This window comes from Meriones unguiculatus, chromosome 14 (genome assembly GCF_030254825.1).
Source record: "Meriones unguiculatus strain TT.TT164.6M chromosome 14, Bangor_MerUng_6.1, whole genome shotgun sequence".
In the NCBI taxonomy this organism is placed as follows: Eukaryota; Metazoa; Chordata; class Mammalia; order Rodentia; family Muridae; genus Meriones; species Meriones unguiculatus.
The window spans coordinates 88,384,383-88,456,471 of record NC_083361.1 but is presented as its reverse complement, the minus strand read 5'-3'; the positions used below and the strand labels follow the sequence as shown (position 1 = coordinate 88,456,471).

Here is a 72,089-nt window from a genome sequence, read left to right as displayed (position 1 = left end):
CCCCTCCCCTCCCTGTGCTGTGAACCCTCCCCTCCCTGTGCTGTGAACCCTCCCCTCCCTGTGCTGTGAACCCTCCCCTCCCTGTGCTGTGAGCCCTCCCCCCCCGTGCTGTGAGCCCTCCCCACCCTGTGCTGTGAGCCCTCCCCCCCCTGTGCTGGCATCTGACAGGAGACTTAGATGGTCTTTATGTGCATATTGATTACTCCAGGGCAGCCATTAAGTATTTTAAAGGTTATAAATGGAAATCAAATGCTAAGATGTTGAAAAATCCAGAATATAAAAACAAATTAAGGGAAATTTAATATGTGAGTATGTAGAAACTTGTTTCAAATATGATAGTAATTATTCCACTATAAAAAAATCACAGTGAATGTGAATTATCTAAATATACCTAAAAAGACAGATTTTTCAGAGTGTATAAAATCCAATCCAAATTGTGTATCCTGTCTGAAGAACCCACTTGTTTTTGAAAACTCCAGGTTTTTAAAATGTTTTTTTTTATGAAACTATTGTGAGACGCAAAATGAACAGTGTGTGTGCCCTAGTTGGGAAGGGTATGCATTTTGTGCATTTACCATCAAATACAGCTCTTTGTGCCTTATAAAATTCCCATTTTTCCAAACCAGAGATTTGCGAATCAAATTTGCTATTTTTCTAAATAAGAAATTGTTAATGTTTAAGACAGGTGTGGTGTAGATGAATGTTCTACAAGTTTGCAGCATAATGATTAATTCAAATTAATTATACATGCTAATCTGAAAATTCCGTAAGAAATTTTAAAATAATATATGGTAAATTTAGCATTAAATAAGCTATGAAACTGGAGATTATTGTGCAGTTATTTGGGAGTATGTGATAGGAGAATCACAAGTTGAAGGCCTGCTTAGAGTACATAGTGAGTTCAAGGCCATCCTGGGCAAATTAGTGAAACCTTGTCTCACTTAACAGTTGGAAGAGGGGCTGGAGCGTTGACTAGCACTTAAGAGAACTTGTTGGTCTTGTAGAGCATCCAGGTTGGATTCCAGCATACACACAGATGCATACAACCATTAACAACCCCAGTGCCAGGGAATCTGAGACTCTCTACAGACCTCTGTGGGTGCCAAACACATATGGTGTATATACATACACGAAGGCAAAATACTCAGACACAAAACAAAATGAATAAATCTAAACTTTTCAATAAAAATGATAATCGATGCTCAGAAATACTGTTCTTAAGTGTTTGTTAATTACTAGCTAAGGAACAACTGGTAATTAATAGCTTCTAGAGAGAAAGAGTCAGTGTTCATCAAAGTGCGTTCCTCGGTAATTTGTCCAAGGCAGGGCTCTGTGTCGGAAAGCTCCACAGCCCAGAGCATATGCACAGAACAAAGTGGATGTGATGGGTTCAGAAGGAAAAGGGGAATCGTGGTGGGTTGGGGGTAAATAGGGTCAAAATACATTGTACACGTTCTCCAAGAGCCAAAAGCAAGTGAAAGGTGGTGGGGTTAGAGGCACGCTACATAGATGGAAAGCTTGATGCACAGTGAGGGTCTGAGTTCAGCGGGCCTCTGTTTTGAGTCCTTGTATGGCAGAATGGGGGATGGACATAGGAAAATCTCTGAAATTTTACAGACGAGCTAGCCTGATATACACAGCCGTAAGCACCAAGAGACCTTGTCTCAAGCAGATTGGCAGGAAAGGCTTGAGTACGAAGGTTTTGCTCTGATGTCTTCATATGTCCTGAGATACACCTAAGCACGCAATTACACACACGGACATGCACATACATACACATCGACATTTAACAACATCTACAGAGAAGAAGGCTGGGGACATAACTGGCATAAAACTTGGCTAGAATACATAAGATTCTAGGTTCAGCCATCAATAATAGTTTGTATTATTATTTTATTTTTATTTAAATTGCTTAAGTATATAATTAAATCTTTAATTATAAATAATAAGATATCATATCTTTAGATTTATAATGTAAAGTCACCAATGAAGAACAAGCCTTGAAATGAGAAATGAGAGAACATTCCTTGGGAGGCATCATAGTTTAAGTTAAAGCAGACTATAGGAAGTTGAATGTGTGTAATATGCAGGCTTTCAAGATTAAGCAAAAAAGTTATCATCAGTTAGTGGGTATCAGTTATGACATAGAGTCATAAAAGCAAGGAAAAGGAACAAAAGTGTAACACTGAAAAGCAACAGAAATAGGACATTTGTAAAACAATTATATTAATCACCACAACTATAAAGAGTTGATTCAATATTATTTTTTTATTATTTTTGTGTATTTTCTATATGATTTTCCCACATTGCTATTTTTCTTTTTATCATATTGATGTTTTAATTTTTTTCACTTTACATCCCAATGCCAGCCCTCCTTCCTCTTCTCCCTGTCCTGCTTTTCCATCTTCTTCCCCTTTTCCCACCTCCCCTTCTCCTCAGAAAAGGCCCCCACCCACCCCATACCAACTCCTCCAGGAACATCAAGCCACATCAGGACCAAGCCAACCATCCTCCTCTGAAGCCAGACAAGGCTGCCCAGCTAGGGGAAAGTGATACAAATGCAGGTGATAGAGTCATTGTCAGAGACAGCCCCTGTTCCACTTGTTGGGGAACCCACATCAAGGACATTTGTAAAGCAACTATATTAATGACCACAATTATAAACAGTCTAAAGAACTGCGCTTAATGCTGTTAACTTCCCTCTTAGCACTGCTGTCATTGTGTCCCATAAGTATGTTGCACCTTCATTTTCATTGAATTTAGGAAGTTCTTAATTTCTTTCTTATTTTCTTCCCTGACCCAGATGTCATTGATAGGCAGTTGTTCAGTTTCCAAAGTGTGTAGACTTTGTGTTATTTCTGTTGTTGTTAGGTCCAGCTTTAGTCCATTGTGGTTTGACAGGATACAAGGAATTATTTCAGTCTTTTTCTATCTGTTGAGGCTTGCTTTATGACCTACTATATAGTCAATTTTGGAGAACATTCTGTGAGGTGCTGAGAAGAAGGTATATTCTTTGTTTGGGTGAAAAGTTCTGTAGATGTCTGGTATTTTCATTTGATTCGTGACACTGTTAGTGTCATTATCTCTTGGTTTATCTTCTGTTTTGTTGACCTGTCCTTTGAAGAGAGTGGGGTGCGCACTTATAAGCAGATACTAACCATATAATACAGGATAACCATACTACAACCCACAGACCTAAAGAAGCTAAAAAATAAGGAGGACCCTAGGGAGGATGCTTACTTCTCATTCAAAAGAGCAAAGAGAATGACACTGGAAGCAGTTATAGAGAGGGAACAGGCTAGGACCCTACAATAAATCTCTGAAAGACTCTTAGCCAAACTTTGGGCAGAGCTCAAGGAGTCACAGAAAAGAGTGGGGGAATAGAAGGACCCAAAGCTTATATGAGCCCCACAAGGAGACCAGCAAAGCCAACAAATCTGGGCCTTGGGGTGTCTGCAGAGAAAGATGCACCAACCAAGAACCGTGCATGAAGAGGAACCTAGCCCCCTGCTCAGTTGTATCCCATAGGTTCCCTAGCAAGGGGAGCAGGGGCTGTCTCTGCTGTGGACTCTGTTACCTACTTTTTGATCACTTCTCCCTGGTGCAGAGTAGGGAAGGGTTGTTGCTAGGCCACAGAAGAAGAGGATGCAAGCAGTCCTAATGAGTCTTGATAGAGTCAGATGGTAGGGGAGAAGGGCTCCTCCTTTCTTAGAAATAGGGCAGGGAAATAGAGGGGGAACAGGGAGGAAGAGTGGGACCAGGAAGAGACAAGAGAAGGGGCTACAATTAGGATGTAAAGTGAATACATTATAAAAAATAGATCTAAATTAGAAAGGAAAACAAATTTAACTTTATCTTGCTTAACAGAAATGAACTTTAATTGTAAAAATACACATGGGTTAATACTGAGAATAGAAAAAAAAGTATTTACCTCTCCATGTACCTAATGCAGCAGTAACAAACAACTCAGAGTGCTCATGTTTGACATAAAACGGACTTTTAAAGAGTTAATGTACAATTTTACTACGAAGAAGGGACCAGTTCGTTAAAATCCAAAGGACAACTCTCCTTAAAGGAACTCTTCAAAGGAGCTGCTACAAGAGAAAAAGGAAATAGATACAACCACAACGATGGGATTGAGCTCATCACTGCTTTTCTCAGCACTTGAGGAAACAAGCAGCCAGATTATCAACTAGATCTTGTTTTTGAGCAACACAATTTGCCAACATAAGCTAATTAATGCTTATCAAGCACTCTATCCAATGATAACAGAACTTACATTACTCAAGTAAATAAAACTGTCAGGAGACTCAATTAAATGTTAAATTTCATTTTTTGGTGTGTGTATCACACCACTCATGTGAGAGTCAGAGGATAATTTTGGGGAGCGTGTTTGTCTGTCTGTCTGTTTGTTTGTTTGAGACAGGGTTTCTCTGTATAGCATTGGCTGTCTGGTCTCACTCTGTAGACCAGGCTGTCCTCAAACTCACAGACCCACCTGCCTCTGCCTCCCTGAGTGCTGGGATTACAGGTGTGCACCACAGAGCCCGGCTGTGGGAGCCTGCTCTTAGTCAGGGTGAGAGCCGTGAATCAAACCCAGGTTGGCAAGTTTGAGCAAGTGCTTTCGCCCACTTGGCTAGCCTAGAAAATTGATTTTTCTTTTTTGAATTTTACATTTTATTTTATGTACTTTAAGTTAGTTAATTTTTGTGATAAATCAAAATATTTTACATACAGTATATATTGTCATGTTTTCCCTTCATCCAATTCCTCCCAGATCTTCCCCCATTAAGACGCTAAGAGAAAGAGAGTTTTTAAAACCCAATTATTGCTTTGAAACAAAGCTATAAGAAAATGTCCTACTCTTCACGTTTATCTTTGTGTCAATGCTGGGAACTGGCCCACATGTCACACTAAACATGTATTCTACTCCTGAGCTACTCTCTGATCCATCATTTTTTATTTTTTATTGTTTGTTATTATTATTTACATTTTATCAACTCTGCATCCCAGCTGCATCACGCTCCCTCATTCCCTCCCAATCCCACCCTCCCTCCCTCAGCTTCTCCCTGCCCCTTTCCAAGTCCACAGACTGGGGAGGACCTCCGCCCCTTTCTTGATCCATCTTTTAAGGTCCTTATAAAACTTCTTTTAAAATGTACTTACAAGCATTAAATCTGATTTTTCCACTGTAGAGGCAAATTTTTCTAAAGTGAGTATCTTTGGTAATCTTAAGTGTAGCTTCTATAAAGTATAGAAATAAATCTGCTTATAAAGATGCATTTGTTATTACAACCTTTCATCTGATATGAAAACAAAAACATTTTATGTGATATTAAAAACAAAGACAAAGCCTCAATTAATATAGAATATTCTCATCAGTCAAATCTGTCAGCAGCTGGAGTGACTGATTTTCATTACTGGATATTATAGATACTTATAATTTTTATTATGAACAAAGTTAAATAAGATATATTTGGGTTAATTTATAAGTATTAATTGAGGTACTTGCCTTTTTTGAAAAACCTCCTAAAATATCATTCCATGTTCTTATATTTTTTCTAAGACTTTTATTTTTTGATATTATTACATAATTATATAACTTCTCCTTCCCCTTTCTCTCTCCAAATCTTATCAAATATCTCTTCTTCAAAATTTTCTAATTCATGGTCTTTTTTTTACATTGATTATTGTCACACACACACAAACTCACACACACACAAACACACACACACACACAAACACACACACACACACACACACACACATATATATCTTTCTAACTCTATAAGTGCAACTTTCTCAGTATAGGTAATATTGCTCGTATTTATATCTATATTTTAATTCTGCCTGGTATTGAAAAACCAGTCATTATGCTCTTCACTGGGGAGGACTATTTCTCCTGCTCTAAGCCTTGCTAAGTGGCCTGTTGTTCTTTGTGTGAGGTTGAGGTCCCTGGACTTTCCCCATGTCTAATTTTTTGGTCGTTTTTCAATTCATGTTTAGGCAGTCATGATGCTGACAAGTTAGACAGGTTTTATGGCTCTTTAACGATTTAATAGATAGGAACCTCTTATAGATAAGTGCTGAAAGTAGGTATATAAGGAACAAGTCCAGGTGTGCTTTCTTTATTACTGTTGCACAATTCCACATATGCCACATTCTTAAATGCCCAATTTAGACAAAATAAAAATCATACAGACAAGAGAAATAATATTTTAAAAAATCATCCAATTTAAAATTCTTCACAATTATTTTATGCCACAAGTGAGGACCTAAGAATTACCAATAACATGAATTTGTTAAAAGATCTCTCCTGTAGATTGAGAAGAACTTCAAGGTATAATTGTATAGATGAATAATTCTGAAACAAGAGTTAAGCACTGTGATGCCCACCAAAACATTTCAGATTCTACTAAGATTGTTTTGCTCTTTTTTCTCTAGTAGTTCATATTCTAAAAGTGATGAGCTTCTTCAACCGTGCTATTTCCACAGGGATCATTTAAGACATAAAGGGAGTGAGATGCCTATCTGCTGTACCAGAGAGAAAAACTGACCACGCATTTCACATTCTCCTATGGGAAACACCAACCATGACATCACTGTGAACCTGTGGACAGGCATTGTTGTTCTCTGGGACTGACTCGCAGAAGTACAGTATACAGCATAAATCCCATGAGGCCACAGATATTAATTATCACCATAAAACACCCTGGTTTCATAGTATCTCTTATCACTGGATCTGGTCAATGTCTATACAAGAGATTCTGCAATGATAAACAACCAAGAATTAGGTGTCTAGTTCTCTGCGTAAGAAAACTGAAAGTTTTATTTCCCAAGGCAGATATATATTTTAGAAATAAAAATATAGGATATGTAATGTACAGTTGCCCTCTGGAAATATTTTGTACTTTCTCTCAATGTCTGTTATCTTGACATCAAACGTAAGTACCTCTAGATTTGTTCTCACTGGATTTCCTGGCCTGGAAGTTTACTATATCCTGTTTGCTATTCCTTTCTCAACCATCTATACGATGGTGTTCCTGGGAAACTGCATGGTGCTGCATGTGATCCGGACAGAGCCGAGCCTGCACCAGCCCATGTTCTATTTCCTGGCCATGTTGGCCCTCACAGACCTGTGCATGGGGCTGTCCACTGTGCACACAGTGCTGGGCATCCTTTGGGGCTTCATTCAAGAGATCAGCCTTGATGCCTGCATTGCACAGTCTTATTTCATTCATGGTTTGTCCTTCATGGAGTCCTCTGTCCTCCTGGCCATGTCCTTTGACCGCTACATTGCCATTTGCAACCCTCTACGCTATGCCTCCATCCTAACCAATGACAGGATCATGAAAATTGGAGTGGCCATCTTATGTAGGAGTTCTATGCTCATTCCTCCAGTCATCATCCGCCTGAAGTTCTTAAACTACTGCAGACCTCATTTCCTCTCTCACTCTTTCTGCCTGCACCAAGACTTAATTAGGATGGCTTGTGGAGATATTCGGTTCAATAGCATCTATGGTCTAGCCCTGGTGATCAGCAACTTGTTGCTAGATTCAGTTCTCATATTACTGTCCTACATGATGATCCTGCACACAGTTCTATCCATTGCATCCCGGGAGGAGAGAATCAAGTCCTTGCAAACGTGTGTGTCTCACATCTCTGCTGTTTTGGTTTTCTACATCCCCATCATTGGTCTGACCATGGTTCACCGCTTTGGGAAGCATCTCTCTCCACTGATTCAGGTCCTCATGGGCAACATTTACATCCTCTTCCCACCCTTGATGAACCCCATTATATACAGCATCAAGACTCAGCAGATACGAGTGAGGATTCAGAGATTGTTTTCCTTGAACAGAACCTAAGACCTCAGGTCCACAGTGATTGTATTTGAAAGTAAAGAAGTGCACTCTCAAAGTAAGACTGTCGGGAACTGAAACTCCAGTAGTTGTCTCAGCTTTTATTGACTATTTACACTTCACAAATACTTTCTTTTACTTTTTACTAAGGCATCATGAATTATTGACATTGACTCGTATAAAATTTATGTATTTATATATAAATCAGAATGTGATTTTATAATGTGCTGACATATATTGGTGGATGAGTTTGTTTTACTAGGAAATTCCTTCTGTATTTTGGCCTGTGGATTTAGGATGCATTTATATCTTCATATTATCATAAATATATGTTTTTGTGGATCTATGCCTTCATAAAATTACTTTTTTTTCTTTTTAAAATTTTTATTAATTACAGTTTATTCACTTTGCATCCCCCCTGTACCTCTCTCTGCCCTCCCCTCCCAATCCCACCCTCCTTCTTCCCCACTTGTGTCCCTCTCCAAGTCCACTGAAAAGAGAGGTCCTCCTCCCATTCCCTCTTATCCTAGTCTATCAGGTCTAGGATGCAGGACTGGCTGCATTGTCTTCTTCTGTGGCTTGGTAAGGCTGCTCCCTCCCTCAGGGGGAGGTGATCAAAGAGCAGGCCAATCTGTTCATGTCAGAGACAGTCCCTGTCCCCATTACTATGGAGGCCACTTGAAATTACGAAATTACCTTTTTCCATTCTTATTACTCCAGTCAAAGTATTAATGTACCCATAATCTCTGCTTCTCAATTAATTCATACGGTATTATATTAAGTGAGTATCATGAAGAGGTTGGGCCAAGATTTATTTTATTAAATTATGTACATGTGTGTGGTAAGATATACTCAGGTAAGTACAGGTGCCTCCTGATGCCAAAGCCATCAGGTCTACCTGAAGGCAGAGGTATAGGAGGTTGGAAGTAGCTGGACATTAGTGCTGAAAGCCCAGCCACCTCTTTCTTTTGAGAGATTGGCCACTTTAAGAAGTTAAAACATACAAGAAACACCATAGACATTTTGCTGCTGGTGTTTCTCCATCCAATATCTACTAATTCTGTCATATGAATAGTAAAGGAGCTTGAAATATAAGCCATAATATAATATGTGCTTAATTCATAGTAACTGTTACAGCAAGACAGTAGACATTTGTGAGAATTATATTTTTCAATATGTGATAGTGACATAATAGTGATTATACATAGATAAAATGTGAGTAAAAAAATTACATTTAGTTCATATCTTTTTGTCATTTTCTTTAAATTTCAAGTGTATAAGGTGTCTTGATTGTTTCATTAAAATATTTATTTGTTCCTAAAATACTATCTCCCTCAAATTTAGTATTTAGATAGTATTAAAATGTTTATGTTTGTAACGTAATATCTCCACCAAAGTTTTTATGTAGATAGTATTTTGTTTTGTTTAATTAGATTTTTAAATGCCAAAGGTGTCATAAAATGTCAGATTTTAGGAAATATTTTATGATGAATTTTGCATATATTGCCTGTTTTATTTAATCCAGCAAATTTATGGTTCTTTCCTACTTTCCATTGTCCTTGTTCAACAGAAAATTTAAATGGATTAGTGACCAATGTAAAATATTTAGTAAGTGGGCTAGAGAGATGTCTCCAAAGATAAGACCATTTGCAGTATGTGACCTGATTTTGGTTCCTAACACTGACACAATGTTTCACATCTTTTAACTCCATTTTCAGGGTTTCCAATGTCATATTCTGGTCTCTGTGTACACCATTCTTGTATGAGGTACACTTATATACATGTAAGTAAACATTCATATACAAACCATAAAATTCAAAATAAATAAAGAAACTCACACAAGATACTACTTGTATAAGTTTCATTCAGATATTATTAATGTGTACTCAATATAATTGATAATTGCTGGTGTGCTTTTTGAGGCATACTCAACAGTAGTTCATCCTTGTTAGATGGAATTCATGCTGCAGTGAACATTGGAAGACCTTGTAAGTGATGTAGCTGTAAGACCTGGGGTATCACAGCTCAGGAGTTCAAGATAGAGCCCTTTTTAGAAACTCCCCCAGACCAAGACTCCTTGTAAAAGTTAGAAGTTTATTAACCATTGCACAATGGGGTCACCCCTGCTGGTCAGCAAAGAGTGGCACTAGGAGACAATGGCCTTTAGGTTTTTAAAAGAAAAATTGCGGGAGATTTGAAGTTGCAGTTTTAGCAATTTAGGATTGGATGAGGAAGTTATAAAGTAAGATTATTCATTAGTCTTAGGTGCTCAAGCTTGGCCAGTTCTGCCAAGTGTGGATGCAGCTGCAATTTAAGGTGGGGGTGGTTAGCTCATTTTTGAAGATTAGGGGCTACATTGGCTGGAGGTCAAAAGCTATTCAGAAGAAGTCTAGGTTCGTTGCTAAGAAATGCTATCTCAAAGACAAGGGTCTGATCCTTCTTTTGCTGAGTGAAGGTCATTGTTTGCTTGCCTTTTTTTATATCTGTCCTCACAGATAGGGTCACATTTCTCCATGTTTTTGGAAAGGTACTAAGAGGCTTTAGCTTAACCTGGACCTAAAACTCAAAACTATAGGCTTTAGAAGACATATAAGTTACAAAGTTAGCCTAACCCTTTCATTTCCCCCTTCTCCTTGTAACTGCTTCAATCATGAAGCAGCTGCAGAGTGAGAATTTTATCTTAAGAATTTTTTTTCCTTTTGACTCAACATTTCAGCTTGTAGAATGGACAATGGGCCGAAGATCCGTCTTCTGGAATTTCTTCATGCTGATGATTGGATCGTTGATATCTCAGTTTGAAAGAGGCTGAAATGCTGGTCAAAAGTTGGGGAGAGTACATGGGTAGTTATCTTAGTCTGTAATTATTTGGGTTTAAACGCTAAAGAAACAAGCAAAGTAGATAAGGGTCCCATTTCTTGAGTGCCCAAGGGAGTTGTTTTTAACTGAATTTAAGGATTTTTCCCAGATCTTTAGAGCTCCCGCCCAAGATACTAGAATTTTTTACTTTGATGTCAAAATCATGGCCTTTTGTCCAATAATAAGTTTTTTTTTTTGTTTGTTTTTTAATTTAGTAAAGATTACTAGGAACCAGTCAAAGGCTGGTCAATGAGGCAGACCTTAACAGTCTCTGGTTAGTTGATCTGATTGAAGAGATAGGGAGCAGTCATGTCAGCTTCCAACAAGTCCAGATTTTAACTTGCAGTCAACCAGGTGAAAATCTGCTGAGACAAATTCAGACTAGAGACAGAAGTTAAGATTTGTCTGTTAAATGGGAAAAGTGAGGAATCCCAACACCAGGGAAAAACTCATCTGGGATCCATTTGAGCTATGTCAGATCCAGGTCTCATGAGCTTTTGATTTTTATAAACTCATATGAATTTTTGGTACACAAAAGGAAATATATATATTAAAAACTCAGAAAAGTAATATATCAGCAAATCTAATACAACATTTTGAGAGTAACAGGTAAAAACTATATCCAACAGAATTGGTACCAGTCAGCTGTTTTATATTTTTTATAAACAACTTAAGTGTGTCCATGTGGCAGCCTTTTTGGAGTTAACGGCATCTGAGCAGTGGAACTCAGCCTCTTGGCTATTTTTTTAAAGTCTAGTGTCTCACAGACTGACCTTGGTGGTCCTACAGTGGACTGCTCTGATCCTGAGAAACTCCGTGCAACCATAGTAACCAGACAGCAGGCTCTGTGCAACCTTGAGTAAGCCCTCTTATATTTTGGCTAAGTAAAATTGCCTGCGTGAGAAACTGCTTGTACTTTTTTTTTTTTTACTTAAGTGTTAACCTGACATCCATTAAATTGACTCTTTGATCAGTATGTAGACCAACATTTTTTAGATTTTTATAACCTGAACTCTTATATCCTCAGACCCTATATAAACTTTATATTTTTTAATTTAATTATTATTATAAGACATTGGCAACTGATGTAAAGCCTGTGAGCAGGGCAAACCTGTTTTTTTTTTTCTTTTTACACAAAAGATACAGTACCTAGTAGTTTTAACTAACTAATGAACTGTCCAATGAGCTGATAGTGAACCTAACTGTCTGCTCTTTAGCTGCCAAGTTACTGTTAACTAAGCCTAGCCTTTCAGCCTAGCTGTCAATGTGATCAGAGACCTGAGAAGGATAAATTATGAACTAAGTAAATGTACCAATCAAAATGACAGAGATGACTAGTTAGTCCATTACCTAGGCAGTGTCCCTGGCTCCTGTGGTCTCCTGGCTTTCTGAGCAGAGGCAGTCCAGCCATCAGGCATAGAGGATGAGAAACTGCTGCTGTGGAAAGAGGAACAGGAGAGATTGACCTCACCTTGCCTCTCACAATGTGAGACAGTGACTCTTTAGGTGTCCCCGGCTTTGTCCGCAGTTTAGGCTGGACCCTAGCAGTGGGCCAGTTGGGGCAGTATTGCCCAGTGATTAGCATACCACAATCCAGAGTTGCAGTCATATGTTGTTGTTCAAATCTTTTCGGAGACCTTGGGGAGCTACTGCCAGGATTTTGGGACTTTCTGCCACAATGAACTTACACATGTTAAAATGCCATATTCATCAGATCTCTGATAAGCTTGAGGGCCAGCATATCTGAGTTACTCTTTGTTTTTATCATCTGTTTTAAACTGTGTCCTATAAAACAGAATGTTACTTAATCTAGTTCTAGCATATTTCTGAGATGCATGTTTTAGAACTATATATTTTAAGACAAATAGGCAAACTTTATAGTTATCCATCTTAGGCTTAACCTCAAAAAAACCTATACAAAGACACTAGGTAAAGCTCAACACCTTAACCAACTGCAGTCGTTAGCATAGCTTTAAGTCTGCTCTTTCTGAACTAAAATCAAAGCAAATATTTTAATCAGATACAGTTTATAGAGGGGCTAGCAAATCTTGCTGATCCTACCATTTTGTATTAAAATTGAACAGTAAAAAGCTTTGCACTTAACACTAATCAGAGGACTGAACATAACTGAGAGACCTAAACAAAATGGTGGTAAACTCATGGCTCCACCCTCTTTATCTCCGGACCAGCATGGCGGCTGGCCATGTATAACTGAACTCAGCTGAAAGCCCTAAACAAATATGGCAGCAAAACTACAGCTTCACGTGTTCTCTACCCCTGAACCATCATGGCGGCTAGCCATGTGTTAGCACAGGCTGTGAGTGACAATACCAAACATAGCCATTAGGTGCTGTTGATGACACAACAAACACTGTGGAGCATCCATAATCCCCCACAACCAAAAGTTCTAACATAGTGATCAAATAAGTTTTAGGACTAACTGCATAACAGAACAGTACAGAACATTTTTAAACTGTATGAATTATTTTAGCCATACCAAACCTATCAGCCAGAATTTTTTTTTCTTAAAAGAGCATAAAAAAACCAAAACATTTTGTAATGAAGAATCACCAGCCTTTTAAATGAATTATAACATATTTAAATGCAGTTTTTTCTTAAATCATATTAACTCTCTGGCTTTTTATAATACATCCATTAACCTTCTGCAACATCCTACATACCTTTAGGTTTCTAGCTTTCTTTTTCTGGCTTAACCAGACATTTTTGCTTTAGACAAGCTATTTTTTTTTCAATATCTCTTGCTCACTCTCTCTTTCTTTTTAGACAACAGAAAAACTCCCATTAAATTTTTTTTTAATTTTCCCATGGGTTGGGAAACTGTTTTAAGTTTGTTGTTAGACTGCCCAAGAGTTATTGCTTAAAAAATCTGATAAAATGTAAATGTTTTATCCTCTTAAACATCTAAATAATTTTTAAAACTCGTCCCTGCAATATCAAAGCAATGTATCTTCTTTATGAGTGAATTCACAAAGCATAACCATCATTTTAAAAGTCGAAACCAGATTTTAAGACCAAAATTTATCAGTGAAAACAACCCAATCTTCAGAACCAATATCAACTTAGAACAAGACTTTTTTCTTATCCTAAAAGCATTTTGACTCAGAGATTTTGCAACCTTTGTTCTTTTCCTGAGCCACATCATGTGGCAATTTACAATGTTGTCATTTAAACATATGCATTTATAGACCCTACAAACACATAGGCACATATACGTGTTTAAAACAAGAATTTGAATTTAACCTTAAAACATACCCAATTATTTTTGATCATATCAACCTTTTAAGACTAGTTGAAAACAATCGTATAATGGCCATATATTTAAACAGACAGACAAAACTTTTTTCATTTAGACTCAGCTGTAATTCTAAACATTACAGGAAGTGCAGTTTTCTTCCTAAATCAGTTTGATCTTTAAGTTGCAAGCCCCCTAGGTGGGAGGAGGGAAGAGAGGAGCAAGAGGGCGTGGTGAGCTCTTGCCGCTCACTTCCCTGCTGAGCTGGCATGAAGGCAAGGGGGAGGAGTTTTTCCTCACTGCCAGAGCAGCTCCTGTAGAGGAGCAACTGCGGTGCCAATCCCCGCCTAGCCATGTCTAAGGACTCCACCTAGCAAGCCCACAAGCCTTGCCTGCTCCCTTCTTGAGCTTTACTCTAGCTTACCTCCCCCACAGGTCCTGAACCTGCTTCCTGGCCAGGCCTCTCCCCTCCCCCATGCTCTTCGGCTGTCCATCGCAACAAGGGGCCCCCATCAAGCCTGTGCCCTGCTGGGTGTGCATTGTTATTTCACAGACCTTTAAGTGCCCAAGCTCCAGCCCCAGCTCCACGTGTCTCCCCAGCCACCCGAAAGGATTCCCTCCTTGGCTCCCTCGGGAGGGAAAGCACACTGCTTGGTATCCTGCCATGCAACCGTGTGCACTCCTGGGCTGAGAACTAGTTTTAATTTTAACTGTCTTCTGTCCGAATTTTCATCAGTCCAAGTCTACAAAGAAACAGACACAGAAAAATACATACATACATGAGAAACACAGGATTTAAATTGCTGGGGGAGCAGAATCTCTCTGCTCCTCCCTGTTCACAAAAAGGGGCAAGCTGAATGTCCTACAGGATGTCCCATGCACTTGGCATTAATGACATGTCTGTCTGCCTTAATGAAACTGTTCCAGGCGAGTGGCCTCGGACCACTCAGGGCACTCGAACCCCTTCTACAGATGCTCTCAAGTTAGACTATCTCTCTGTCAAAAGAGTCAGAGAGGCAACAACAACAGAAACACAAACAATCAGGCAAGTAATCAAACAAGGACACCCTTGTGAGTGGTACCACAGTGCTCTGATAGAACGGCTGCCTGGTGGTGGTCGTTCTCTACGAAAATCAGACGGGAGGAGGACCGTCTCAGATCCAACCTCCCAAACGGAAACTGGGGTGTCCCCCAGTTCCCAGTCAAGTGATATTCTGACATGTTTGTCTATCGCAATGACTGATCAGATGACCAAAAAGGTCCAGATAGGCGTCTAAACTGAAACAGATTGGTACCACAGAAATCTAATTGAGAGGCTGCCTCATGGCAGCCATCTCTGACAAGAAATAGATTGGTAAGACAGAAACAGACTAACCTGTTGTGAGCTCGACCTCCGAGTTCCATCTGAGGGTTGGGGAAGGGGCACGCCCTTTCCCGGCCAAACGCACCAAAAATGTAAGACCTGGGATCTCACAGCTCAGGAGTTCAAGATAGCGCCCTTCCCAGAAACTCCCCCAGACCAAGACTCGCTGCAAAAGCAAGAGGTTTATTAACCATTACACAATGGGGTCACCCCTGCCGGTCAGCAAAGAGTGGCACCAGGAGACAAAGGCCTTTAGGTTTTTAAAAGAAAAATCGCGGGAAATTTGAAGTTGCAGTCTTGGCAATTTAGGATTGGATGAGGAAGCTAGAAAGTAAGATAACTGGTTAGTCTTAGGTGTTCAAGCTTGGCCAGTCCTGCCAAGTGTGGATGCAGCTGCAATTGAAGGTGGGGGTGGTTAGCTCATCCTTGAAGATTAGGGGCTACATACAGACTTTTGGCTGGAGGTCAAAAGCTACTCAGAAGAAGTCTAGGTTCGTTGCTAAGAAATGCTATCTCAAAGACAAGGGTCTGATCCTTCTTTTGCTGAGTGAAGGTCATTGCTTGCTTGCCCCTTTTTTTATATCTGTCCTCACAGATAGGGTCACATTTCTCCATTTTTTGTAAAGGTACTAAGAGGCTTTAGCTTAACCTGGACCTAAAACTCAAAACTATAGGCTTTAGAAGACATATAGGTTACAAAGTTAGCCTAACTCTTTCATAGCCACTTCCAAAATGAAAACAGAGCGTTTTCTACCATGGCTGTCCACCTCCTTGCAGGTGATTTTTGTTCATTAACTTCCACAGCCACAAGTCCCTGACCACAAGGTATTTCATTTCTACCATGGAGGTTTGTCACTGTGAAGCATAACATCACTGTAATGTGACTACATTACATGCAAGGGTAACTTTCCATTCAACAATCCTTTTAACTTTTAAATTTTTTAATAGCTTTAAATATTTTAAACTCTGGTTTTGCTTAATGTTCCACTGCACCATTAAAGAAAAATCATATTCTTTTAATGCTCTTTATTTTACTCATCATTATGATTTTCAATAAGGACATGATAAATATTTGTACCATATAATTATGAAAATTTTCTCTAGCTGGTGGAGTCTGTCTTTTCGCCTGTGCTTATTTCCTTCTGTGACGCTGTTGAAATGATAACTTATCGCTGTGTTCCCTGGTAACAATAAAGCAAACCTCCAGCTCTAGTTCTGTCCCCCAAGTATTGTGAAAAGTGTGAACTGCGGAGCTTTCCTTTGGGCTCTTTTCCTTCTGGTTGTTTTTTGCAATTCTGATGTGTTAGTTTTTGTTATACCTTATTTTATTTCATTATTTATATTAGAAGCCTGTTCGTTTTCTTTTTTTTTAATTTTTTTTATTTTATTTTATTTTTATCAATTACATTTTATTAACTCTGTATCCCAGCCGTGTCCCGATCCCTCATTCCCTCCCAGTCCCTCCCTCCTTCCCTCCCTCCCTCCCTCATGTCCACCGTGCCCCTTTCCAAGTCCACTGATAGGGGGGACCTCCTCCCCATTCATCTGATCCTGTTTTATCAGGTATCTTCAGGACTGGCTGCAAAGCCCTCCTCTGTGGCCTAACAGGACTGCTCCTCCCTTCGGGGGTGGGGAGACCAAAGAGCCAGTCATTGAGTTCCTGTTAGAAATAGTCCCTGTTCCCCTCACTTTGGGAAACCAATTGGTCTAACTAGCAGTGTTTTCAAAGCAAAGACTCATGACCAAACCCTTGGCAGAGTACAGGGAATCATAAGAAAGAAGGGGAATTTGTCTGATGGGGAAAGGATAGGAGCTCCACAAGGACCAAATATATCTGGGCACAGGGTCTTTTCTGAGACTGACATTCAACCAAGGACCATGTATGGATATAACCTAGAACCTCCACTCAGATGTAGTCTGTGGTAGCTTGTTTTCTTTTTTAATTTTTATTTTTTAATATTAATCACAGCTTATTTACTTTGTATCCCAGCTGTAGCCCCCTCCCTCAGTCCCTCCCAATTCCACCCTCCCTCCCTCTTCTCCTCCCTATCCCTTTCCAAGTCTAATGCTAGGGGTGGTCTTCCTCCCCTTCCACCTGACCCTAGCTTATCGGGTTATCTTCAGGACTGGCTGCAGTGTCCTCTTCTGTGGCCTAGCAAGGCTGTTCCTCCCTCTGGGTGGGGGGAGGTAAAGGAGCCAGTCATTGAGTTCATGTCAGAAATAGTTCCTGTTCCCCTTACTAGGGTACCCACTTACATACTGAGCTACTATGGGCTACATCTGAACAGAGGTTCTAGGTTATATCCGTACATGGTCCTTGGTTGGAGAAACAGTCTCATAGAGGACCCCTGTGCCCAGATATATTTTGTCCTTGTGGAGCTCCTGTCCTCTCCAGGTCATACTAACTCCCCCTTTTATCATATGACTCCCTGCATTCTACCGAAGGTTTGGCTATGAGTCTCAGCATCTGCTTTGATACACTGCTAGGTAGAGTCTTTCAGGGGTCCTCTTTGGTAGGCTCCTGTCCTGTTTCTTGTTTTCTCCTACTTTCCATGTCCATCCCATTTGTCTTTCTAAGTGAGGATTGATCATCTTACCCCTGATCCTCTTTCTTGTTTATCTTCTTTAGATGCGCATATTTTAGTATATTTATCCTATCTTATAGGACTGTATAAGTGAGTATACACCATGTGGGTCTTTCTGCTCCTGGGATACCTCACCTAGGATGTTTGCTTCCTAATGAGACAGAAAGGGGATGGATCTGGAAGGACAGGGAGATGCGGGAGACTGGGAGGAATAGAGGGAAGGAAAACTGTAGTCAAGATGTGTTATGTGAGAAAATATATTTCAAATAAAAGAAACAATTAAAAAATAAGTATCTTTATCTGTAGTGAATTAACTCTTCACATCTATTAGAAAGGCAGATAATAGCACATAAAATGGAGATGGGAGAACCAGGGTCCTCCTTCTTGCCTAGCTACCTTAGCTATACAGATTTTAGTATGTTTATCCCATATTATATGCCTAATATCTACTTTTAAGGGACTGTATACCATGTGTGTCTTTCTGTTTCTGGGATACCTCACTCAAGATGATCTTTTCTAATTCCTACCATTTGCCTGCAAATTTCATGATTTCCTTGTTTTAATTGCTGAGTAGAATTCCATTGTGTAAATGTACCACAATTTCTGTATCCATTCCTCCTGGGTTGTTTACGGGTTCTGGCTATTACGAATAAAGTTGTATGAACATGGTTGAGCAAATGTCCTTGTTGTGTACTTGAGCATCTTTTAGATATATGCCTAGTAGTGGTATAGCTGGCTCTTGAGGAAGCATTATTACTAATTGTCTGAAAGCACCAGACTGATTTAAAAAGTGGTTGCTCAAGTTTACATTTCCACCATCATTAGAGGAGGGTTCCCCTTTCTCCACATCCTCTCCACCATATATTGTCATTTGAGCTTTTGATCCATTGTGATGGTTGTATGCTGAAATCTCAGGGTCATTTTGATTTGCATTTCCCTGATGACTAAGGACACTGATCATTTCTTTAATTGTTTCTCAGCCATTCTATATTCTCCTACAGAGAATTCTCTGGTTAGCTCTGTACCCCAGTTTTTAATTGGATTACTTGATTTGTTGCTTTTAACTTCTGTAGTTCTTTATATATTCTAGAATTAGTGCTTTTTAACTTCTTGAGTTCTTTACATACTCTGAATATTAGCTCTCTGTCAGATATGGGGTTAGTGAAGATCCTTTCCCATCTGTAGGCTGTCATTTTGTTTTGATGACAGGGTCCTTTCATTTACAGAAGCTTTTCAGTTTCATGAGGTCCCATTTATTGATTGTTGCTCTTAGAGCCTGTGCTGTTGGTGTTCTGTTCAGGAAGTTTTCTCCTGTGCCAATGAGTTCTAGGCTCTTCCCCACTTTTCTTTCTAACAGATTTAGTGTGTCTGGTTTTATATTGAGGTCTTTAATCCACTTGAACTTTAGTTTTGTGCAGGGTGATAAATATGGTTCTATTTTCATTTTTTTCTGCATGTAGACATCCAGTTAGACAAGCATCATTTTTTGAAGATGATGTCTTTTTCCATTGAATGGTTTTGGCTATTTTGTTAAAAATCAAGTATCCATAGGTGTGTGTGGGTTTATTTTTTGGTCTTCAATTCCATTTATCCACCATTCTGTTTCTATGTCAGTACCATGCAGTTTTCATTACTATTGCTCTGTAGTACAGCTTGAGATCAGGGATGGAGATACCTCCAGACAATGTGCTTTTGGATCATTTTAGCAATTTTGTTTTATTTTCTTTTACATATGAAATTGAGAATTGTTCTTTCCAGTCTGTAAAGAATTGTGTTGGTATTTTCATAGGAATTGCATTGAATCTGTAGATTGCTTTTGGCAGGATGGCCATTTTCACTATATTAGTCCTACTGATCCATGAGCACAGGAGATATATCCATCTTAAATTTCTTTCTTTAGAGACTTGAAGTCCCCCCCCTCCACACACACGAACAGGTCTTTCACTTGGTTGGTTAGAGTCATATCAAGGTACTTTATGTTATTAGTGGCTGTTGTGAAGGGTATTGTTTCCCTAATTTCTTTCTGGGCCCTTTTATCTTTCATATACAGGAGGGCTACTCATTATTATTATTATTATTTTAATTTTGTATCCAGCCACTTTGCTGAAGGTGTTTATGAGCTGTAGTTCTCTGGTTGAAATTTTGGGGTTGTTTATATATACTATCATATAATCTGTAAATAGTGATACTTTGAATTCTTCCTTTCCTATTTGTATCCCTTTGATCTCCTTTAGTTGTCTTATTGCCCTAGCTAGGAATTCCAGAACTATGCTAAAGAGATACAAAGAGAGTGAGCAGCCTTGACTTGTCCCCAAGTTCAGTGGGATTGATTTATGTTTTTCTCTGTTGAGCTTGATGTTGGCTATAGGCTTGCTTATATTGTCTTTACTATGTTCAGGTATGTGCCTTGTATCCCTATCTCTCCAAGACTTTAAACATGAATTGTTGGATTTTGTCAAATGTTTTTTCGGCATCTAAGGAGATGATCATGTGGTTTTTCTCCTCCATTTTGTTTATATGGTGGATTACATTGATGGATTTCCATTTTTGAAGCACCCCTGCATGCCTGGGATGAAGCTTACTTGGTCATAGTGGTTGCTATCTTTGATGTGTTCTTGGATTCGGTTTGTAAGTATTTTGTTGAGTATTTTTGCATCAACTTTAATAAGAGAAATAGATCTGAGGTTATCATTTTTTTTGTTGGTTCTTCATGTGGTTTAGGTATCAAGGTGACTGTGGCTTAATAGAATGAGTCTGGTAATGTTCCTAATGTTTCTATTTTGTGGAATAGTTTGAAGACAATTGGAATTATCTCTTCTTTGAAGGTCTGGTATAATTCTGTGCTGAAACTATCTGGCCCTGGGTTGTTTTGGAAGGGAGACTTGATGATTGCTTCTGTTTCCTTGTGGGATATAGGACTATTCAATCTTTTTACCTGATATTGATTGATTGATTTAATTTTGGTAAATGGAATCTATCAAGAAAATTGTTCATTTCATTTAGATTTTCAAATTTTGTGGCACATAGGCTTTTTGACCCAAAGATTTTTTGGATTTTCTCAGTGCATCTGTTGTTATGTCCCCCCTTTTTGTTTCTGATTTTGCTGGTTTGGATAGTTTCTCTCTACCTTTTAGTTAGTTTGGACAAGGGTTTGTCAATGTTGCTGATTTTCTCAAAGAACCAACTCTTGGTCTCATTGATTCTTTGAATTGTTTTCTTTGTTTCTAATTCATTGATTTCAGCTCTGAGTTTGATTATTTCCAATTGTCTACCACTCATAAGTATGTCTGCTTCTATTTTTTTCTAGGGCTTTTAGGTGTGCCATTAAGTTGCTTGTAGGAGATGTCTCCAACTTCTTTCATGAGGCACTTAGTGCTATGAACTTTCCTCTTAGCACCGCTTTCATTGTGTCCCATAAGTCTGGATAAGTTTTGTCTTCATTTTCATTGAATTTTAGGAAGTATCTAATGTCTTTTTTTCATTTCTTCCCTGACCAAGCTGTACTTGAGTAGAGAGTTGTTTAGTTTACATTTGTATGTAGGTTTCTTATTATTTCTGTTGTTTTTAAGATCTAGTTTTAGGCCATGTTGTTCTGATAGGTACAAGGGGTTATTTTGATCTTCTTGTGTCTGTTGAAGCTTGCTTTGTGCCCGACTATATGGTCAATTTTTGAGAAGTTTCCATGAGGTGCTGAAAAGGAGGTATACTCTTTTGAGTTTGTGTGAAAAGTTCTGTAGACATCTATTAGGTCCATTTGATTTGGGGCATCTGTAAGTGCCATTATTTCCCTATGTAGCTTCTGTCCAGATGATCTGTCCCTTGGTGAGAGTGGAGTGTTTAAGTCTCCCACTATTAAGGTGTTGGGATCAATGTGTGATTTAAGCTTCAATAATGTTTCATTTAGGAATGCAGACACTCTTGTATTTGGGGCATAGATGTTCAGAATTGTGATGTTTTTCTGGTGCATTTTTCCTTTGATGAGAATGAAGTGCTCTTCCTCATCCTTTTTGATAAATTATGGTTGAAAGTCCATTTTATTAGATATTAGGGTAGCTATCCCAACTTGTTTTCTGGATCCATTGGTTTGAAAAACATTTTCTAGCCCTTCACTCTGATGTAGTGTTTGTCTTTGTTGCAGAGGTATGTTTCTTGGATATAGCAGAATGTTGGATCCTGTTTCCACAACCATTCTGTTACTCTGTGTCATTTTATTGGAGAGTTGAGTCCATTGATATTGGTAGATTATAGTGACCAGTGAATGTTGGCTCCTTTTATTGTGGAGTTGGTGGTGTTATGAAGTATCAATGCTTATTTTCTTTTAATTTTTTGATTCAAAGTTATCTTGATCCTGTGTTTTCTTGGATGTAGTTTTTTTTGTTGGATTGGAGTTTTCCTTCTAGTATCTTCTGTAGGGCTGGGTTGCTGTGCACATATTGTTTAAGTTTAGTTTTGTCATGGAATATTTTGTTTTCTCCATCTATGTTGATTGAAAGCTTTGCTAGGTATAGTAGTCTGGTTGGCATGTGTGTTCCCTTAGAGTTTGCATGACAACTGCCCAGGCCCTTCTGGTTTCATAGTTTCTCTTAAGAGGTCCGGTGTGATTCTGATAGGTCTACCTTTATATGTTACTTGTCTTTTTCCCCTTGTTGCTTTTAATGTCTTTTCTTTGTTCTTTAGATTTAATGTTTTGGCTATGATAGGTGTTCTGTAGGCCTCTTGTATGTTTATGGACATCTCTTTATGTAAGTTGGGAAAATTTTCTTCTATGATTTTCTTGAAAATATTTGCTGGACCTTGGAGCCTGAAATCTTCTTTTTCATCTATTCCTATTATTCTTAGATTTTGTCTTTTCATGGCATCCTTGATTTCTGGGAAGTTTTATGTTTGGAACTTTTCTGATTTTACTTTTTAAGAGTTGTATCAATTTCTACAAGTGTATCTTCAGCACTTCAGATTCTCTCTTCCATCTCTTGTATGCTGTTGGTGATACTTACTTTTGTGGTTCCTGATCTTTTCTCTAAGTTCTCCAGCTCCAGGGTTTTCTCTGTTTGTGTTTTCTTTATTGATTCTAATTCTGTTTTCATGTCTTGCACTCATTTCCTTCATCTGTTTGAATGTGGATTCCTGTCTTTTCATGATGGCCTCTATTTTTCTTTTGTCCTTTTCCTTTTTATTTGCCACTAATTGTTCCTCTATTTGTGCCTCTATTTGTCTGGCTGTAGTTGCCTGTGATTCTTTGAGAGCTTTATTCATTTCCTCTTTATTTGCTTCCATTTGTGTGGATATTTCTTTAAGAGCTTTGTTCATTGCCTCTTTATGCACCTCTAATAGCTGGATAAGCATATAAAATAATTTTCCTCTGTTTCTGATGAATTAAAATTTTCTTTTTATGAAGGTTGCTGGTGTAGCTATGATGTCCTGACTTTTTTTGGATGTGTTTTTATGCCAACTTTTACCCATCTGCTTATCCATAAATTTTGCTGTTTGTTCCTGGAGTCTGTGCTTCAGTCTGGGTCCATCTGTCTTTTGTCTGGAGTATTCTTCAGAAAGATGAGAGAGGTCCACAGGTTTGAGAGTGTGTGTTGGAGTTTCAGCTGTAGCTAAGGGAGGAGGTTTACAAGCGCAGGTGCAGTAGTGCAGGCCAGCAAGTGAGGGCATGTGTGTGGAAACATGCCTTAAAGGACAGGGTGCTAGAGCATGTACATGCTTGCAATGTGGACTTAAGTGCAGGAGGCGGTGCAGGTGCTGGCACTGTTTGCAGCACTGTTCAGGGCGCAATGCCCATGTGCTGGTTCCCTGAATACCTCAGTGTTCCACAGGCCTGTCCTACTGTCCTCCTGGTAGTCAGATCTGACTGGGCTCCAGGAATTGTTTGCCTGGATTCCACAGATAGACCCACAGAACAGGGGCTTCAGTGTTGAGAACACTGTCCCAAAAATTCCTATGTTGCCCATAGTGTGTGTGTTGTTGGGGAGAGGAATCCGCCATCTGGCTTGCTAGCATGGAGGGACCCTGGGTCTGGAATTCTGCATGTACTGACTTGTAGGTGCACGCACTCTCTGGCAGGTCTAATCGGAAAGCACAGGGGTCCCCCCTATTCTCTCCTCTCAGATTTTGGCCTGCAGGGGCAAAGGAGAATATAGGAGACCTGTCAGCTCAGCGGTGTCTACTGTTTGTCTGCCTGGCGGGAAGACCCAGCCACTTCTGCAGTCTCAGTCATGGATGGAGGCTCCTGTTAGGGCTAGCTGCCCCCCTGCCGCCACTGCCGTAGACCTGGGAGGCAGGTACAGTCACTCGCTCAGAGCACCCGTGTAGCCTGTACAGCTGCCTGCAGGCCTGGGAGGCTCTGGGAAGCCTGTGCAGCCAACTGCAGACCTGGGCAGCCAGTGCAGTATCCCCCTTTCAGTTCCTCACAGCAGCAGCCACAGGACTGGGAGGCCAGCACAGTTGCCTGCTGGGAGGTCCTGGGGAGCCTGTACAGCTGACCTTGGACCTGAGGCCCTGTACAGCCACCTGCTGCTGCCAAACTGGGAGGCCCACCTCTGCTGTCTCCGTTACTGGGCAGGGCGGTTGGAGGTGCTTAGAGCAGCAGGCAAGGGGGTGGGGGGATGACTCTGCTGAGGAGGGAGGAGGGAGACCCTCAATGGGAAGTGCAGGGGGGTGAATATTGGTCACTTTCAGTCCGCAGGTTATCTGGATCCAAATGGTCTCAGCTCACAGGTTGTCCGCTCTCGCCCAGGAAGCCTCAGTGTGGATGTTCTGGCTTCAGCTGCCTCTCCACTCACCAATTTCAGAGTTTCAGATCCTCTGCCCCTTAGACACAGTGCATGCTGGTTGCCACCATCTTGGGTCCCCATTACATTGCATTTTTAATCCATTTCTCTATTGTGAAAAGGTGTTGCTTCTATGTAGTTTCTTTTGTGAGCACCACTGCAGAAAGAAAGAAGTAAAAATAACTTTTTGAGCTCTTATTTTTTTCTGCTAATTTCAACTAAGAAATGGAATTTATTAAATAAACTGATAAACGTATTGTCAATTATCAAGGAACTTGTAAACATTGTTACAAATGAACTTGGAAGATTCTATTTTAAATTAGAATAAATATAAAAGTATTCATATTTTTATAAGGATGTCTGACCCAGAAAATGTGATAAGAACTTAAAATAAAATATTATGATATTATGCTAACTGATACATTAGCTCACTATTACAGATCTGCTTCTGTTGTTCATTTTATTTGGATAGGGATGAGCACAAACTCCATCAAGACGAAGAAGTTTACAATGTAATGAAGAGACACTGTGTCCTTACAGATGCCTGTGCCCTAGAGAATTCCACTTCTGTTAGAAACATGAATGAAATATCTCAAAAGGGAAAGATTAATCTTGCCACTGGTGTCTGGAAAAGATTTATAGAAAATGGTGGGATTTTGTCTCATACTTTAGACTATCAAAATTTAAGATTATAGTAACATAGCCTTATATATGAATAAAATTGCATTAATCACTGATATTTTGAGTGGATCTCTGTTAAAAGAATGCATAAATATATTTGTTGCTTTTCACTATTTTTCACTATTATAATCTGTTTTCTTCCAATCGTACTATCTATAAAATGAACTTTATCCTGAGGACTAAGACAATCCATGTCAATGTAAGATTTAAATATTTTTAACTATTTACAAATATTGAACTTGTTTAAAAATTTAAATCACCAAACTCTTGGAAACTTTTAAATTTTACAACCATAGAAATATTTTGGGTAAATGTCTATGGAAGTATTATTGTACTCTGAAACCTTAATTTTTACAAATTGCAATAATTTATAAAAACTTCATAATGAAAGAATTTCATGTGTGTCAACTCATAAGCATAATCATATGTGCTTTTCCATGTGGTTAAAATGGGGAACATATATATGCAGACAGGTCCAACACAGCAGGTATTTGTTATTTTGTTTTGTTTTGTGGTTGCACTATTTTAAGATAACAAGGGCACAGCTAAGATGGATATTATAAATTGTTTCAAATTATACAGTTTAGAATTTTGGCCAACTATGTTACCCCATGTGTGAAAAATTTAACAAGTGACAATACCATGATATTCAGAGAAGGCAAAAAAAATCTCATATAGAGAAGAGTTGAACAAAAAATTAGAGGAAAAATGATGTAAAACTTATGTAGATGAATAATTTAAGACAGACTTAATCACTATCATATAAGCCAGAAAGTTCAGATTCCACTAAGATTTAATGTATGTATGTATATTCTCTTCATACATATTCATATTCATATATATATAATATTCTGAAAAAGATTCATTAATTTACTGTCCAATTCTAACGGGATTATTTAAACCTTGGAAGAAGTCAAAGATACAGGTGTCATAACAGAGAGGAAAATTCTCCTGAGGGTCATGACATGTGAGTGGCTGAGCACATAGTCCTTTAGGACTAGGATGACTCCAAGCAGACTGTCCTACAATCTGAATCCCAGGAGCCCATAGGTGTTACTAATCCTGTATAAAATTCCCAGGTTTCCTGGCATCCCTCAACACTGGCACTGAAAGGTCTGTATCGAGGCAACAGGTCTTTGTGATGATAAAAAATAAAGGAACATGTATGTATCTTGCTGTTTACCGAAATTGTATCATTTTTTTTTCCCAAAAAGCAGGTAGATATTACCAGAAAATCTAGCATTGGTAAGTTATGCGGCTGATAAAGTTTTTCCAAAGGGATTTTCAACCTTTCACAAATGTCTGCTCTTTCTGTCACAAATTTCAATAGCTCCAGGTTTGCTCTGACTGGTTTCCCTGGTTTAGAGATTTATTACCTCTGGCTCTCTGTCCCATTCTCCGTAATCTATGTGACAGTGTTCCTGGGAAACTGCATGGTGCTGCATGTGATCCGGACTGAGCCGAGCCTGCACCAGCCCATGTTCTATTTCCTGGCCATGTTGGCCCTCACAGACCTGTGCATGGGGCTGTCCACTGTACACACAGTGCTGGGCATCCTTTGGGGCTTCATTCAAGAGATCAGCCTTGATGCCTGCATTGCACAGTCTTATTTCATTCATGGTTTGTCCTTCATGGAGTCCTCTGTCCTCCTGGCCATGTCCTTTGACCGCTACATTGCCATTTGCAACCCTCTACGCTATGCCTCCATCCTAACCAATGACAGGATCATGAAAATTGGAGTGGCCATCTTATGTAGGAGTTCTATGCTCATTCCTCCAGTCATCATCCGCCTGAAGTTCTTAAACTACTGCAGACCTCATTTCCTCTCTCACTCTTTCTGCCTGCACCAAGACTTAATTAGGATGGCTTGTGGAGATATTCGGTTCAATAGCATCTATGGTCTAGCCCTGGTGATCAGCAACTTGTTGCTAGATTCAGTTCTCATATTACTGTCCTACATGATGATCCTGCACACAGTTCTATCCATTGCATCCCGGGAGGAGAGAATCAAGTCCTTGCAAACGTGTGTGTCTCACATCTCTGCTGTTTTGGTTTTCTACATCCCCATCATTGGTCTGACCATGGTTCACCGCTTTGGGAAGCATCTTTCCCCATTGGTTCATGTCCTTATGGGTAATGTTTACATCCTCTTCCCACCCTTGATGAACCCCATTATATACAGCATCAAGACTCAGCAGATACGAGTGAGGATTCAGAGATTGTTCTTGAAGGGAACCTAAAACCTCAGATCTGCTGTGAATATATATGAAACTCAAGAAATTTACAAAGCAGATTTACAAAGGCTGAAATTCAGTAAGTAATGGTAACTAGATGTATCAACTGCTGTTTAATGATGGTTCACATTTTGTAAATTCTCTCCTTTCTATTAGCTGTTTTTAAGACTTTCAACTGACTTCTATAACACTGTAGTTAATGTCATAAACTGCAATATGCAAATAAAAGGAACTAAGAGTCATCTTTTAACCATGTTTAATTTTTAAATTTAAGTAAATATTTATATCATTTATTCCTTCCTTTATGCATAAAATTGATTTATTCATAAAGTCAGTGTCTTATGTGCCAATTGAACATTTGAAGTTTTTCATTCATTATGAAGCTGACATCTTTGCCTTAAAGGCCTTTGATGATTACTATTGTTCAGTCATTGTCTTGATCTTGTTTTTCTAAACAACATATTTATTGTATACACAAATTGCGTTAGCCACATAGCACATTGAGAAGTATATGAGACTGAACTGTTTAATCACGTATCACTAGGTTAAAAAACAAAAAAAATCTAAGTGCTGTGTTGTCTGTCCTCACAGCTTCCCAGGTCCCCACATGTAGATGGTAACACAGATACTTGTGACAACACCAGTAATGATTACCATAGGAAGACCATTTAAATGATATGAAAATATTTTTGATTCATATTTTCTTTTATTAAATCAGCAATCACAGTTAAAATATTACTGTGACTATGTAACAGAAATAATTTTCTAACTTAATATTTCCATAAAAATTCCAAGATAGGTGTTAATTCTTTATTCTGTCAATGGGTTTTTCACCCAGCCAATGAATGGCATGTAAAGTATTTAGCATGCATTTTATGATAAGAGCCAGATGTGTTTTCTGCTTTGTTTATTTTTAATTCATATGACTAAGCTTCTCTGCCTGCCTTGTGTGATTCTTTTAGTTCAAACAGGTCTGACCGTTGCTGACAGTCATAAAACATTGAAGGATAAGGATAAGGATAAGGAAGCAAAACACTAAAATGAACAACAAATGATAAGGCATGTCGCATCTCTCTTTTTAAAAATTCTTTATTAATTACACTTTATTCACTTTGTATCCCCCCTGTGCTTCCCTCCCTCCTCCTGTCCCAATCCCTCCCTTCTGCCACCCTCTGCATGCATGCCCCTACCCAAGTCCACTGATAGGGGAGGTCTTCTTTTCCTTCCTTCTGATCCTAGTCTATCATATCTCATCAGGAGTGGCTGCATTGTCTTCTTCTGTGGCCTGGTAATGCTGCTTCCCCCTCAGGGGGAGGTGATCAAAGAGCCAGCTACTGAGTTCATGTCAGAGAGAGTCCCTGTTCCTATTACAATGAAACCCACTTCGACACTGAACTGCCATGGGCTACATCTGTGCAGGGATCTTAGGTTATCTCCATGCATGGTCCTTGGTTGGAGTATCAGTCTCAGGGAAGACCCCTGTGTTCAAATTTTTTTGGTTCTGTTGCTCTCCTTATGGAACTCCTGTCCTCTCCAGATCTTACTATTTCCCACTTCTTTCATAAGGTTCCCTGCACTCTGCCTAAAGTTTGGCCATAAGTCTCAGCATCTGCTTTAATAGTCTGCAGGGCAGAGCCTTTCAGAGGCCCTCTGTGTCAGGCTCCTGACTTGTTCCTTGTTTTCTCCTTCTTCTGATGGCCATCCTTTTTGCCTTTCTGGATAGGGAAATTCAGAAAACACACTCTTAATAGTTGAGCTAGAGATGTTTTTGTAGTTAGGGAACAAGAACAATGGCAGCCCAGTTGGCACTAGCTAGCATGCCTCTCTTGCTAACGCTGTGCTGGATATCAAGATGAGCATAGAGCATTTCCTGGCTAAGTTGAGAGGAACACAGAGCAGCATTATCAAGCTAAGTAGAGAAGAGCATAGAGCAATGTTACCAGGATAAGTAGAGAAGAGGACAGAGCAATTCTTCCTGGCTATGTAGAGGTGAGCACCCAATTACCCTCAGCTTCCTGATATGATTTAACAAAAATTGTTAATAAATAGATGTGCACCATTGAGGATTTAAAGTAGAAATGACTGATTTTTATATAAAAGTTTATATTTGTGATTCTGTTAAATTTTTTATAAGATTACTTTTTAAGATAAATAAAGAAGTAATTGATCCTTTCTTTGTAACCATAATTTGCAGCCTGCAGTAAGAAAAAAAAAATAGCTGAGAAAATTACCTTGCTTCCTTACACTTTGTTAATCTATAACAAGTTGCTTAGTTAGCAATGCTTGTGGGTTCTTGAGAATAATTTGTTTCTCATCCACAATTTGTAAAACATTTGATCATACAATGGCATTGGGGAACATGCTTTTTTCCTATGTATAGTCACTTTAAGGAAAATACAATGAAACCACATTTTTGTACTGCTTTAGAGATTTTCGTGAGATATATATGCTGTGGGAAAAAGATGTTGGAGCTTTGCTCCATCTACCCATTGTGTGAATATATCTTTATATGTAAAATGGTTGGAACATTGCTCTATGCAATGTATGTATGTCTGTGTATATGTATGTATGTATGTGTGTATGTATGTATGTGTGTATGTGTAAGTGTGAAATTGTAGCTTGCTGGAGCCTTGCTTCATCCACTAGGGGTGTGTGTGTGTGTGTGTGTGTGTGTGTGTGTGTGTATGTTTGAATCTTTGTGTGCTTTACACTGATCATGGACACCGAATCCCCTCCTTGGATCTCTGAACGCACTGTGAGAGCTGGTCTTCAGCACTCCCTGCTTCTTTCTTTGGGAAATCAAATGTTTCTGTGCCCTCTGTTGAACTTTTAATAGATCTTTTTCTTCAGTTTGGAGTGCCGTATTTTTTCTCATTTATTAATTTCATTCACTTTACATCCTTGTAGCCTCTGTCCTTCTCCCTACAGTCCCACCTGCTCTTCTTCTCCACTCCCTTTTTCCTCAGAAAGGGGGAGCTCCCTTCCTCATCCACCCCAGCTCGTCAAGGTGCATCAGGACTGACAGTGTCTCCTCCCCTGTGGTGTGTCAAGGCACACCAGCCAGAGGAAAGTGACTAAAACAAACAAAAAACAAACAAACAAACAAACAAAAAACAGGCAAGTGAGTCCCTGTCTGGTGCAGTTGACTTCACTCACTAGGGTACCCATTTGAAGCCCAAGCTGCCCATCTGCTACCTCTTTGTAGGGGGCCTAGGTGGGTGCATTTCATACATGGTCCTTGTTGATGCTTCAGTCTCATCAAACACCCCTGGGCTCTGGTTAGTTGACTCCGTTGTTTTTCTTGTGGAGTTCCTGTTACTTCTGATTTCTTTTCTTTTTCTTCCCAGAATTCCCCTTGACTCCTTATGCATACACCAATGTTTGCTGCTGGGGAGGGCCTCTCTGAGGACACCTCTTTAAGGCTCCTGTCTGTAGGCTTAGCAGAGCATCATTCATAGTGTCAGAGGCTGGAACTCTCTGATAGGGTGGGTCTTTGTTTGGGCCAGGCATCTGTTGGGCATTCCCTCAACTCTGCTCTATCTGCTCTATCTTTATCTCTGCACATCTTGTAGGTAGGGTAAAATTTGGGTCAAAGTTTTTATGGATGGGTTTGTATTCTATGCCCTTATTAGGAGATTAGTCTAGTTAGAGGGTGTCCTCTTCAGTCTCTATGCTACTAGGAGTCTCTGTTTGAATACCCCTCAAATCTTCCCAGAAGCCCACACTGACTTTGGTCTCCAGCCTGTCACAGATATGTCCCTGCCCTCCATTTCTTTTCTTCTTCTTCTTTTTTTTCCTACAGGCCTTCTATCCTTTCACCCTTGCTCTCCTCAGGCCTGGACCCCATTTAATTCTCTGAACCCCCTTTATTACCTTGTTCCCTCTCTTCAGTTACTACCTCTGTCTATCCTCTCTTCCTTTCAGAGTGAGATTTATGGATCCTTCTTTGGGTCCTTCTTATTACTTCTCTTCTTTGGATCTGTGCCTTGTGATATGCTTATCTTGTACTGTATGACTAAAATCTACTTATAGGTGACTACATACCATGAGTGTCTTTCTCATTCTGGGTTACCTCACTCAGCATGATCTTTTCTCCTTCCCTCCATTTGCCTGCAAATTTCATGATTTCATTTTTAATAGTTGAATTACATTCCATTGTGTAAATGTGCTGCAGTTTCTTTATCCATTCTTTGGTTGAGGGACATCTAGGTTGTTTCCAGATTCTGATTATTATGAATAAAGCTGCTATAAAAATAATCAAGCAAGGGCCCTTATTGTATGGTGGAGCATCTTTCAGGTATAAACCCAAGATACATACAGCTGGTTCTCGAAGTAAAGTTCCTCCTAATTTTCTGTGAAATTACTAGATTGGTTTCCAAAGTGGTTGTACAAGCTTACACTCTCACCAGCAATGGAGGAGGGTTCTCCTTTCTTCCCACCATTGAGAGTATGTGCTGTTGCTTGAGATTTTGATCTTAGCCATTCTGACTGGTATGAGATGGAATCTCAGAGTCTTTCTGATTTGCATTTTTCTGAAGACCAAGGAAGTTGAACATTTCTATCTTTTAACTGATGTCTATTTTTTCACTCTCCATCCTGATCGAAGCCTCCCCACCCCATCCTACTGACCCTAGCCTCCCACCACCCTCTTTTCCCCTTTCCTCCACTCTTACTCCCCAGAAAAGGGAATGTCCCTCAACTGAGGAATAGATATTGAAATTGTGGTACATTTACACAGTGGAATACTACTTTGCAACTAAAAACAAGGAAATTTGAAGGCAAATTGTAGGAACTAGAAAAGATCATCCTAAGTGAGGTATCTCAGAAGCAAAAAGAAAAACATGGTATATACTCATGTATAAGTGGAAATTACACATATAGTATACAATAAACATACTATACTCAGTACACCTAAAGAAGCTAAGCAAGAAGGAGGACCCTGGGTAAGATGATTAATCCACACTCAGAAAGACAAATGAAATAGACATCGGAAGAGGGAGAAAACAGGGAACAGGACAGGATCCAACCACACAGGGCCTCTGAAAAACTCTACCCAGCTGGTTATAAAAGCAGATGATGATGAGACTCATAGACAAACTTTGGGCAGAGTGCAGGGAATCTTATGAAAGATGGAGGAGATAGGAAGACCTGGAAGGGACAGGAGCTCCACAAGGAGAACAACAGAACCAAAATATCTAGACACAGGGTGTTTTCTGAGACTGATACTCAAACTAAAGACCATGCATGGAGACAACCTAAAATCCCTGCACAGATGTAACCCATGGAAGCTGAGTCTTCAAGTGGATTCCCTGGTAATGAGAATAGGGACTGCCTCTGACATGAACTGATTGGTCTGCTCTTTGATCACCTCCCCCTGAGGTGGGAGCAGCCTTACCAGGCCACAGAGGAAGACAAAGCAGGCAGTTCTGATGAGACCTGATAGGCTAGGGTCAGAGGGAAGGGGAAGAAACCTGGCCTATCAGTGGACTGGAGGAGGGGCATAGGAGGAGAAAAGGGAGAAAGGGTGAGGTTGGGAGGGGAAGAGGGAGGAGGCTACAGCTGGGATACAAGGTGAATAAAATGTAATCAATATAAAAGTAAATTATTTAAAAAAGAGAGTCTCAGAAAAAAAAAGAAAAAGAAAAAAAAAAAGAAAAAAGAAAGAGGAAGACCTCCTTTTCCCAACCCACACTGGCACATCAAGTCACATCAAGATTAAGCACATCCTCTTCCACTGAGGTCAGACAAGGCAGTCCAGCTAGGAGATAGTGGTCGTTGAGGAGGGAGTTCTTCTGTTTCAATGAGTTTGTAGGCATTCTATTGTTTCTGTTGTTGAGTTCCAGCTTTAATCCATGGTGATGTGATAATAGGCAGAGGGTTATTTCAATCTTCTTATATCAGCTTGCTTTGTGACCAAGTCAACTTTGGAGAAGGATTTGTGAGGTGCTGAGAAGAAGGTATATTCTCCTGTGTTTGGGAAGTGTTCTGTTTATATCTGTTTTGTCCATTTGATTCATGAGGCCTGTTAGTTTTGTTATTTCCCCATTTTGTTTCTGTCTTGATGATCTGTCCACTGGGGGGAGTGGGGTTTTTAAGTTTCCACTATTAATGTGTGGGGCTCAATGTGTGGTTTAAACGTTAGTAATGTTTCTTTTATGAATGAGGGTGACCTTATATTTGGGGCATAGATTTTGAGAACTGAAAAGTCACCTTAGTGGATATTCTCTTTGCTCAATATGAAGTGTCCTTCTCTACTTCTTTTGATTTGTTTTGGATGAAAGTCTTTCTTATTAGATACTAGAATGGGTACAAAATGCAACTGAATTTTTAAAGAAACCAAAACTTCCAGGATAATTTCCTTCAGGTAGTCAAGCACAAAGTAGGGTTTCACTATCTACATCATTGATGTACATTGGGTAGCTTTCTTTTCATAACCCAACAATGTGAACAATGATAATAAAATGTTCAGCTGAACCCGAGAAAATGAATGTATTTTCTTTATTACCTTTCTGTGCTGGTGTCTCCTTTTCTTTGTTCATGACAGATATATTTTCCTGAGTTTCTTTCCTTTCTGTTTTCAACAACTTTTAACCACATTATCTTGGTTCTAGCTTTTATTGAAATAGAAACTAAAGACCACAAGACTCTAGTTCCTCCATTTGCCTGCAAATTTCATTATGCCCTTGTTTCTAACAGCTGAGTAGTATTCCATTGTGTAGATGTACCACATTTTCTTCATCCATTCTTCAGTTGATGGACATCAAGGTTGTTTCCAATTTCTGGCTATCGTGAATAAAGCTGCTATGAACATAGTTGGGCAAATGTCCTTGTTGTATTGAGCAACTTTTGGGTGTGTGCGCAGGGGTGGTATAGTTGTGTCTTGAGGTAGAACTATTTCCAAATTTCTGAGAATCTGGCAGAGTAATTTTCAAAGTGTTTGTACAAGTTTTTCTCTCCCACCAGCAATGGAAAACTGTTTCCCTTGCTCCACATTTTTGCCAGCATGTGCCATTGAGTTTTTGATCCTGCCATTCTGAAGAGTGTAAGATGGAATCTCAGAGTTGTTTTAATGTTCATTTCCCTGATGATTAAGGACATAAAAATTTCCTTGGGGTAGCCTAGACTTAGAAAGACACATATGGTATATACTCACCTATATGCGGTCATTAGCCATAAAGTACAGGATAACCATGCTGTAGTCCACAGACCCAAAGAAGCTAAGCAATGTTAATATGCTTAAATATCATTCAGAAGAAGAAAAACAGACATCTAACGTGGAGGGAGGGACCTGTGTGGGAGAGTGGGTGAGGAGGGGCCCAGAGGCAGGGCTCAGCTGTGGGGAGAGCAAGGGTTGCAGGGGGAGAGAGGACTGAAATCTGTGTTGGGGCATCTCTGGGATGAGAGGGAGACCTGGAACAGGGGTGACTCCCAGGAATCTATGGGGGTGACTCTACCTGAGACTCTAGCAGTGAAACATATGGAGCCTGAACATACCTCCTGCAGCTAGGTATGACTTCCACTGGAAGGAAGGGGAAACAAACTCACCTGCAAAACCTTCAACCCAAAATTTGTCCTGCTAGAAGAAGTGCAGGATAATGACAGAGCGGGGATTGAGGGAATGGCCAACCAATGCCTGCCCTAACTTGAGACTCACCCACGGGGGAGAGCCAACCCTGTCACGATTAGTGGTATTCTTTTATGCTTCCAGGACAGAGGTATAACTGTCTTCTGAGAGGCTTCATCCAGCAGCTGATGGAAGCAGATGCAGGAACCCATAGCCAAACAATAAGTAGAGCTCAGAGAGTCTTGTGGAAAAGTGTGGGGAAGAATTGAGGGAAACAGAGGGGTCAAGGACACTACAAGAAAGCCTACAGAGCAAACTGACCTGGGCCGGTGGGGGTTCACATAGTCTGAACCATCACCCACAGAGCATGCATGGGCTGGACCTAGGTTCCTTGTACCCTTAGCAGATTCTTCATGTGGGCCCCTAACAATTGGAGCAGGGACTGTCTCTGACTGTGTTGTTTGCCTTGGATCCTTTTCCCCTAGCTGGGCTGCCTTGTCTGGTCTCCTCAGTGGGAAAGGAAGTGTTTAATCCTGCTGAGACTTGATGTGTCAGGGCAGGCTGGTTCCCATGGGGGATCCCCCCTTCTTCCCCTTCTTCCGAGGAGAAGGGAAGGGGAGAATGGAGAAAGAATAAGAATGGAAGGAGGGGAGGAGGCTGTGATCAGCATGTAAAGTGAATAAATAAATTAATTAATGGGAAAAAGACAGCAGGACTCTAAAGAAGTGACAGGAAATCTAATCACATTTGAAGATCAAAATATATTTACAGTTTAAAAGTACATGGAATGTCTAACATATTTACAACTCATACATGTAAATATGAGCAATGTCTGCTCATGATTAGGGAACTGTCATATTTATGGCAATTTCTGTTCATAAAGAAAAGGTAAGCAATCTTCATTATTTAGTTTTGAGATTACAATACAAATATATAATTCCCCCTTCCCTTATCTCCTTTCAAACTCTTACAAACTCTTTCAAATTAGTGGCCTATATTTCCAGTAACTGTTACATGAATCTATGAGTATGTGTATATATACAGAAACTACATGTCCTGAGAAGTTATATAAGTTATCTCACTAAACGGAATTATTCAAAGTCACAGGATTCTCCATTTGTCACTTTTACTTCGACTAATTTTATTTTCTAGGAAATTTTGACATAGTTGTGAGTAAAAAGTTCACTCTTTTGCTTCCATTAAAAAGTTGCTTATTGCAAATCAGTTTTCCTCATTTTCTTTTGATATAGATGATGCACACCATGAGTTTATTTTCTTTCACATGTGTGTAATAGACTACTAATCAATGAAAGGAAATGTCCAGAGACACCCCAGTGTGTAAAGGTCCATCACTTAGGCTCAGAATCCAATTGTTATCTCTTATGATGGCTTCTCAGGGTTTATTTTCTTCATCTTGGAATACAGGAAGTCAACAAACAACAATAAAACAAAAGACCACAGCATGCATGTGAGCACACACACACACACACACACACAAACACACACATGTACTCCTGCACATACACAGATCATATGCACATGTACACATATGCACACACACATACACACACTCAGACATACATACATATGCGCACACACATGCACACACATGTACACATACATACACACTTGCACACACATGTACGTGCACACACATCCTGCATTCTCTTTGTGTGGGTTCTGACTGAAGCCGTCAATCGCCGGGGTCAAGCCCCTTCTTGCACCTGGGATCAGAATGACTCCTTCTGTGTCTTCCTATAGCAGAGTGTTTTGTCTCTTATGTATCCACTGTTTTGAAGATAGAGAGTTGTGAAGAATGTCTGCTTCTGAAGCCTTTTTTTGTAAACAGCACCTCTCAATTTTAAACAAGATTTATTTTATCCTTACTTATGTGGATGTGTTTCTGTGCAAATCCCAGTGTGCGTGTACTGGTGGAGGCCAAAAGAGGGTGACCTTGGAGGGACAGACCGTTTTGAACTATTTAACATGGGTGCTGTGAACCACAGTCCAATTGTGAGCAAGAGTAACAAGTGCTCTTTGCCTCAGAACCGTCTGTCTAGCCTCTGGCCTTCTACCTGAAACTACATTAATATAGGTATTCAAGAAAATGGTGAAAACAAAACCAGAGTCTCAGGGAAACATTTAGACCAAAATGATCATGGTCATGTAAAACTGAGACAGTCATTGCAAGGATACTTTCTTGCCTTTGCTGTGAGCTGTTAGGGTTAAATTTATATTGTATCTCCCACGTTTGTTCATGGAATTTCTGTTAATACATTATTTCAAGTTCTTCACTAATACCTCTGGGTTATGATGGGTAATGCCGGATGATGTATTATATTCTAAAAGCATGTCTCCTGAAGAGGCATTTTTTAATTGCTAAAGTCTCATAATATAATTTCTTTTGCTAAAGTCTCAAATATGATATCCTTGCTTACTATGAAAATTTACTTGATGGCATTGATGGCAATTATCTGAGAAATTAATTTTGATGGTACCAAATTCATGATGATATTAAAATAATTTTGTCTTTAAAATTTGTTTTTACAAATATGAAATCATACAGATATATTTGTTGAGAAGGGTGAAAGGTTCTTTGAGAAAAAAATGCATATTACAGTGAGCTAGGCTGAACAAATGAGTTTTTCGCTATGTACACGCTTTGCTTGTTTTATGTCGACAATGTGGCCTGTTCAGAGAAAAGACCTGAACAACTCTCTCCTGTATTTGCGTGGTCTTCACTCTGTAAATGATGGGGCTGAGGGAGGGTGATAGAACTACACAGAGGTTAGCAAGGAGAATGTGAACATGCAATGGTATGTTATGACCACCAAAATGGTGAGCAAGGGAAGAAAAGAAAACTGGTGTATAAAACAACAAGATGACACAGACTGGGAGCCACATGTACTCAGAGCCTTTAGGCGGGTGGCTTGGGAAGGTATTCTACACACAACACAAAGTATAAGAGCATATGAGACAAAAATCAGTACCACATCTCGGAATATGGAAAATACAAGTACAACCACTCCATAGTAAATGTTGACCGTGATGCTGTCCCAGGCCAACCTGGCAATCCCCATGTGTTCGCAGTATGAGTGACGAATGATGTTCCTCCCACAGTGAGTCAGCTGATAAACCAGAAGATTAGGGGAGGCGTATGAAGAAGCCTCTAATAACAGGCGCAGGGGAAAGCGTATGAAGAAGCCTCTAATAACAGGCACAATGCCTACTTTGTTGATGACGTAGGGTTAGGATACTGGTGTATCTCAGTGGGTAGCAGACGGCCACGTAACGATCAAATGCCATCAATAGCAATATTCCAGACTCTGTCACAAAGGTGAAGTGGAGGAAAAACATTTGAGACACACAGCTAGCAAAAGAAAGGCCTCCAGCTTGGAACCAGAATATTGCTAATACCTTTGGAACAGTCACTGTGGACAAGAATATGTCAGCCAGGGCCAACATAGAGAGGAGGAAGTACATAGGTTCATAAAGGCTGTGATCGGTGAAGATCAGAAACAACAGCTACTACGTACATGGAAAAGATGGGGATGGAGAGCCAAGCATGTGCTTCTTCTAGTCCTGGGATCCCAATCAGGGTATACCAGATGTCTCTGAGATTGGTGTAATTTAAAGAGGTTGTCATCTTTTCCTCTGCTTTCTGATACTGGAGATGATGATGAAAAAAAAAATCAGGAATCATGGTTAATTTCTGGCTTTTTTTTTTTGAGAAAATAATTCAGAAATTACTTGAAAAGAAATTGTCCAAATAGTAAAAGAGAAATGATATTTTAATAAAGTTAACATATAATAAAAAGGAACATTTCATGAACAGAAAAAGAAACACAAATTTTACAATGTTGGTATTGCTGGTGATAGTAAACTGCAATAATTGCACAAAATTTAAATTTGGCATAAATACAAGAAACTGTTCTCAACATTTTACTATGTTACCATCAAAATGGAAGCGTGAAAGCCTTTTTCCCTGATTGATGATAGGTAGTCCTCACTAGGTACAACACTGAGTTATCTTAGCATTTTGATTTCACAACTCTGCTCTTGTTTTCAGGACTGTAACCTGTGTGTGTTCCGGCACTCAGTACACCCTGCCACTGTCTTGTGCTGTTGCCATACTTGTGCCTCTTATCTCACATGCTCTGTTTTTAAAATATTTTCGCGCATTCTGATGCATGTTTTATTTTATATTAATTTGACAATTTTAATTGATACCACAATATTTTCTTGCTACTAGTATAATCACTATCATTAATCAATGTGTCTTCATTGTTGTTTTATTGATAAGACTTGAAATAAAAACATCAAGTTACCATGAGTAAAATTCAAAAGAATTAATGAGAGACGAGTTATCTTGTGTTGAGAAGTTTTTAAAACATACATTTTTAAACAGCAGAAAGTTACCAGACAGGTGACTGGCACAAGATTGTCACTCACAAATAAAAAAACAGACCTGTGTGAATCAAAGAATCTCAGAGAATTTTCTTTCTCTGGCTTAGGCCAGAGAAATGAGATATTTATAAATTTGAAGGAACAATGCAAATAAGCAAGTATAAAATTAAAATTATATCATGATAAGAGAAGTTAAATGAAAATAGTTTTTGTACTTCTCTTGAGACAAACAAAGTCAGACAAATACAGTGGACCATATGGAAGATATTTTTAAAAAACTTAATATTTGATGCAGGTCTTTTAATAAAACAAAAGCAAATACTAACTTCAAAAAGTTGTTAAATAATATAGCTTATAAATGAGCTAAAATGATTTAAAATGTATTGTGAAGCATAAAATACGTTAGTAAATTTTTTCTGTTACTGGTGAAAGATCTAGAAGACATGAGACAGAAGATTGACTTTTCTGAGGTAATCTCTTGTTTAAGCCTAAAACTGCCTTGAAGTTCTTTTCCTTTCTTGGCTTTCCAAATACTGAGAATATAGGACTTTGCAAGCATGTGCAGTACCAGAAGATTTTTTCATTTTTAGTAGAATTAAGGACATTTCAACAGAAAGAGAGGCTTTACAAGTTAATCTAACAGCCAGCAGATTTCTCATTTGGACAGTTGGGGTATGTAGGAAAATTACAGGATAAAGACAGTGGATCTCATCACAGGAAAAGCAGAGCTTTCTTGCACTTAAAAAGTTTGCTGGGTGGCCTGGCAAATCCTTCTGCAAGATGGCAGCAACACCCACAATAAACAGGTTTGGTTAGAGGACACTTTTGTCCTATTCTTAGGGTAGTACTCAGGTTTGTAATTCGGAGTCTTGATCTTTCCAATCTGTTCCTTCTGTGATTTACAGCTAATATTCTGTAGTCTTCCTTTATGTTTTGTGCCGAACTTTGTAATTTATGCTCAAAGTGTTACATTTCTATAAATGTGTATTCATGTGTTAAAGTATATCTCCAGGGGACACAAAGACATGTTGCTCATAGGGAATGATTTAGATAACCAATGGTTATAAAAGAAGCAGAGATGGCATGATTCTCACAGTACTTATATAGGCTCTATTTGTCTTCCCAGTCATTAAGCTCTGACCTGAGAACCACCAATATAGTATAATTTACATCAGTGCACTTTTCTCCCTAATAATCATGGCGTATCCTAATAAAGAAAATAGCCCACAACAAGTTTGGTATCATACTGCATCTGTAACCAGGTAGAAGAAGCCATAAATAAGAATTAACAAACATGTATAATATTGTAAAGTAAATAATAGAATTATTGTTTAAATGTGGATAAGTTTACTTTTTTTCATCCTCTTTCTAACTGCATGAATTCCAAGCACTTCATTTCCATTTTACATCTTATTTTATTTTTTATCTCTCATCAAAACTCTACCCTATTTCCAAATACTGACAACGAACATGCCAATAAGTAAAATGTATCATGAGAAGATCTTGCAATGCCAGCTCTTTCTTTCCTGAGACTCAGGCTTCCTTACTAACCACACCAAGTTCCCTTATATGATTTCTTTCATTTTGTCTTAAACAAGTGAATCAAACTCCTGCTTCACTTGTTCTCAAAGGGGGGATTTTAAATTAGAAAACTGAAAGTAATAAAGAAAATCACACATCACACGGAAAACTGGGGGTATAGGTGGAATCTCAAACCCTACTGGGAATCCTTCCTCACTTATTATAGGGTACTTATCCAGTGATTGAGTAATGATGGAGTGATCAATAAACTTATGTTCATTTTTCATATTTATATCCATATTGGAAATTGTATATCATTCATATTCTGAGATAATTCTCCCTCATCAAAATTATCCATTTGAAATGACGTAAAACATTTTTCAATGATGCTCTGATTGGATCAAAGAGTATGCCTGACCTCCATTAAAATACACCTATTGATAGTAAATATTATTTCAATAGCCAAAGATAGACTTCCCTCCCTAACCTTGAATCAACTAAAACATGGTCAAATGCAATATTATGAAAAGGCAAAACCATGACAGATTCACAGTCTTTCTCGTTTGAATTAAGATGCCCTAAGACGGAAACTAACATTCAGGAGATAATCTCTGAAAGCAGCAGCCATCAGCTCTCCAATAAGGAATAGGGTATGCTGTTACCTCTTCCACGCTGCAATTCTGGACCCCCAGATGTTCCGTGATCTAGGTGTCTAGGACTAGACCCAAGGACTGGCCATATAGCTGTTACAGTCCTAAGAGAGTCAGCCTCAATAGAGTTGAAGAACACAAAGAAACGTTTATAGTACCATGGGTACTTTAATTAAAGCAAAACAATCAAGCAAAGAATAAACTAACTGAAACCCAAAGGCTCACTGAGTGTTAACTAGTGTGAGAAGAACGTCATTCTAAGACAACATGGACAGAATAACAACAACTAATAACAACTAAGGCAACAACTAATACTATGAATGCTCTAACAGAAAGAACAAAGAAACACCAGATAATGTTCCAGTTCCCACTTATAAAATGTATGTGATTCTTGTGAGAATGTGATTATTTCATAGAGTTAGAAATCTAAAACTCAATAATGTGCAGACTCCTGAAAACAATTCATAATCAACTGACGTGAAAATAATGTGTAATTTATCATCATCTGTTTCCTTTGTTGTGCACAGATCAACCTGAGAAGTTGGTGCACGCCTGGCAAATTCTGTGCCATTGAGCACACACACATATTTATCATAAAGTTTAAAGATCCTTTCCTGTGTTATATCCAAGTCAGTGATATTTATGTACAACCATACCTAATCCTCCAGCCTGTCCTTAGTTCAGTATAAGAACAGAAAGAGGTAGGGAAAATATTCTATACGCTCAACCTGAATAGGCTCAGTATATCTCAGTTTAGGACATAATCCATGCATTGGTATTTAAACCAATAAAACACCTGACGTTATCATTATCCATAGACTAGGCAATGACAGCAAAACTTAGAAATTCAAGTCGCATAATTCACCTGCAAAAGTAGCAAGAAAACACACTGAAAAACATGTAGATCACTTTGCTGAAAATTATTTGTGCAAGGCAACATTGGTTTAAATTAAATTTTAGGGTGATTAATAAAATGAAAAATAGTTCTTTAGTATAGTAAGAAAACCACTAATTTGAAATTTAAAAGTGTTCAGTATATTATTTCCTATATGTGAAACCCCTCAGGGGTTGGTGATCAAAGAGCCAGCCACTGAGTTCATGTCAAAGACAGCCTCTGATTCCCTTACTAGGGAACCCTCTTGGAGACTGAGCTGCCATGGGCTACATCTGTGCAGGGGTTCTAGGTTATCTCCATGCCCAGTCCTTGGTTGGAGTATCAGTCTCAGAAAAGACCTCTGTACCCAGATATTTTGGTTCTGTTGCTCTCCACTCTTCTCTTGGAGTGCCAAACTTTGGGCAGAGTGTAGGGAATCTTATGAAAGAAAGGGGATAAGAAAGACCTGGAGGGGGCAAGATGTTTCCTATTTTACATTGATTAAATTTTAATCAATGTCAACAATAAGCAGAAATGGAAAACAATTACATATTAGAAAATATGTGTTCAATTTACAAATTTCAAACACAACAAAAAGTAGAGTGAACTCTTTTTAAGTCTAAAATGCAAATAAATTTGGGTGCTAGATCTGACCACTATTAACTAATGCAAATAAGATGTTAAAGTTAACCTCTGTAGTTAAACAACAACTCAACAAAAAACCTTCCCAAAAGGATCTAGAAAAAACAGAAAAGAATCAGTCTAGTTTCTCAGTTGTAGAAGAAGGCACTAACTAAAGGCATTTGAAATTTAGCAAGTATGTGTGTTCAGATTCATGACGGACAGCCGCTGTACTGCTTGGAACTAGTGCCCAGAAACAGCTCTGCTCGTGCACGCAGATGAACCGACTTCTCTTTCAGCAGCAATCAGATCCTTACAATTCCTTTGTTATGGGTAGGACTTTGCGCTTACCAGCCCCTTCTTTGTGCCAGGGTTTTATCTGATTTGACTTTGTTTGAGCCTTTTGGATGTTACTGTTTTGTATATTTTTAGGGTGGCCAAGAACTTGAGACTAGATAGGTCAGGGTCCTAGCGGAAAACCAAATACTACTTTTTTCTTGTTTAAATTTAATATATATATGTATTATGTATATTACATAAGATACATAATATACATTCACATTATTATTTTTCACATCCCAACCACAGTTTTCCCTCCCTGTTCTTAGTCCTTCCTGCCTCTCTCCCTCACTGCCCCTCCCCATCCGCTTCTCCTCAGTTTCTCTTCATAAAAGGGCAGGCCTCCCATGAATAGCAAACAAAGGTGACATCTGAACTTGCAGTAAGACAAGGCACCTCCCCTTCTATTAAGGCTGGTGAGGTAACCCAGTAGGAGGAAAGGGTCCCAAAAACAGGCAGCAGAGTTGGAAACAGCCCCTGCTGTTGCTGTTAGGAGTCCCTCAAGAAGACAAAGCTCCTTCAATCGAGCCTTCCTTCCCCTCTTCTTCAGGATTTCTGGAGCTCCACCTAGTGTTTGGCTGTGTGTCTCTGCTTCTGTTCCCATCAGTTGCTGGATGAAGCCTCTGGTGACAGCTGAGCTAGCAGAATATCATTAGATATTTCATTGACTTTGTTATTTTTGTTTTGGTAACACACACCTGGATTTCTAGCAACTCCAGAGGATTGGCACTTGAGAGTTCAGGGCCAACCTCCCCTCTTGCGTTTCAGACTGTCATTCTTCTTAAAAAAATATCAGTGTAGTATTAAATTGACTCTTAAGGTCATCACGCTCTATCTGTGTATCACTGTCTTGCCCAGCCACTGTGGTGTAGTGTGCTCTAGAAGATGGGGACTAACACATAGACCCACAACTGAACACTGTGAAGATATTGAGAGATGGTGGAGCACATCGTCTTATATGGGATATATTCATCACACCCTTCCCTCACTGCCCAGGTACCTATGTGGAAGAGAGGAAAAAAAAAGATTGTGAGCCAGAGGTGATGGATTACTCAAAGGAAACAGTGCTCTCTAGACCCAATAAGACTAAGACACAAATAAACTCATTTTTAAAATCAACTTGTTTACACAGAAAATTCTCTCACAAATAAAAGTATGTCCTTCAGGGACATTTAACTTCATAGCAGTGGAAACATTTTTCATGTAAGGTCAAACACAGTGAGACATGTCTGGCTGATTTTGTACATGGGGAGTGGGAAAGCGTGAGACGAGTGGAAAGCTATGTAAAGTTTACGTAGAATGAAGAAATCTTAGAGTCTCAACATTTTGTCTTCCTTACCTGTGGGTTAAGGATCTCCGTTTCCTGAATTTAGGGTGCATACAATACGGACAAAGGACAAAATACAGCAGAAGTTCAGCCTAGGTGTACTCCAAGTCCTCACAAATGATTTTTCCTAAATCTGAAAACTCAAGGAGAGTGTTTAATAAAAATGTCAGCTCGATGGGCTTCTGCAGTAAATAAGATTTAAAAAAATAAAAAACACCTCATGATTTAAAAGTTTCATGGAGAGTTTTCTTTATGGCAATAGTTATTTTCCTCTGCAGTAGAACAGTGTAAATTTGGTTTCCTAGGAAATGGTAGGAAATGCTTGTGTTAAAGCAGATTTCAATGCCTGCAGAAAAGGAATGTCACGATAAAGACGAAGGGCTTTGGAGCCTAGATGTAACAGCTGCATAGGTGATGTTGGCCTTTAGTAATGCCTAATTCAACCACACACGATAGATAAAGATTCAAAGATCTAAGGTTAAAAGAATAGTGAGAATCATGTGCTGAAGGTTAGAATGGATAACAGGCAAGACTTTGTCTCTAGAAAAATATCCAATGCTCTGCCTTGTACTTTGAACAGCTCTTCTCCACAAGCATGATTTTGAAAGAGGCATTAAATAATTTGAAAATAAAAAGAATATGTCAATGAAAGTATCTTAGATATTATGATTGGGTAGAAAATGTAACAGAAAATTTAGTATCAGTTTTGTTTCCTGATTCATGGAACCGAAGTATAGTCAAGACTCTTTGGTCTTCATCTCTACATTCAGTGTAATGAAAGGTTTAGTGAAAAGCAAGGATTAGAAATAAATTTGGACTTTGTACCAATGTTCATTTAGGTGTCATCCACCCAAAGAGCATCAGACCCATCCGATACCTTTTTCTCAGAGGCGGGACCTGGGGCATCAACCAGCATGCAATCAGACATGCTCTTCTCTGGGTCGAAAGCGGCTGACCCTGAGTGCAGTGCTTAGCCTCGCATCCTGAGCATGACATTTTAGCTTTTTATGGTATCCAACCATGCTTGGGGAGACTGTCCTGCTTCGATGGAGAGTGCTCTCTGTCACAAACAACTCCATATTTGGCTAAGGCTGAGGATCTGGCTTGCTTCCCTGTACGCGGACCTATCTGCATTGCCCACGTGGCACGCCTGGGTTGGCTACCCAGAGGCTATTTAAGCTGTGGGTTGGCTTTCCCCAGGGTCAGAAGATTGTTCAAGGTTCCTGAATAAACTGCAGTAAGAATAAAAAAAAATCAGAAAGGAGAGGAGAACCTCCCCTATCAGTGGACTTGGGGAGGGGCATGCAAGCAGGAAGGGGGGGAGGGGGGACCGGGATGGGAGGAGGGAGGGGCTTATGGGGGGATACAAAATGAATAAAGTGTAATTAAAAAAAGTTAAATAAAAAAAAGAAAAGCAAGGATTAAACAACATTTTTTTTTTAACAAACATTTGTAGAAGGCTCTCTAAGATGAACACAGGCAATGATTTATACTCAGGAATTTGACTTAACTTGAAGAAAGTTTATTTCAAGAAAATTGACACTTCATGAATGTATGGACAGGGAAAATCTCAGTCTTCCGGAATGTATAATTATGTAAAGAAGTAATATTGCAGCAATTTTACTTAACTCTGAAAATCCACACCACAATTTTTTTCATCAACTTAGACATTAATCCTTTTGCTTGAATCTGTTGTTGTGCTCATGTGTCTGGAGGTGTTGAGAAGACTACACAGGCCATGGTGAGTAATAGTTTAATTAGCACATGTGCTATTGTGGTTGAGTCCTCTCTATGTCAAACTCACAGTACTACTCTAAAATATTTCAGTGTTGCATGCTGTAGGATTGCCTGAGAAGGAAGAGAAACAAAGATTTCTTTCTGTCTAGAAAATTTAGTATTTATGAAATACAGACTAGTTTTCAATTCATAATGACATAATAGAGAGATTATTTTCATTTTATTCTTGGCACATTTGGAATTATCATGCAACTCCTTTTGCAAACATAACATGTGTGCATTCATATAATTGTATATATGTACATTACAGTCATACACTTTCATACATATTTAGGTTTCAACTAAGTGTTTAAGAGCTCAGGATAAGTAATAGTCATGACCAGAACTGAGCATCTAACATTCTGATCTTGAAGTCAGAGCATAAATTTTCAGTGACGAAGCCACATTGCTAATATGGACTTTAAACTCTCTCTAAAGCATAGCATTGTTATCTTTCCCTTTTTAATAAAATAAGATGAATGTATGATGGATTGATATGGGACTTGCGCTTTTCGTTGCTTGCTCTGTGAATATAGGCCCAATTCTTAGTTCTCCTGGGGATGTTATAAGTTACCTGAATATGGAACCGAAAGCTAAGAACTCAGCACTGCCCCTTATCCTCGAAAACTATTGTCATTTGCATTCTTAATTCTGCCATGACATAAGATTTCAGGAGAAACTTCTGATTCTCTTCAGTTACGCAGTTTCTAGAAATAAGATTAAGATCAAGCTTCTCCATCTTTATCAACAACAGGCCTTACTGAAAGAAAACACCTGGAAAAACCTCTCTTGAATTGGCTTTGTCTTCACTCCATAAATGATGGGGTTGAGAGTTGGGGATACCACCACGTAGAGGTTAGCAAAGAGAATGTGCGTGTGGCGTGGTATGCTGTGGCCCCCAAAACGGTGGGCAAAAAATGTAAAGAGAGAAGGTGTGTAGAACAGAAGGATGACACAGATGTGGGAGCCACAAGTACCCAGAGCCTTGAGTCGGGCATCTCGAGAAGGAATTCTAAATACTGTACTAAGTACAAGGGTGTAGGAGACGATGATTAGCACAATGTCCAGGCCTATAGAAAACAAAGGCACAGTCATTCCATAGTAAATGTTGGCTTTGATGCTGTCACAGGCCAACCTGGCAATCCCCATGTGCTCACAGTATGAGTGACGAATGATGTTCCTGCCACAATAGGTGAGCCGATAAACTAGAAAGACCAGGGAAAACAGATGAAGAAGCTGCTAGTCACAGATGTGATGCCCAATTTGCAAATTACTGATGGGCTTAGAATAGTGGTCTATCTTAGTGGAAAGCAGATGGCGACATAACGGTCAAATGCCATAGCCAGCAGGATGGCCGATTCAGTCACAAACATAAAGTGGAGAAAAAAACATCTGAGACACACACCTAGCAAAAGAAATGCCTCCAGCTTGAAACCAGGAGATGGCAAGAACCTTTGGCGCGGTCACTGTAGACAGAATTATATCAGCCAGGGCCAATATAGAGAGGAAAAGGTACATAGGTTCATGAAGACTATGCCCTGTGAAGATCAGGAATATTAGTAAGGTATTGCCTGCAAGGGCCATGATGTACATGAAACAGATAGGGATGGAGAACCAAATGTGTGCATCTTCTAGTCCTGGGATCCCAATCGTGGTATACCAGATGTCTCTAAGGTTAGTGTGATTTTACAACATTGACATCTCTGTCTTCGGATACTGGAGTTTTGAGCTGAAGGAAAATAGATAAGACAAAATGCATGGTTATTTTTATTAATTATGAAATGTCACTTCACGGAATTTATTACATTAACAATTGGTTGACAAATCATGATACAGTAAGACAAAGCAAAAGTCCTCATATCTAGGCTGAACAGGCAACCCAATAGGGGAAAAAGAGTCCCAACAGCAGGTAAAAGAGTCAGAGATATACCCGCTCCCACTGCTAGGAACCCCACGAAACAAAACAAAAACAAACCAACTAACCACCACCACCACCAACAAAACCACCAAGTTTACAGCCATAACATATGCACAGATTACCTGGTACTGCAGAACCCACGCAGGCCCTGGCCTTGCTGATTTAGTTTCTTTATATAATATCTCCCTGCTTGGTTGATACAATAGGTCATGTTTTCTGTTGTTCTACATCCCCTCTGACGTATACAATCTTTCCATGCCTTCTCCAACTAGGTTCCAGGATGTCTGAGGGGATGGGCCTTATGGAGACCTCTAACTTATGTTCTCTCATTATAATGTCTGTCTGTGAGTCTTTGCACCCATTTCCATCTACTGCTGAAGGAAGCTTCTCTGATGATTCCTGGACAAGTCACTGATATGAGTACAGTAGATTATCATTTTTTTTTTTAGTTGTTGTTGGTTCTACCCTAGGTTTCTTGGCTGACCAGTCTGAAGTTGCTGGCCATCCAGGCAGTGTCAGGCATAGGCTCCCTCTGCTGGCATGGCTCTCATGTTAGTCAGACATGGCTGGCTACCCTCACAAGTTTGGCATCACCACCATTGCCCCAACACATCTTGCTTCCAGACTGCTAGGTGGTATTTTTATAGCCTTCTATATGCAAGCTTTAGTGTTAGGTAGGAAGTAAATAATACAACTTTGAAAAGAGAATAAAAAGTATAGCGAAACAAAGTATATATCTATACACTAATATTTTGGAGTTAGTTGAATTAACAGATTGATATGAAATGGATAAAATACTAACCAACAGTTTTTAAAGGATAAAAAAGAAAACAACACTTTAATAAGACCATTGGCTCAATCTAAATAGACTTGTATCTATCAAAAATCTATAGCATCTCAATGTTGTAAAATGATACTGATGAATTATTATAGCACTGTAACACTCAATTTCTCACAAAGAAATTGTGATCACTCCTTGATCACTTCTCTCTGGTGGGGCTACCTAGTCAGCCCTCAAACAAAGAGAATTCAGACAGTCCTGAAGGGGCCTGATAGGCTAGGGTCAGACAGTAGGTGAGAAGGGCTTCCCCTATCAGTGGACTAGGGAAGAGGGAGAGGGAAGGAAGAGGGAGAGTGGGTAGGACCAGGAGGAGATAAGGGAGGGAGCTACAACTGGGATACAAAATGAATAAATTGTTGATAACAATAATAATAAGAATTTGCCACTGGAAATAATGATTCAAAACAGTCTAGATAGATGGTTTAGTGGTCTAAAGTATTGCCTGGTTTTCCAGAGGACCTGAGTTCATGTCTCTGCAACCACATGATAGTTCACAACCATCTACACCGTGATCTGATGACCTTTTCTGGCCTGCCAACATACATGCAGATAGAGTATTTATATACATAAAATAAAAATTATTCAAAGTAAGGTTAGACATCAAAATATCACTTGTGAGAACATCATCACCTTATGAAAGCTCGTGGCACAGTAGCAGCAGACAGTAGTGATAAAGGGTCCCACAACTGAGTGTGTAATGTATTATGAAGACTCTGAGATACTCAGAAAAGTTAGAAAGGTTTCAGTTCCAAGTAATTTGATGATGAAAAACAATCATCACCTCATGTATGGCACGCTGAAGCTGTTCTCTCATGGGGATATTTTGGTAGCCTCCCTCTGGTACCTGCCATCTGTTTCTCTATGTATTGTACTAAATAACTCTCAAACCAAGCAGCTTTTCCTAGTAGAGGCTTTTAGCATCTCAGGCTTCTACATCTTCTCCACCCATGCCCAGGTGGGTACGCTGGAAAGAGAAGTAAGAGAGGTGTGAACTCCTCTATGAACCTAGGATTTTATGGTGAAGTGATCCCACGGTATGTTCATCAGCACATCAGAAACAAGACCTTTTGTTCAGGAGTTTCTTTTGTTCCATTTTTAGAATGAAATTCAGGGCCCTAAGTGAATGAGAGGAAAGAGAGCTTGCCAAAGGTGGAAATAGAGACATCTAATAGAAGAACAGAAAAAAAAATGCAGGAGTTAAGGGTTCAAATTATGAGGACTCATAGAAAAGAAATGGCAGAATACATTCTCAGCTGGGAACTTGAAGGAAGAAGGGAGGAGTAGATGCTACAAAAGGATTTGTGGAAGGCTGGAGGCAAGTCATCGCACCTAAAAAGGTCAAGGAGTGCAGTGGCTTTTGAATCTTCAGGTAGAAACTGAACAATGTTTTTGCTAGTATGGGAACTCTGTCATAAAAAAATGAACATCAGGTCACACGTAACAGGAGCTTGGAAACTGAGTAAGTTGACAAGTTCTAAAATGCTACCTTTCAGATGACAGCCACCTTCCCATTAACTTAGTTTCTGGAACTTATTCTTCAGGTTTAAATGCTTCCCCACCACCCCCGCCTAAAAATATGACTCCATTTTACACACTAGAACTTAAAGTGGATTTTGTGTTACTGGTGAATTTTATGTCTCTGCTGGATATTAATACATGTATGGTTCAGTAGGGGTGTATAAACTTTCTATTTATTTTTTATTTATTTATGCAATGTTAATTATGCCACTAGTATTCATAAAGAAACATGGCTGTCTTCACTCAGCTAAAGAGAGTGTATAATCCCAACATTAATGACACTTAATGTCAACTGGGTAAGAAAAATCTATCTAGGTAACACAAAGAAGACAACATTAAATCAAATGTCCTAAATGTTAATTATAAGAGCAACACTGAACATTTGGCAGGAATTTATTGGCTAGAGTAATTCTCATGATCCAAATGAGCAAGGGATCTATCAATAAAATGCTGCATAGAAACGAAACATTAATCTGTTGATTTAATTACTGTCAGAAGAGCTAAAGTACAGTTTTTCTGTGAGCATTTGATCAAAAGGTGACAAAAAATCTAATGTAAGAGTGATTAAGTTGTATCTTGTGGGTTAAACCATCCAATGTGATTGGCATGCAAAATAACTAAAATCAAATCAAATCAGTTGAACAGAAACACATCTTCATGGAAAAGGCCAGTGACATGCTACAAACAATAGCAAAAATGAAATAGGATGTGATATAGACTAAGCATAGAGTGAGTTTTACAGTAACCCTTGCAAGAGTGTGGATGATGCCCTTAATATCGGGTTGTGTTTGATATCTATGCAGCGCTAAGCACAGAAAAGGAAGTAAATGCAGAGAGTAAATTCCACATGTTCAGGAAGAAAGTTACAGCAGAGGAAGAGACTGTTAAACATTTATACAGGAGCCTGCAGTCAGTGGTTGCATGCATTTGTGTTGGTTTATCTTGGAAGCGTTATGTTGCTTATAAGAAAGTTCTTTGTGTTTATGTGGGGAGACTCAGTATGGTGACTGGCTGAGCAGGAGTAGTGGTCATGTAACGGATGCTCCAGTCCACTATGTACCGTGCCTTTAAAAACATTTAAGTTAATCCGGCATTCTCCGTAAATCAACAGGAAACTGCACTAAGATAACCTGTTCTTAGAGCCTTCCGTCCTCAGAGAGCCTTCTTCTAGGGGCTCTACGTGTTCCTTGTACTCTGTCATTAAAACAGATGGGCTTTGTACAACTCATTACCAGTCATTTTATGAAATAAAACGTGTAACATAGGCATCAGGCACGGGACACTGTAATAAATTTCTGCATAGTAGTGGGTACAAATAATGATTCACCGAAGAACCTCACTTCAAAAACATATTCACACTTTAAAAATAACATCTGTGATATTTTTACATTTGTGTATGTTAAAATGCATACAGAATTCTGATCTTGCGTAGGGAAAATGAAGCTTCTGGTCCCAATTTTTGTGTGTGTATTTGTTTTCTCCCCCTCTGTCTCTCTGTCTCTGTGTCTGACATTCATTCTCTCTCTCTCTCTCTCTCTCTCTCTCTCTCTCTCTCTCTCTCTCTCTCTCTGTGTGTGTGTGTGTGTGTGTGTGTGTATAGTGCATGTGTGTATTGAGTATATCATAGTTAGATTCTAGGCTTTTCTTTAAGATAATTTACTTGAATTTTTCACTTTCCTTACATTTTATCTTCATATTAATTATAGTCACTCTGTTTTTCCTGTATGAAAAGTGGAGATTTTCAACACATAAATATAAATGTATTTACCTAATAAAAGATAATATTTGTTCTTACTTCTTTAAAAATAAAGATATAAAGTAACACCTTTCCCTTCCATGATGCTAATTTGAAGTATTTACTGAAGTATTGGTATTTATTTTTCACTAATGTATTACTTGTATTTTGGTAAAGAGATGTTTGCATTATTGTAAGAAACTATTTGTTGATGTCCAATCCTGTTTTAGCACTGGCTGAGAAAACCAACAATCGCTGTTTTGGTTATTTCATCACTTTATTATATTTTGATCAACATTCTCTTTTGAAAGAGTAAGTCTATAATTCTAAAGAAAATATCAAATGACAGAAGTTCATTGGAAGAACTAGAGTACAAATGAAGTTAGCCAGATAACTTAGGTATTATAGCAGTTATGAACATAACCATGAATTTTATTTCTGCAGAAGAAGTATCAGGAAAAACGTTCATGTTCCCAGAGAACTTGAATGTTGTCAGGTCTGACGCTGAAATGTGGGAAAGTATCAGGACTTCTTTGAGAGTTCTGAGAACTTTACTGCAAACGAAACAGAGAGAAATATAATTTAATAACATCAAGAAATTGACACTTTGAGAACACTTTGTTTTCACCATTAAGGCACTCAAATTATATCCTTAATTTTCATCACTTAGTGTTATTAGGTTGAGTGTGCTAAGTAAGCAAATAATTCTACCATTTTCTACATTTAATAGCAATTACTCATTGTCCAAGCTGCAGATAGCTACTCAGAGAGATTTAGAAACCTGATTTATTCTTATAATCATTTCAGAGTTAATGCTGACCCAGAGGAACAGAATGAGTTATCTCTTTGATTTTAAAATCTATCGTTTTTTAATCTTACAATAGAAACCTCTGGAGGCTGACGTCAGCTGAATAAGAGGTATCTTCATGGAGATTTCTAACAGTAGCTGGTTCCAGCCACCTAGTCTTCTTCTAACAGGCATCCCTGGGCTGGAAGACGTGCAGATATGGCTCTCTATCCCACTGTGCGTCATGTACTTAATTGCCCTCCTCGGAAACTGCACCATCCTCTTTGTTATCAAAACCACCTCCATCCTTCACGAGCCTCAGTACATCTTCCTGTGCATGCTGGCAGCTACAGATGTGGGTCTGTCTGTGTCAACTCTGCCTACAGTACTGAATGTCTTCCTCCTGAACTACAGAGCAGTTGAGTTCCACGCTTGCTTGACACAGATGTTCTTCATCCATACCTTCTCCTCCGTGGAGTCAGCCATCCTACTGGCCATGGCTTTTGACCGGTTTGTTGCTATTCGCAGTCCATTACACTACACTGTAGTTTTAACCACACCTCGGATTGTCAGGATGGGTCTTGCTGCTGTTGTCAGGGGTGTGTTATTAATGGTGCCCTTGCCAATCCTGCTCAAGAGGTTGCCCTTCTGTAAGGGGGTCGTGCTATCCCATTGCTACTGCTACCATCCTGATGTTATGAAGCTGGCCTGTGGTCCCGTCAGAGTAAATATCCTCTATGGATTGTCTCTAGTCCTCTGCTCATTTGGAGTTGACTCTGTATTTATTGTCATCTCCTATGTCTTGATTTTGAAAACAGTGCTGGGTATTGCCTCAGGAGAGGGTCAACTCAAGGCACTCAACACCTGTGTCTCCCACATATTCACTGTCCTGATATTTTATGTGCCACTCATTGTCCTGGCCGTAATTCACAGGTTTGGTACGTTTGCGTCTCCTCTTCTCCACGTCACCATGGCCAATCTTTTTCTCTTCTTGACTCCTGTCCTGAACCCCTTGGTTTACAGCCTAAAAACCAAACAGATAAGGTCCGCAGTGGGCAAAGTATTCAAAGAGAGGGGAAGCTCACTCAGATAGTCACGGATGGCCTTAACGAAAGAGATGTCCTTCTCCTCTACCCTGTCATCTACTTCCTTCGCAGAAACATGCTTTTATTTCAAGATATAATTTTGTTAGAATTGAGGTGTTATTGTGTTCCAAGAAGAGGGTAGTGCTTTGATTATCACTGAAAAAGAAATACTGATTTACTACCTTGTGAAATGAGAAAATAATGAGAGTCAGTGTGGGCTACGTACCTACTTTGTTTACTTACTTTTAAAGAAATACATGAGCTATGCAAAATTTGAAGGGATGTGGAAACCAAGTGGATAGTGGATGTTACACGTTTTTTTGTTCTTCTTTTGTTTTGTTTGGAAATGAAAAGCAAGCTCAGCTAACATAAAGGGGAAATGTCATTTTTATTTTAATTAATTAATTAATTTATAAATAATGTAAAATTCCAAATAAAATTGTTATTTTAAATTTAAAATTATCCACACAAGGAATCAAAGACAGCAGCATGTTCTGGGATGTGGAAAAAGAATGTTATACGTGGAGGAAGTAGAGCATAATAATAGAAGTTTGTCTGGAGAAAGCATGACAGAGATCAATAAAAGAGTAGACACATGAACATCTATCAGCTTTTACATTTATTTATTTAATTAATAAATACAATTAATTTATATACTGATTATACTAAAGTTAATATTCCAGGCCATTGAAATATTTTGCTTGGGGTGTACTAGGCTCTCACTCTGATAGCACCCTCATAATATAGTTATCCTGATGATTTATTACGGAAATTATTCTATATACATATTTTGAAATTATTCAGTATTTGGCTTTTGTTAGAGTTTTATATTTGAAGTCTAGTATAAAGGGCATTCATTTTCTCATCATCGTCCATTATATCTTTTAATATCATTCTCCCCTTTTTTTTTCTCACGCCTCACAGACATGATCAGAAAATATAAGGAAAACCCAAGCAAAATGTTGTCCCTAATACTTATAGAACCATTTAATCCAGCGTAGAGAATCCTTATACCTGAGTAATTTTCCAGTGAACACCAGCTGAGTGTCCTTTGAGTCAGTTAAACTCTGATAGCATCTACATAAGACAGCATCAGGTCCAAACGATTGAGGGCTAAGTCTTGTCTGACTAATACACCTTAGGGGTCACCACCCAACAATGAGCTGCTTCTTGCTGACATTTTGAGTGAAGTGTTGGAAGTTACAGAAGTCTACAATTGGCTCAGTTTTTAAAATGTGATCAAATGCTGTATTAAGGAAAGAAAAAACAATGTACTGTCGGTCATAAACAGAAGCAGGCAAACATGCCTTAGATTACTGTACCTCGAAGAACCTAAGATCACTTGGTATGAGTAGAAAGTGAAGATAGGCAGGCTGGATCGTAAAGAGCTTCACATACAGATTTCGTTAAAATTGTCAAAACAGACATGTATTGTGTTGCTAAATTGAGAATAAAGATTTAAGAACTTTTATGTAATGACGGTATTCTAGCAGGCATCAGCATGGCAAACAGAAACACAGCATACAGATTTTTGCCCTTTTACCTCTTTTTCTCTCCCTTCCTTGAAACCGTTACTTTCCTAAAGCTAGCATACAGCATACAGATTTTTGCCCTTTTACCTCTTTTTCTCTCCCTTCCTTGAAACCGTTACTTTCCCAAAGCTAGCTAGCTACCTAATCTAAGTTTATTCTCTTTTTTACCACTGAGACACAACACCAAGGTCCAACAATCAAAATTTATTGTTTGGTTAGTGTGTCCAATGAGGATTGACCAACTCACCCTAGCACAGACTTCCTCTCTTCCTCTTAAAAGCAAACTTCTACAGAAACATCCTCTCATGCTGCTCCCGCCCTTGTTTGCTTCCCGCTTGCCTTGCAGCCCCTACCCCAACCCTTGCTTGCCATCTAGGGTAATAAACCTCCTTTGTACTAAGAACATGATGTCTGGGTATGTCCTGTGCCAATGTCTTAAGGAAGACCTCCCTTTCATATAACACGGAAAATGTCAGTTTAAACTCTAGGGCTTTTCCCTTCCATACTAGCATGTGTATTTTGGTCCTTGTTCAGCTCATGTTTAGGCAGTTGTGCTGGTAAGACTATAAGTGTAGCTTCTGACATTGATAGAAGATACTATCTCTGTTCTTTTGGCTCTTACAGTATTTCCACCCCCTCTTCCTCAGTATCTCTGAGCCTTAGGTGTGGAAGTTGTGTTGTAGATATATCTGTTGAGACTGGGTATCATTTGCTTTTATCGTCTTAGCTATTCTAAGAAATATAAGATGAAATCTACTTCTCTGTAGTTGGGAATCAAGACATATGTATGCAAATTACATAAACTAAGTGCCACAAAAGAAATAAGATGATAATGTACATTCAGAATATAGGTTTTATTTGACATTTAATAACATCAAGACATATCTTAAACACTGAGAGGTATGTAGTTTATTCACTTGTTTATTGATTATGTAGCTAGCTTTGGTTTTTTTTGAAGGTATGTGATTTTTTTTAAGTTTCAAGGAATAATGAAATAAAACAAAAATTATATTAAAAAAAAGAAATACGGAATTCAGTTCCACGTTGCACAAAGAAAGGCATCTGGGATGCTTAAATTGGTGGAGTTAATACTCAGATGTAGAAAGTGAAAGCATTTATGGTAACTTTAGGAAATACAAGTGAATGGTCAATGTAGAAGAAACTTAGAAGGTATGTGGTGATAATAGCATTAATTTTCACTCTGCAAACATAGAAACTACAGTCAGCACTTTATGTATAAAGGGAATTTAAGAGAAAAAAGTGTATTTGAAGAAGATCTTGAATTTAACCTTGGTTTTCATGGATTTGAAGACTATTACTATATGCACACACCTTTCTGAAGATCATAAACCAGCTTCTCAAAATGACCATACAAGTGTAACCAATCAAAGATACAAAACTAGCTAACAATGTTGTGGTCTACCGGAAATCAGAATATTTTTTTTAAAGGCTGCGGACACAGATGTGGGAGTATTTTGGAAAAAAATATACAAATTAACTTACTAATTGACTTATTAACTTACTAAATATACAAATTAAGTTACTAATTGGAGATAGTGCAAGAAAGAGGGAAGATATTTTAGTAAAAAAAATAAAGTCGAACCCAGAAGAAAGAAAAGAAAGCAGAAAGTGAAGGAAGAGGATTGGGGATTTGTTGAAATTTCTGAATCGTTTACAGAATTATTTAATTGTATCCCTCATTTGGAAGTATACAAATATAATGAATTTATCCATAAATTCCCATGAATTATCTAGCATAAAAGGTTTTTATTTATTTATTTTTTTACTGTTTAGTTTGTAAAATCTACCATCATACACTAGGAAATATAGGAGAAAATAAAATTTGTGATTACATAACTGCAATGTTTTTATTCATAAAATCTACAATTTCAACCTTTTATCTCATTTTCGTATGTATATACACATGCCAGGTGTGAAAACGGGATAAAATAAACAATTGTGTTAACTGTGAAATTCAGGGTTGTACTTTCCTTCACTGAGACTGTCATTAACTTCCTGAATTTTTCATCTAATCTGGATCTTCAAAGATTTTCTCAGGGCAGAACGAATCTGCTTGGTCTTCAGGCTATACACAATTGGGTTAAGCATTGGGGGCATGAAGAGATATATATTGCCCAGGACTGCGTGTGCTATTGGAGAACTTCTCTGGCTGATTCGATGCATTACAGTTATTGCCAGCAAAGGGCCATAGTAAATAAAGACGATAAAGATATGAGATAAACAAGTGTTGAGTGCCTTCATCTGCCCCTCTCTGGAGGCAATCCCCAGGACTGCTTTAAATATCAGAGCATACGAAATGGCTATGAGCAGAAAGTCTACCCCGAAGGAAAGTATAACCAAAACAAGTCCGTAGAAAATATTGATTTTGACTTGACCACAAGCCAGTTTCATGACATTTGGGTGGATGCAGTAGGAATAGGACAGCGTCTGCCCCTTGCAGAATGGTAGTCTCTTGAGCAGTATAGGTAAGGGCGTCATGAGCGCGACACCCCTTAGAAAGGCTGCCAGTCCCATCTTGGTGACTCGTGGGTTGGTGAGTATCGTAGTGTATTGCAGGGGATGACTGATGGCCACAAAGCGGTCAAAAGCCATGGCTAACAGGATTCCTGAGCCCACGGAGGATGATGTATGGATGAAGAAGAGCTGAGTGAGGCAACTATCAAATGCAATTTCATAAAGATCAAAGATAAAGACTTTTAGCACAGAGAAAAGCGTGGAGACAGACAAGACAATGTCAGCTCCGGCCAGCATAGATAAAAAATGGTACTGGGGCTCCTGCAGACTGCGTTCAGTCCTCACTAAGTAAATGACTGTGCAGTTCCCTGCCATTGTCGTCACGTACATCAGGCTCAGGAGTGGGCCTAGCCACAGGCGGGCACCCGCTAGCCCTCGGAGGCCAGTGAGGATGAAGAGAGAGGGTTGAAAGGTGACATTGGATTCAGACATGGGCAACTGTGAGAATCGCTGTGCAAAATAGTTTCTCTGGCATTGAGCCCTAGAAGAAAGAAAAAGTTAAACGTCAGATTCAGGAAGGTCTAACGAGTGTGCTAGATGTCACCTGTGAAGGAGAGTTATAAAGGGTCTTATTGGGAGTAAAATGACTTTAACAGTTATACCAGGGAACAAAATGTTTTCCTGAAGATTGCCTTAAGGATAGATGATCTTTTTCATTACTAGCATCTATGTTGAGATGAACCAGTTAAGATGGCAGCGAAAATAAAGTGTGGTTGTGTTCAACCCACCCCCTATACAGCTGGATCCAAGACCCTAGGATGAAAACTATGTGACAGCAAACACAAGTATCAGTACATAAAACAAAATATCAGACAGCTTCAAAGGCTTCACAGATAAAACAAAGTAACAAAAACACGGGGTTGGAGTGATGGCTCAGTGGGTAAGAGTACTTGCTGTGCTAGCACAGGGACCTGATATCAAATCCACAGAACCCTGAAAAAGGCAGAACAATGTGGCAGGTGTTTGTAACCCCATCACCGTGGCATCATCAATAGGACCTACCAGCTATACTCCAAACTTCAGGATCTGTGAGAGACCCTGTCTCTAGGTACTGTGGTGGAGAGTAATACAGCAGGACACATAATGTCATACTCAAGGTCCTGTGTGTGTATATTTGTACACAGTGGCATACAGATATGTTAATGGACACACACAAACACTTATAAAAACAGAAAAAGTTACCCTCGGTAGCCAAATATCCAATGTCTCTATCTTCTCACTGTAGAAGATGAAATCTGACGTGAAACAAGCATGAATTCTTTTCTCTCTCTCTTCCCCACAAAAAACATTTGTGTATTTAGAAATATTTCTGTTCCAAGTGCCTTTGTTAGTATTCTTTACATTTCATGTAACTATGATTAAATGTATCAGAGTATATTCATCCAAGACATTTGATATATTTATGGTATATAAAATAATTTTTGTATTTTTATTTAAAATTTTTATATATAAAGTAAATACATAACTGTTTAACATGTTCCATTTTATCTTTTTTACTATGTTTTACCTTCTATGATAGAAATATAACTTTAAAATCTGTTAGCAATTTTTACCATAATTCTTGTAATTTGATAATCATTTCTAATAAATATTGATAATAATTAGAAGCTTACAAACTAGGCTTGGGTTTCCTGGTAACACATTTCCTTTCTTCAGTCTTTTAAAAACATTTGCCCATATAAAACATGTTTTCTGTGAAAAGTATCTTTCTTGATTTCCACAAAAAAATAGAATGCCTTTGAAATGTGTCTATTTTAATGAATTATTCTGCTTTTTTTAAACGTCTCTTTTTTATGGACATTAAGAAATAATCAATACCATCAGTGTCAATCACTTCTTCCTTCATAACTGATTACATTTATCCTTTGAAGTTGGGGTCTTTTAAATACATGTTTTTATCTTAATCTCTAATGTTACCATCAGGCAATTTTGAATTTAGAATCTCTGAAACTGAATCCACTCTCTGCATGTACAGATGTCTTAAAAGTCTTTGTGATCTGCCCATCTAATAATCTCTACCATTTTCCTAGCTGGAATTCATACCTAGCCCACATAAACTAATATATCACTGCAGATCAGCATTTTCTTTGATCTTGAATTTTCACTCTTCTTCTAATTAAATGATAAACATTTAAAAAATAACAAACCAGCACAGAACCAAACCAAGCACAACACATACAGGCTCACAGAGACTGACCATGGAGTCACGGGGCTGTATGGGTTTGCACCAGACCCTCTGCGTGTACTTTGTGTCTGTTAGCTGGGTGTGTCTGTGGGACTCTTAGCAGTGGGAATGGGTGTGCCGCTGATTCTTTTGCCAGCTCCTGGGATGCGTTTCCTCTAGGTTGCCTTGTCCAGCCTCCATAGAAAGGCTGTTTCCTGGTTTTGTTGTATCTAGTTTTGTCATGTTTGGTTATGGTCTCTTGGAGGCCTGCTCATTTCCGAAGGGAGACTGAAGAGGAGTGGATCCAGTGAAAAGAAGAGATGGGGGGGGAGTTACTGGAAGGAGTGGAGAGAGAGAAAATTGCAGTGGGGATGTACTGTATAGGAGAAGAATCTAATGTCATTAAAAAAGACTTTATGGTGGAGAGAACAGAAAGAAAACTGGGAATAAGTCAGAAATTTTTGAATATAAAAATTATTTAATTTTATAAAAAAGCACTATTTTAACTAGATAAAGATTTTTACTATCCAAAAATATTGACATGGATAAATATAATGTACATTTTTAAATACAATAATACTAAAACATTTTCAAATATTATTATAGAAATTCTCAAATCAATAAAGTTTTCACCTCTATTTTAATCTCTTAAGAATTTATAGCATTTTCCCTTCAAACTTTAAATAAACAAATTTTAATAAGCATAAACTCAGCAATTAAAGTCCATTCATTTAAAGATTAATTTTTACACCTTTCTACAACAAAGGAGAACAGAACTAGGTAAGAATCAAAAGCAACCGTTGTACAACCCTGGCAAAATTTCCATTGAAACATAAGCTGTTGGTTCCACAGAACCATAGAGAGCTTTCAAGTTCAGACAGAAATACACAAAAATGGAGAGAACAAGAAGAGAAAATAGAGTCAGAGTTGGGGTAAATAAAATTTCTGTTCACTAATTATGGCCACCAAAAGACATAGTTCCACTTTCCTTTCTTCTTGTACGTCCTCCCCTGCCTACTTACCTGGACACATGCAGAATGGAAAGAGGAAGCTGGTGTCTCTGTTCTAAGGGTGAAGAAACTGTGTAGGGGAGAATTGCTCATGAAGAAGGGCAGTCTAAGGGCAGCTTTCCTCAAGAGCGCCCCTCAAACTGACTGCTGTCTTTGGAACCCATTTATTCATCAATTCAGTAACCAATTAGATATTTCTTGAACAGACAATATAGATGATTTTTTTTCTAAGCTTTTAGGATATACCTAGTAAATATTTTGTTTACAGTATAATTCGTATTTATTTTTTAAAGTGCCATGACATACAACTGTATAATCATATAATCATATTAATATTTTAGAAGTTAACTAAATGATCTGTTCTCAACTTTATGTCCTTGAAGAAAAAAATTAAAGAAAAAGTTTAACATTATATAGCCATTTAAACAGAACAAAAGAGTTTTACTAGGCATATGTAATTATTGTCTTAAAGCATCCTAAGAGTTGCATACATTAATTCTAGTGTGCAAATGAAAATGGTAATAAAAGTCATAAGAAACATACACAGAGGGAATAGTTCCAGATGAAAGAGTAAGAAATCAAGGGCCGAGGGACCAACCTCTCATGTATGTGGAAGGGAAAAAGTAATGAACTGAGAAGAAAGTAGCTGGTGGCAGGAAGAGAATGGTGAAATTGTAAGACAATACTGCATACATTACAACAGCAATGTTGGAATGAACTTTTCAGCTACCAAAGGTTTTAAAGTAAAGTCAATGCTGTGACTTCATTTTCATTTTTGTGGTCTTTAGAAAATAACTCAAGAGGGGAAAACTAGATGAAAAGACATACATTTTAAACTTTTTAAAATTTCTCAGGGAAGAACGCAGATTAGGACCTATTTACTCATATGACTGACCGAATGATCTCAACTTACATTTTGAAGAGTTTCAGTGTGTTTTAAATCATTGCTATATCATCAAATTCTCATAATGTGCTTAATGATTTTTGTCCCGTAATGTGTAAGTATTGCTCTGTATAAGTATATAAATATTACTCAGAATAGACTAAGACCAACAGTGCTGTGCTTTCCTGTATAAGAGCTCTTCAGTGTGAAGGAAAAAAAGTCTGACATTACTTTTATGTTATATTTTCTTATTGTCTGTTCTCCATTCGTATCCTACGTGGAGTCCTAAGCACTGCAGTGCTAGCTTTACCTCGGTGTCTTTGGCTGCAGAAGTTGAATGAGCCTGGCACTCTAGTTCTGTCTGAATTGTCAATGGGGTATTTATTGCATTAGCTGATGTTCCCAAATGTATTACATGGCAACCTCCCTCTCCTCCCCCCTCTCCCCCCTCTCTTTTTCTCTCCATATCTATCTTCATTTATTAATAAAACATGCATATGAACACACAAACAGATTGTGTAGCCTATTATTCCACCATTTTCCAGAATAATGAAGACCTGAGTGGCTTAATGGTAATCAACAAAAAGATTGTCAAGTTAAACAAAATAATGGTATTTTAAGAATACTGAGTCAAGAGAAAGCAAACATTTAAAAGCAAAAGGTTTTAATTTTATTAGTGACAACAGAAAAATAGACAGTCAAGGTTAAAATAGATCTTGTCCCTAGAGACGTCATGATAAAAATGTATCAATTTTGAGCCATTAATCAAGGATCAAAAGACACTATCATTTAATTAATTGCTAAATCTTAAAATGTATCTGTAATTCAAGAGAATAACAACAAATATTCTCGTGGAGAAACAGAGGGCAGGAGCTCCACAAGGAGAGCAATAGAACCAAAATATCTGGGCATGGAAATTCTTTTCTGAGACTGATACTCCAACTAAGGATCATTCATGGAAATAACCTAGAACCCCTGCTCAGATGTAGCCCATGGCAGCTCAGCCTCCAAGTGGGTTCCTTAGAAAGGGGATAGACTAGGGTCAGATAGAAGGGGAAGAGGACCTCCCTTATCAGTGGACTTGGAGAGGGGCATGGGAGGAGTTAAGGGAGGGTCGTGTTGGAAGGGAATGAAGGAGGGGACTACAGCTCAGATACAAAGTGAATAAACTGTAATTAATATAAAAAATAAAAATTTAATTAAAAAATTCTCAAATATGTGCCTTAAATTTAATTTTTTTATTAATTACAGTTTATTCATTTTGTATGCCAGCTGTAGCCCTCTCCCTTGTACCCTCCCAGCCCCATCCTCCCTCCCTGATCTCCTCCCATGCCCCTTCTCCAAGTCCACTGATAGGGGAGGTCCTCCTCCCCTTCATTCTGTCCCTAGCCTATCAGGGTTCATAGGACTGGCTGCTTTGTCTTCCTCTGTGGCCTGGTAAAGCTGCTGCCCCCTCAGGGGGAGGTGATCAAAGAGCAGGCCACTGTCTTTTTAATGTGGCTTTTTGATTGAAGCAGAGATAGTAACATTAGTCTAGTCACATATACAATCGGAAAAAGATTTATACACAAACAATATATAAACAAAAGCTTTATATGCAACAAACACAAAATGAAATATCGTATTTGTATTTATACATACATACCAAAAGAAGATCTATAGATTCTTTTCTGACAAGTGGTTATCAAGATATCGATTGAAGACAGGCAAAATGCCTTAGCTAAAAATGACACTTCCTTCAGGGCCTGAAAATGTGTTCTATATCTGTGACCCAAGTTCTGGAAGGAGAACACCAAGTCCTGCAAGCTGTCCTCTGACCTCCACAAGAGCAGAATAAGTAAATAACCAAATAAACTGAATGGTTTTTTGGGTCCATTAGAATGTTTACTGATTGCGAATAGAAAGATTATAACCCAGGAAATTGATGAAAATGAGCTTCTTGCCTAAAGCTTCCATTATATTACAATCGGCAAGCCCTTTTCAGAGAAGAAATGAGTTAAAACAAACAGAAAATCAAGACAAGTCCTGGGAAATTTGTGGCTATCATATCACAATCTATGCACATTTTTGAAACTATTAATCATAATCTTCAATGACTGTATTTCCTTGTCCCTCCAGCTCATCTCCTCCCACAAAGATAGGGAACAGGGAAGATAAAAAAACCTCTTTGGGTCCCCTCCCTTCATATCCCTGAGATACTTGTTTCTTTAACATCTTACACAAACATGACTCAAATAATAGTTTACTCTCACCATTGTGCCTATTTGCAGAAATATGGTTTGACTGTTTGAAGTCCATATGACAAAACCATTTAAAAAGTATCTTACTGGAAACCAATATCATAATACCATCTTCACTTTTGTATCTGATGTAAGAACATCTTCTAAAAGAAGACATTGTTTTATATTTCACAATTAAGCCCTGGCTTTTAACTACTGGTGTTAGACTAACATTCCTTTTTTCTCCTGCATGGATGTTGTGTTTTTTTTCAAAAGATTTGTTGAAGAGATCATAATTCACCCATTTTATTATATTTAAAAAGTCAGATACTATAAATATTGTCGTGGAAGCGCTGGTTTCTTTAAAAAGCTCAGGTATGTTATGTAGATATGTTTTTATATTAATCGCAAGTGTGGAAGATGGGATTGCCTTAGTTTATCCACAGCTGAAGATTGCCTTGTGTTGGACATGGTCTTGGCCAGCTGGTAGCAGGCTTGGGCCACTGGGAGATGTGTGTGGTCTTTGACAACTGCAGGGTGGAAATCTGAGGACTCTGAGAGGGTATAAATAAGAGAGTCCAGAGAGGGTCCTGGAGGAGATGGACAGAGGCGGAAGAAGACTGTGTGCTTGTGCCAGTGCTGCTGTTTGCCATTTGCTGGATTGTTAAATATCCTGACGACTGAGAGTGGTATTTCCCCGAAGAACACAAAGACCCTAACCAGTTGGAACAAAGTCTAAAGTTTACATTCTCATTCCCTTCTAACATTCTTTCCTACCTAGGGCGAGGGTGTTGGAAGGAAGGTAGAAGCTAAAGGAATTTTAAATAAAATAGTTTTGAAAAACTAGCACCTACAAAATACTTTGAGAAGCATTGATCTTGATAAAGATAATAGAGAAAATGAAGATACACCATATACTAAAATTAATTCTTTGAAATTACATAGTATGTTCAATAATGAAAATAGGAGTTGAATGCTTTCAATAAAATTAGCACTTGACAGTAGTATTATTTATTTTAATGAATATTTTTTTATTTATTAAATTAGTTTCTTTATATCTTTCTTCTTAGTAGTAGTAGTATAAGTATAAAATTTTTCACTTTGTATCCCAGTTATAGCTCCCTCTCTCATCTCCTCCCAGTCCCACCATTCCACTCTCTTCCTTCCCTATCCCTTTTCCCTAGTCCACTGATAAAAGTTCTCATCCCCTACTGTCAGACCCTAACCTATCAGGTTCCATGAGGACTGTCTTGTTCCTCTTCCTTTCTGGGCTGGCAAGGTAGCCTCACAGGGAAAAATGAACAAGGAACAGGAAACCTACTTCATGTCAGAGACTGTCTCTTCTCCTCTTACTAGAAAACTACTTAGTAGTCTTGGAGACTGAGCTGTCTATGGGCTACATCTGAGCAGGGCATCTAAGACCTCTCAATGTATGCTCTTTGGTTGATTCCTCAGTCTCTGCAGCCCCCCCTGGGTCCAGCATTTTTTGGCTTTGTTGGTTTTGGCCTCGTGTGGCTCCTGTCCCCTCCAGGTCCTTTTATATCACCCTTCTTCAGTAAGACTCCTTGCACTCTGTCCAAAGTTTGGCTGTGAATCTCTGCATCTGTTTTGATGGGGTCTTTTAGAGGACATCTGTGGTAGGCTCCAGTGCTATTCCTTTTCTTCTACTGCTTCCAGTGTCTACCGTGTTTTCCTTTCTGAATAAGAGTTATGTGTCCTGCTTTCTCCCCAAGCATGGTTGGCTACCATAAAAAGCTAAAATGTTACGTTCAGGATGCGAGGCTAAGCACTGCACTCAGGGTCAGCCGCTTTGGACCCAGAGAAGAGCATGTCTGATTGCATGCGGGTTGATGCCCCAGGTCCCGCCTCTGAGAAAAAGATATCAGACGGGTCTGATGCTCTTTGGGTGGATGACACCTAAATGAACATCAGTACAAAGTCCCAATTTATTTCTAATATCAGAGATCAGACCTCTACTCTTGCCTGATGCGTCTAAAACAAAAAGGGGAGAGAGCTGCGTAATGCCGCACCTTAAAGATGGAGCTGGTTTCTGCCTTCCACCTTCCCGATGGTGAGTGCTCTCTGTCACAAACAACTCCACATTTGGCTAAGGCTGAGGATCTGGCTTGCTTCCATGTATGTGGACCTATCTGCATTGCCCACGTGGCATGCTGGGGTTGGCTACCCAGAGGCTATTTAAGCTGTGGGCTGGCTTTCCCCAGGGTCCGAGGATTGTTCAAGGTTCCTGAATAAACTGCATTGAAAAAAAAAAAAAAAGAGTTATGTGTCTTCCCTAGGATCATCCTTGTCTTTAACTTTTTTATGCCTGTAGGTTTCTGTATGTTTATCCTATGTAATATAGTTAATAACCATTTATAAGTGAGTATATACCATGTGTGTCTTTCTGCTTCTGGAATACCTCACTCAGGATGATCTTTTCTAGTTCCAACCATTTGTCTGAAATTTTCATGTTTCCCTAGTTTTTAATAGCTAAGTAGTATTCTATTGTGTAAATGTACCACAATTTCTGTATTTATTCTTCAGTAGAGGGACAATTTGATTTTTTCCAGATTCAGACTATTACCAAAATAAATAAATAAGTAAATAACTAAATAAATAAATAGCTGCTAGGAACATAGTTGAGCAAATGTCCTTGTTGTATGGTGGAGCATCTTTCAGATATACCCCCAGACGTGGTATAACTGGTCCTGAGCTGGCACTATTCTCACTTCTCTGAGGAAGTGACAGATTAATTTCCAAAGTAGTTGTACAAGTTTGCATTCCCATCAGCAATGAAGGAGGTTACCCTTTCTCCACATCCTTTCTAGCATGTGCTGTCACTAGAGTTTTTTTTTTTTTTAAGTCGAGTTTTACTAGATACACAGAAAGATTTTTGGAGAAGAGAAGAGTATTTTTTCTTTTTTAAATTTATTGCAATTTATTCACATTGTATACCAGCGGTATCCCCCACTCTTTTCCCTTCCAATCTAGCCCTCCAACCCTCTTCTCCTCCTGTGTCCCTCCCCTAGTCCACTGATAGGGGAGGTCCTTTTCCCCTTCCATCTTAGCCTATCAGGTCTCATCAGGAGTGGCTGCATTATCTTCCTCTGTGACCTGGTAAGGTTCCCCTCCCCTCTGGGCCTGGGGAGGTGATCAAAGAACCAGCCATTGAGTTCATGTCAGAGACAGCCCCTGTTGCCCTTACTAGGACACCCATTTGGACACTGAATTGCCATAGGCTACATCTGTGCAGGGTTCTAAGTTATCTCCATGTATGGTCTTTGGTTTGAGTATGAGTCTCAGAAAAGACCCCTGTGCCCATATTTTTTGGTTCTGTTACTCTCCTTGTGGAACTCCTGTTCCCTCCAGGTCTTACTATTCCCCCCTTTTTTTCATAAGATTCCCTGCACTCTGCCCAGAGTTTGGCTATGAGTCTCAGCATCTGCTTTGATACCCTGCAGGGTAGAGCCTTTCAGAGGCCCTCTGTGGTAGACTCCTGTCCTGTTCCATGAAACAAAGAAAGAAACAAGGAAAGAAAAAAACAAAGAAAGAAAGAAACAAACAAAAACAAAACAAAACAAAAAAAAGAAATGAAGGAAGATTGATGTCCTAAAACAAAATAAATTTAAAGGTCTAATTAATGTATCCAGTCAAGAAAAAAAATCACCTGCTGCAGCTGTAGTCAAAATCTAGTAATATGTAGTTATGAAAGTCAGTGAGTCTCTTAGCTATCTTCTATTTAGTGGTTAGGAATGATGGCTTATACCAGAAGTCACAGCATTTAAGTGGAGGAGACAGGCTAGACAACAGAGCAAGACCATATCAGAGAGGAGAGAGAGACAGAGAGACGGAGAGAGAGAGAGAGAGACAGAGACAGAGACAGAGAGAGAAGAGGAGGAAGAAAAGGAGACCAACAAAGTCAAGGAAGCTGGGCCCAAGGGTACTGCAGAGACTGATGCATTGATCAAAAAACATGCATAGAGAGAACCTAGATCCACTGCTCAGATGTAGCCGACAGACAGCTCAGTCTCCATGTGAGTCCCTTGGGAAGGGGAGAGGAGACAGTTTATGATATGAACTCTGTTGCCTGCTCCTTGATCACTTCTCCCCGGTGGAGCTACCTACCCAGCCCTCAGAAGAAGAGGATCCAGGCAGTTCTGATGGGACCTGATAGGCTAGGGACAGCAAGTATGGGAGGAGGACTTCCCCTATCAGTAGACTAGGGAAGAGGGATAAGAGTGAGGGAGCATGGGACTGGGAGAAGAAGAGAGAGAGGAATACAAAGTGGAATGGATAATAATAATAATATGCCACAAAATTGGAAAATCTAAATGAAATTCTGTATAGATACCATTTTTAAAAAGTTAAATCAAGATCAGGTAAGCTATTTAAATAGATCTATAATGCCCAAGGAGATAGAAGCAGTCATTAAAACTCTTCCAACCAAAAAAAAAAAAGCTCAGGCCAGATAGATTTAGCACAGAATTCTACTAATTTCAAAGAAGAGCTAACACCAATACTCTTCAAATTAATCCCCAAAGTAGAAACAGAAGGAACATTGCCAGCCTTGTTCTATGGTGCCACAGTTAACCTGATATCTAAACCACACACTGACTCAACAAAGAAAGGGAATTTCAGAGCAATCTCTCTTATGAAAAATGTTGCAAAATTACTATATAAAATGCTTGCAAAATGAATCAAGAGCAAATCCACGATATCATTCACCATGATCAAGTAGGTTTCATCCCAGGGATTCAGGGATAATTCAATATCCTGAACTCCATCAATGTAATCTAACATATAAACAAACTGAAAGAAAAATAATAAACATGATCATCTCAATAGATGTTGAAAAACTTTTAGCAAAATTTAACACACATACCTAAACACAATAAAGGCAATATACACAAGCAAATAGCCAACATCAAGTTAAATAGAGATAAAATTTAAGTAATTTTACCAAATTTGGGGTCAAGAGAAAGCTGCCCATTCTTGCCATATCTATCTATTCAACATAGTAGTTAAATTTCTAGCTAAAGCAATAACACAATAAAAGAGATCAAAGGGGTACAAATTAGAAAGGAAAAAATCAAAGCATAACTATTCACAGATATATGATAGTATACAGAAGTGACCCCTCCTCCAAATTTTACCCTGAAACTTTTACAGGTGATAAACACCTTCAGCAAAGTGGCTGGATACAAAATTAAATAAAAAACATCAGTGTTCCTGTATGCAAATGATAAACAGGCTGAAAAAGAAATTAGGGAAACAACACTCTTCACAATGGCCACAAATATAAAATATCTTGGTGTAACTCTAACCAGGCAAGTAAAAGACCTGTATGACAAAAACAGCAAGCCTCTGAAGAAAGAAATTAAAAAAGATATCAGATGGAAAGATCTCCTATTATCATGGATTTGTAGGATTAATATAGCAAAAGGGCCATCTTACCAAAAGCAATCTAAAGATTTAAAGAAATTCCCATCAAAATACCAACACAATTCAGTACATACCTGGTAAGAGCAATGTTCAACTTCATATGAAAAAAATTTTAAAAAAGCCAGGATAGTAAAAACAATTTTGTACAATAAAATATATTTTGGAGTGTTGAAGATTATTAATATTGACAAAGAAAGAAAGAAAGAAAGAAAATAATTGATTTATCTTTTCATTAAAGTGTGATTATTCCTAAACCAGCTGTATAGCCAAAATCACCACACAGAGTCTAGGATTTATTTAATTAACCTAGAGCACAATTTTGGGCAATAGTTACTCCATCCTAAACCTCCGAGCCCTCATAGCTTCCTCCCATTCAGATTTCCCACATTATACTTGCTTTTTAATCATATCTTATGTCTGGTTCATCTCTCCTGGGGCTTCTAAGTCCTCTCCTCTCAGATGTCTCTTCTAGCCTTTCCTCCCACTTAACCTCTTTCTCCTCCCTTCCAGACCAGGATGTCCCACCTTATTCACTTCATTGCTCAGCATTGTGGCTGTTTGTTTTATTGACAATGTAGAGAACAAATGGTGGCATGTTTGCACAAACTTGAGACAGGTGATGCTTAGACTAAGCATCACAATACCATGCCCAGATTGAAACCCGATAGTAGGGTGAAGAAATCAGCATGTGAATGAACAAGAGTAAATTGTATACATTCCACAAGATCATTGTACTAAAACTGGAGATATCATTATCCCTGATTTCAAGCAGTACTATAAGCCAAGAGTAAAAACCACATGAAATTGATGTAAAAACAGAAAAATAGATCAATGGAATCAAATTGAAGACCTAAAAATAAACCCACACACCTAAACACACTTGATTTTTTGACGAAGAAGGCAAAATCATACAACGGAAAAAAAGAAAACATCTTTGACAAATGGCACTGGTCTAACTGGATGTCTGCATGTAGAAAAATGCAAATAGATCCATATTTATTATCCTGTACAAAACAAAAGTTCAAGTGGATCAAAGACCTCAACATCAACTGGATACGTTAAATCTAATAGAGGAGAAAGTGGCTAATTGCCTTGAATTCATTGTACAGGAGATAACTTTCAGAACAGAACACCAACAACTCAGGTATTAAGATCAACAATTCAAAAATGGGACCTCACAAAACTGAAAATATTCTTCAAGGCAAAAGACACTGTCAATAGGACAAAAGATCAGGCCACAAACTGGGAAAAGATCTTCCCCAAATCTCCAGCTGACAGAGGGCTAATATCCAAAATACATAATGAACTTAAGAAGTTAATCTTCTTTAGGTGAACAGATTTTAGTATGTTTATCCTATCTTATAGGTCTATTACCCACTTATAAGTGAGTGTATACCATGTATGTCTTTATGCTCCTGGGATACCTCACTCAGGATGATCTTTTCTAAATCCCACCATTTGCCTGTAAATTTCATGATTTCTTGTTTTGAATTGCTGAGTAGTATTCCACTGTGTAAATGTACCACAATTTCTGTATCCATTCCTCTGTTAATGGAGATCTGGGTTGTTTCCAGTTTCTGGCTATTGTGAATAAAGCTGCTATGAACATGGTTGAGCAAATGTCCTTGTTGTATACTTGAGCATCTTTTGGATATATGCCCAGGAGTAGTATAGCTGGATCTTGAAGAAGCACTATTCCTGATTGTCTGAGAAAATCAGACAATCAAAATCAGTCTG

General features: G+C 38.7%; 4 protein-coding genes and 2 pseudogenes across 4 annotated transcripts; 3 read left to right on the top strand and 3 right to left on the bottom strand.

Annotated features, from left to right (window-relative positions):
- The first annotated feature begins 6,920 nt into the window (after positions 1–6,920).
- On the top strand, positions 6,921–7,865 carry LOC110543679 (olfactory receptor 51V1-like). The gene has a single exon (XM_060366291.1). The coding sequence runs from the start codon at positions 6,921–6,923 to the stop codon at positions 7,863–7,865; it is 945 nt and encodes a 314-aa protein (XP_060222274.1).
- An 18,803-nt stretch (positions 7,866–26,668) lies between these two features.
- Positions 26,669–27,610, top strand: LOC110541512 (olfactory receptor 51V1-like). The gene has a single exon (XM_021628250.2). The coding sequence runs from the start codon at positions 26,669–26,671 to the stop codon at positions 27,608–27,610; it is 942 nt and encodes a 313-aa protein (XP_021483925.2).
- A 10,207-nt stretch (positions 27,611–37,817) lies between these two features.
- LOC110541516 (olfactory receptor 52Z1P-like) lies at positions 37,818–38,814 on the bottom strand (annotated as a pseudogene).
- Positions 38,815–47,427: 8,613 nt separating this feature from the next.
- LOC110541510 (olfactory receptor 52Z1P-like) lies at positions 47,428–48,384 on the bottom strand (annotated as a pseudogene).
- A 5,237-nt stretch (positions 48,385–53,621) lies between these two features.
- Positions 53,622–54,575, top strand: LOC110541511 (olfactory receptor 51G2-like). The gene has a single exon (XM_021628249.1). It carries the CDS (start codon positions 53,622–53,624, stop codon positions 54,573–54,575), a length of 954 nt encoding a protein of 317 aa, XP_021483924.1.
- Positions 54,576–58,124: 3,549 nt separating this feature from the next.
- Positions 58,125–59,066, bottom strand: LOC110541514 (olfactory receptor 51E1-like). Its single transcript, XM_021628251.1, has one exon. The coding sequence runs from the start codon at positions 59,064–59,066 to the stop codon at positions 58,125–58,127; it is 942 nt and encodes a 313-aa protein (XP_021483926.1).
- Between the last annotated feature and the right edge of the window lie 13,023 nt (positions 59,067–72,089).

Bases quoted from the DNA above. Each gene is read 5' to 3' on its own strand.
- LOC110543679 (XM_060366291.1), top strand. From the start codon at position 6,921: ATGTCTGTTATCTTGACATCAAACGTAAGTACCTCTAGATTTGTTCTC.
- LOC110541512 (XM_021628250.2), top strand. From the start codon at position 26,669: ATGTCTGCTCTTTCTGTCACAAATTTCAATAGCTCCAGGTTTGCTCTG.
- LOC110541511 (XM_021628249.1), top strand. From the start codon at position 53,622: ATGGAGATTTCTAACAGTAGCTGGTTCCAGCCACCTAGTCTTCTTCTA.
- LOC110541514 (XM_021628251.1), bottom strand. From the start codon at position 59,066: ATGTCTGAATCCAATGTCACCTTTCAACCCTCTCTCTTCATCCTCACT.